The 72089-nt window shown below is 36.7% G+C and overlaps 3 pseudogenes; 1 reads left to right on the top strand and 2 right to left on the bottom strand.

The window, feature by feature from the left end:
* The first annotated feature begins 28295 nt into the window (after positions 1-28295).
* Positions 28296-40334, top strand: LOC149178157 (auxin transporter-like protein 4; annotated as a pseudogene).
* Positions 32373-33662, bottom strand: LOC149178159 (actin-related protein 4 pseudogene; annotated as a pseudogene).
* On the bottom strand, positions 38480-39722 carry LOC149178158 (actin-related protein 4 pseudogene; annotated as a pseudogene).
* Positions 40335-72089: the final 31755 nt, after the last annotated feature.

The raw sequence follows: 72089 nt of genomic DNA, 5'->3' as shown, positions 1-72089 counted from the left end.
TTCCATCAGAACCCATAAGATTTTTGTTTCTGTGACATGCGCGGGGTCCTTTGTAGCCCATAGGGAGGCGAATTGTGCGGCCTCCGACAATCCTTCTTCCAACAGAGGAAACTGGCTGTCCTCCGACAGCTCCCATGCAACCAACACAATGGAGAGCAGCAACCAAGCATAATGGAATGGCTTGGTCTCATCCTGGGCCTCGCGGTAATTCGCAAGGAATTCCTAGCATAGGTACCTGGACTAGTTGAACTGCACACCCTTCGCGCATTGTGCAGCTAGGGAGACCATGGGCACCAGAACTTCGTCTGCGCGACACTTCCTCATTACCTTCCCTACTAAAATCTGTGTGGCAATTTGCATTGCGAGGTCGTTTATGGAGGTGATTGAGTATCCTCACGCCTTTTTCACGAGGGAAAATTCCTTCTTCATCCTTTCTACCAAATCCTTTTCTCCTATCTTTCTGCCAAACTCCTTGGTCGGATTAAATCCCTCGTATGGTAGGTGCGTGATCCCATGGATGAGCATGTTAGTGATGGGTATAGGCCCTCCTAGCCATAAGCACCCATCGTGCACTAGAGTGAGTAGTTGGCATACACAGGTTGTGTTGATGGGGGTGCGGTGATTATGGGGCACCCACAACAGATTCAACAATCCTTAATTCTCCACACCGGGAAACCATTCCACCATCTCTAGCATGGTGATGTTGAAATATGGCAACAAGAATATTCCAATTTAAATTTTCCTTGAATTAAATTGTGATTTTAAAATCAATTTTGTCTTAACAGCTACTTGGAAATAATTAATTAATTTATTTTAAATTAATTAGTTGGAGAAATTCAAGTTAGAAGTCTTTCTGAAGTCATACAAGAGTTATCCCTTAAATTACAGAGATAAGATTGAGTTATATTTGAGTTGTAATTAGTTGGCTCAGTTTACTGAGTTAAGTACAATTAAATTAGTTCCAAACTATTTGAGGAACTAATAGTGATTTAACAGTCAGTTGATGCATTAATGCACTCAAATAGTGCTACTCCAGTTAACTGAAGATTCCCTCATCAGAAACTCATGCATGTCTATTCTAAGAAAGGTCCAGTTGAGATTAATGTTCAAGGATAGTGTACTATTAGTTGCATGTGTTCTCTCATGGAGAAAACTCATGCATGCATTCAAGGATTCATCCTTGAGGATTGCATAGTTTTGAAGGCTTGTTTTTCCACTTGGTAATAGGCTAATCATCCACAAGGAAAAACACAAGGAAATAGGAGCTTGGAGGGTAGAGAGGAATGCTGGAGAGAAGCCAAGACTGCCTGTGAGCATCTGTGAGGATTGTACTGAGATCTGGCTAGTTGTGAGAGCTAAGGCCTTGTGTAATTCTTATGTATTTCCACCATGTATGATAATACAATAGTGTGGGGTTTTTATCTGATACTTTCCCCAAAGTATTTTCATGTGTATTGTGCCATTGGTTCTTCTTCTTCTGGTTATATTATTTAGCTCGATCTTTAAGCTTCCACAAATTGATAGTAGAAGTAGGTTATAGTATTTTGCTTTGATTTATATTGCATTATCGGGTTAACATATCAAATATTTTCTACATGGTATCAGAGCTGTGAACAATATATTGAGAAGAGAATTCGAAGTTTGAAGTTCGGGGTTGCAGGTGCAAATCGAATTCATAACATACTTCAAGGTTGGAAAATGGCATTCTATGGCTTGAGACTCGAGTATGCCTTAGAAGGTAGCTTGAATTACATAGCATGGAAAGATAGAATGGAGGATGTATTAGAAGACAATGGCTTGAAGGAAATCATTGATCAAGAAATCCCAAAGCCAGCTTCAACTAATGCACAAGAGTTGGCTCAGTGGAAGAAGTGTGTGCCAAAGGCAAGACGGATCATCCTTGAGGGAGTTCAAGACCATATTGTCTCAAGTCTCCATGGGAAGGATACTCCATTTTCAATGTGGAATACATTGAAGGACCTGTACCAGAACAATAGCGACCATAGGAAATTGGCGCTCAAGGATAAGTTTCGAAGAATCAAGATGGAGAAGGACGATACTATTTCCACATATTTGAACAAGCTCACCACCTGCAGAGATGAGCTTGGCAGTGTGGGAATAACTACTGACGACGATGATATGGTGAGCCTCACTCTCCTTTGCCTTCCAAAGAGTTGGAATAACTACTAGGACTCTGTGAATGGAAGGGAGAAACTGCCAAATTCGGAACGACTGTGGTCGGATCTTATGCAAGAGGAGATCAGGAGGAGCACACGAGATGGTTCTTCATCCAAGAATGATGATGAAGAAAATCAGGGCTTAGAAAGTAAGGCAAGGAAAGGGAAGGGGAAGGCTTCCCATTTCAAATCAAATTCTTCTCATGGAGGAAAGAAGGGTTACATGTCTAAAGTAAGATGCTTTAATTGTCACAAGATGGGACATTATGCAACTAATTGCCCATCGAAGAAGTCCAAGAAGGGATCCTCGGAAGGATCGGAAGGTGAGGCATTAGCCTCTCAGTTCGAAATGGACTTTACCCTCATTGCATGCATGGTGTCATCGATGATGGGTTGTGTCTGGTATCTTGAAAGTGGAGCCTCATTCCACATGATCGGTGATAAAAATTTATTTAGTGCCTTGGAGGAGAAAGACCTCAATATGCACATAGAGATGGGTGACGATGGAAAGTATAGTGTTTCAGGAGTGGGAATGGTTTCTTTTCAGAGGGAGCATGGAGCTCCTCTCACCTTGACAGATGTGATGTATGTGCCTAGACTGAAGAAGAACTTGGTATCGGTCGTGATGTTGGAGGACAAAGGCTACGATGTTGTCTTTAGTAAAGGAAAGGCATTCCTAAGACACATAGCCACGGGTCAGACCAAGAGGATAGGGATTCGAGTGAAGAATCTCTATAAACTAGAGGTAGATGATTGTGCAACATTGAGTAGGAAAGTAGAATTGGTGTAGAGCCAAGACATTGGCGAGTTGTGGCATAGGTGGTTGGGCCATTTTCATCATGGGGCTTTGAAGAGAATGCAACAGATATCTACAGGATTTCTCAAACTTAAAATTGAGCAAGTTGACACATGTAAAGTTTGTACCTTGGGAAAGTACACCAAGTCTTCCTTTCATGATTGAAACAGTCGAGTAGAGGCTATCTTAAAGCCAGTTAATACTGATTTGTGTGGACCATTCTTGACGACATCCACAACGAAGCAAAGGTATTATGTGATTTTCATTGATGACTATTCTCGTAAATGCTAGATTTATTTCATGTAGAAGAAGGACCAAACCTTCAAAATGTTTTGTGACTTCAAAGCTTTGGTCGAGAAAGAGTTAGGGAAGAAGATCAAGGCCTTGAGAAGCGACAACGATGGAGAATATGTCTCTCAAGAGTTTAAGGACTTCTGTGCAGTGGAAGGAATTAAACGAGAGTTGACGGCACCTCATAACCCACATTATAATGGGGTGGCCAAGAGGAAGAACATAACTATTGTAGGGGTAGCACGGGCAATGCTGCATGACCAAGGCCTACCACTTCACTTGTGGGATGAGGCATGCAACACAACGGTCTATTTGTAGAATAGAAGCCCGCATCACATACTTGGGATGAAGACACCAGAGGAAGCTTTCTTCGGTAAGAGAGCAAATGTGGGTCACTTCAGGATCTTTGGCTCATTGGTATATTTGCATGTGATAAAGGATGCATGGAAGAAGCTTGAGCCGACAACAGAGTTGGGGGTACTTTTGGGGTACACTAATACACCTCACAACTATCGGGTGTACTTGCCTATCAGTCGTAGGACAGTGGTTTGTCGAGATCTCAAGTTTGATGTGCAGAAGGCCATGCGAGTTTCCCTTGAGAGGGAGGTCCAACTATAGGCCGTGGAAGAACTGTTGGTTCCTAAGGAGGTGGAGCCTCAGATTGATGTGGAGCAGCCGCATGCAGGGGTTCTAGGAGTGGAGACATCCACTCAAGCAGAGTCTTCCAGAGATGGACGGAAGTGCACAAGAGAAGCTGATAGATTGTTGGAGGATGCGATAGAGAATGTGGGAGCACCATCTTCTCAACGCAAACAAAGGAGGTCACCTGAGAGGTACACTGGATACATGGCCCTTGCCGGGGAATGTGTTGAGATCGAGCCATATTCCTTTGAGGAAGCAGTGCAGAAGCCGATTTGGGTTGATGCTATGGTGGAGGAGTATGACTCCATAGTTTGTAACAGTGTTTGGGATGTGGTTCCGAGACCAGATAATAAATCAGTTGTGAGTTCCCGTTGGCTTTAAAAGGTAAAGCAAGCTGCTGATGGTAGTGTGGAGAAGCATAAGGCAAGATTTGTGGCCCGTGGCTTTTCACAGGTCGATAGGTCCAAGCACGTTGACATCCGATATCATCATCTCAAAGATTGTGTAGCTAGGAGGATCATGTTGCTGCAGTATATTTCGATAGAGGAGCAAGATGCTGACATTTTGACAAAGGCATTGTCAAAGTGTAAATTAGAGTTCGATAGAGACATGATCGGGGTGGCAGATAATCCATTTCTTGTTGAGAGGGAGTGTTGAAATATGGCAATAAGAATATTCCAATTTAATTTGTCTTTGAATTAAATTGTGAATTAAAATCAAATTTAGTCTTAACAGCTACTTGGAAATAATTAATTAGTTGGAGAAATTCAAGTTAGAAGACTTTCTAAAGTCATGCAAGAGTTATCCATTAAATTAAGGAGATACGATTGAGCTATATTTGAGTTGTAATTAGTTAACTCAGTTTACTGAGTTAAATCCAGTTAAATTAGTTCCAAACAATTTGAGGAACTAATAGTGAGTTAACAATCAGTTGATGCATTGATGCACTCAACTAGTGCTACTCCAGTTAACTGAAGATTCCCTCATATGAAACTCATGCATGTCTATTCTAAGAAAGACCCAGTTGAGATTAATGTTCAAGGACATTGTACTATTAGTTGCATGTGTTTTCTCATGGAGAAAACTCATGCATGCAGTCAAGGATTCATCCTTGAGGATTGCGTAGTTTTGAAGGCTTGTTTTTCCACTTGGTAATAGGCTAATCATCCACAAGGAATAGTGCAAGGAAATAGGAGCTTGGAGGGCAGCGAGGAAGGCTAAAGAGAAGCCAAGATTACCTGTGAGCATCTGTGAGGATTGTACTGAGAGTTAGCTAGCTGTGAGAGCTAAGGATTTGTATAATTCCTATGTATTTCCACCATGTATGATAATACAATAGTGTGGGGTTTTTATCTGAGACTTTCCCCAAAGTACTTTCATGTGTATTGTGCCATTGAGTCTTCTTCTTCTGGTTATATTGTTCAGCTCGATCTTTAAGCTTCCACAAATTGATAGTAGAAGTAGGTTATAGTATTCTGCTTTAATTTATATTGCATTATCGGGTTGACCTATCACATATTTTCTACAGGTGACACCCGAGTCTGCGTAGTAGACGTGCTTCATATAGTTAGACCCCCAGTCGCACCCATGATAAGCCCTCCATGCAACTGAGACCCCCCAGTCGTTGCCATAGCAAGGCATCCATGCAACTACAACTTTTTTCAACCAATTTTGTGCCAACAACCTCAGATTCTGAGCCACTTTTTCAAGGCCAGGACTCAAGCCTCTGCCTAGAACTTGATGAACCCTCCGAAATGATAAATAACAAAATGACAGGGCCTCTAATGCAAAACTTGAACAAGGACCTGACTTCAAAAGGCCTATCCATGACAGACATTTCGTCAAACACATCATGAACATGTAATCTACGAGTCATATAAACACATTTGAGCATAGGGAATTCATACTCATCCGAGAATCATCAAGAAGTTCTGATGCCCTCTCACAATATTTGTATTATCATCTATTAGGCCATGCATTCATTAAAAATTCATTTACTAAACAGAAAAAGATTAGACTCATAACTCAAGTCTGTCATAAACCATGCTTATAACCAACATAATAACAATGATAGAACAATCGTTATCACCACATAATAGACAAACACATTTACACATAATAAACAAGAGGAAAATTCCTCTTATTAACATATGAAAAATGAAACCAGATCAAGGACTTCCATGTACCACCCGACCATAGATTGGGTTGAACAAAATATTTTTTTCAGCTAATCATCCCCATGCCATATTCAAACATGAATGTGGTACTTACAACAAAACAACCAGGGCTTTCTCAGGGTTTACCTCAATCCACCAGGGGATTCTTATGCCCAAGCCCTCATCTATACAATTATGCTTTACCACAATCCCGCCAAGGGATTCCTAGGCCCAAACAAGAAACATACACTACTAGGCTTTACTGCAGTCCCACCACATACCGGTCGAGGGATTCCTAGGCCTTGTGTTTCTCCTTGAGATCACCCCACTCAGTTTTGAAACCATAAAACAATCCAGCTCAACCAAATAAGAGAAACCCTATCACACCATGGCTATCTAGAAATGTCAAGGAAATGCTAAAAACCACTGTCTCACTTGGAAAATCCCATGCCAATGACAACAAGAGAATCAAATACACACATGCATGTACCATTCATGCCAGAAATAACAAGGAAATCATACATGCAACTCGATACTTGCAAGTAATCTCGATGTAACCGCTTGATCCGACTCTTCCTTGCTTGATCTTTGCCTCCGTTTGCTTTCTTGTCCTTCCTTTGCCTTCCTTCCTTCAATGCTAGAGTGCTAAAAAAATGCTTTAAGTGTGCAAGAGTATGAGAGAGTAGAGAGAACAAAGAGAAAGCTCCAAAACTGAACTTACAAAAGATAACACTGACAAAATCCATGAACTGATCCTCAGAAGCCTTTTTATAATTGAGGTCTCTATTTTCTTCATTTTCCTTCTCACATGCAACCTATGACCTTTCACCTCCATTTTGTCCTAATTTCCATTATTTTCATAAATAAAATGTCAAATAATGTCACTTTGCCTTTCTAAAGCCTTTGCCAATTTCCTTAGCCATAATAAACCAAATGAACACCCGCTAGGATTTTTTTTCCCAACATTCAACTTGGAATATGTGTCCCATGACCTTGGCCTTATTTTGCCTATATTAACTTTATTACATGGATTTTTAACCTGAGGCTGTTACACTGGAGGCTTCAGAATAGACAATGATTCGACAGATTCAGTATAAGGAACAAATTTCTCCATCCAATAGGAGTTGGATAGTCCAATTGTTGTTGGGCAAGGATTATTGGTTGTGGTGGCTTCCAATGAATAAACATCTGTAGATTTGTGAGAGAAACAAATTTACTAATTGATAGATGCTAACATACTGTAATGCAAGCCAAGTCTTCGAGCTTATGGGTGTAAGCTAATCCATGTAGAATTTGTTCAACAAATTAATAGAAGAATTAAACAGTCCAACAACAATAGGGTGGTTTTCTCCTGAAAGGGTTTCCACTAGAAAATACTTGTGCCTTCATGTGTGCATGTTTGTATTGATGTTTTCCATGTTTATTATGCTTTAATTTTATGCTCCTTTCATGTTTTGATAAGCTATTATTGTTTATGTAGAATTTCTCATTGTAGATCAACAGATTATGCAATATACGAAAGAAAAATACAAGATCTACTTCTACAACAAACTTGTAGAAACTTAATCGAATATGAACAAGATCAATAAGAACACATATAACTAAGAATGAGAAAGCAATCACACATGAACACAAAATAATACTCTGGGGAAAGCCTCAGCCTAAAACCCCGATCTCTGTAATATCATACAAGTGGAAATATGTTCGGATTACACAAAGAATCAACTCACAAGCTATCTTGCTCTCTCTGCAATCCCTCTACTGCTCATAGACATTCAAAGACTTCTCACTTACCTTCTCCTCTGCCCTCCAAGCCTCCTATTTCCTTGCATAGTTTTCCATGGGGTCCAGTGCTGCCACCTGTGTGAATTGGCCTCTTCACACACTCACTAACCTCTGATCTAACTGCGCAATCCTGAAGGAGATAAGATCCTTCTGCATGGATGAGTTTCCTATATAGGAAAATACTTCCAAATGATAGTACACTGTCCCTTCCTCTGATATCAACTGGGTCTCTAACTGAATTGACATGCATGAGTTATTTATGAGAGAATATTAAGTTATCTGAAGTGCAGTAGTTACATGCATGCATGCATTGACTAACTGAACTCACAATTAGTTCCACAAACTGTTGGAACTAATCTAACTAGACTTAACTCAGATAACTGAGCTAACTAATTACAACTCAAAGTACAACTCATATTGATCTCCTTTAATCAAGGGATAACCTCCTCAATTAATGGAGAAACTATTGCATGTCTTCACATAGAATTCATGTTTGATTTCCTACAACTAATTAACTCAAGATGAATTAATTAATTATTTTACAAACAGCTGCTAAGATCAAATTTGAATTTTACTTCTCAATTTTAGTTCAGGGACTAACTAAAATTGGAAGCTATCCCAAAATGCTATTTATAGCAATGCTATTTTTAGCACTTCCATTTTTCATTCCTTGTTGCTATGTCCAACACTGGTACTTGAACTACTATTTATAGCAGTGCTATTTTTAACACTTCTATTTCTAGCATTTCTTGTTGCTATTTTCAACCCCTCTCAATAAGAAAGGCATTCACCTTGAACCCGATCCTGAACCTTTGGAATGTTATGCATGCAACACTTCTTCCAAGTGTTGTTACTCCAAAAACTCTAGAAACAAAAAAATTTCCAACTGACCTTCCTGTTGGGCTAGAAATATCCTGTGATGTTGAAGCTCCATCTGCCACTAACAAGTGCTCCCTCTCTGACCTCTGAGTTGCTACAACACTCCATGCATCTCGCACCGTTGCACACCTCTCAGTGCAACACTCCTGAGCCTCTCGCATTGCTGCAGCTTGCTAGCTCTGCACAGTCTTGGGACTCCTGCACTATAGCTCTCTCTGCCGCTCCATCCACATCTGTCTCTACCCACTCAGCTAGTCCTGCTACTCCTCGTTGGGGCTCCCATAGCAAGGTCTAATCAAAGAGGATGGGTACCTCAATGATCCTGCCCCTATTCCAGCCTTCTTGGGACTATCACTCCACATCGCCCCACCTCCTACCTGGAGGTATGGATGCATGTGATCCCTCTGCCCACTTGACTCGAAATTTCCCCCCACTGGAGGTCTCTGCATGAGTGGATGCCTCCACTTGGTCTCTTCTCGGCTTCCCCAGTTGTGGCTGCTCCACAACCTCCTAAAGATGCTTCACCAATCATGGCTCCTCCACAATTGTCTGAGACTTCTTCTGGCGCTGCATGTTGAGAGGTAGTGTACTCTCCCTCTCAACCACCAAGTCTCCAACAATTTCCTTGCTCCTCAAGGCTTTGCATGCATCTTGAACCTCAAGAGAATACAGGTTCTTGACTCGAGAACCGATCTGCTTCACCTGTCTCGTGTGATGTGGCGAAGGAAAACCTTTCCCTTACTGAAGACTACATCATAGCCTTTATCTTCCAGCATTGCGATAAACACCAAATTTTTCCTCAGTCCTAGTACATACTTGACATCGGTCAAGGTAATGCGAGTTCCATGCTCCCTCTTAAAAACAATCGTGCCTGCACTTGAGACACTATACTTTTCATCATTACCCATTGCTATGAGTATCTAGAGATCTTTCTCCCCCAAGGTACTGAACAAACCCTTGTCGCCAGTCATGTGGAAAGAAGCTCCACTGTCAAGAAACCAACCACATCTCACCATGGATGAAACCATGCATGCGAAGAGGGTGAAATCCAACTCGAACTGTGAGGCCAATGCCTCACCTTCAGATCCTTCCTTGGATCCCATCTTGGATTTCTTCAGTGGACAATTTGTAGCAAAATGGGCCACCTCATGACAATGAAAGCATCACACTTTCGATTTGTCAAACTTCTTCCCACCATGGGAAGAACTCGATTTGGGATGAGAATCCTTCTCCTTCCCATTCTTCGCTTTACTCATTAAGGTGCAATTTTCTTCATCCTCCTTGGATGAAGAACCATCTCTAGTGCTTCTTCTTATCTCCTCCTGCATCAGATCCTACCAAAGTCGTTCCCAATCTGGCAGTTTCTCTCTTCCGTTTATCGAGTCTTGGTAGCTATGCTATCTCTTAGGAAGACCGAGGAGAGCAAGACTCACCATGTCATCATCGGTTGTCGTGATACCTACACTTCCAAGCTCATCCCTATAGTTGGTGAGATTATTCAGATATGTAGAGATTGTGTCGCCCTTTTCACCCTTGATTTTCTGAAGCTTGTTTTCAGGGCCAGCTTCCTTTGATCGCTGCTGTTCTGATATAGATCTTTCAATGTTTTCCACATTGAAAATGATGTCTCCTTCCCATGGAAACTCGAGACTATGTGGTCTCGAACTCCCTCCAGAAGGATTCTCCTTGCTCTAGCTACACATTTCTTCCATTCCATCAATTCTGTAGCATTAGCCACTGCAAGCTTGGGGACTTCTTGATCAATGAAGTCCTTTAGAATGTAATCCTCTAATACCGTTTCCATGCGATCCTTCCAGGCTATATAATTCGAGCTGCCATCAAGGGCATACTTGATTCTTAGACCGTTGAACGCCATTGTTGAAAATGAGATGTGATAAGAACTCGATTTCTATATTCAAGAACCTCAAACTTTGAACTTCTCCCTTCTTGTATACTGTTCTCTCCTTTGATCACCTTTGCTCCGATACCATGTAGAATTTCTCATTGTAGATCAACAGATTATGCAATATACTAAAGCAAAATACAAGATCTACTTTTACAACAAACTTGCGGAAGCTTAATCGAATATGAGCAAGATCAATAAGAACACATATAACTAAGAATGAGAAAGCAATCACACATGAACACAGAAGAATACTCTGGGGAAAGCCTAAGCCTAAAACCCCGATCTCTGTAATATCATACAAGTGGAAATATGTTCAGATTACACAAAGAATCAGCTCACAAGCTATCCTGCTCTCTCTGCAATCCCTCTGCTTCTCATAGATAGTCAAAGGCTTCTCACAAACCTTCTCCTCTGCCCTCCAAGCCTCCTATTTCCTTGCGTAGCTTTCCTTGGGGTCCAGTGCTGCCACCTGTGTGAATTGGCCTTTTCACACACTCACTAACCTCTGATATAACTATACAATCTTGAAGGAGATAAGATCCTTCTGCATGGATGAGTTTCCTATATAGGAAAATCCCTCCAACTGATAGTACACTGTCCCTTCCTCTGATCTCAACTGGGTCTCTGATTGAACTGACATGCACGAGTTATTTATGAGAGAATATTAAGTTATCTGAAGTGCAGCAGTTACATGCATGCATGCATTAACTAACTGAACTCACAATCAGTTCCACAAACTGTTGGAACTAATCTAACTGGACTTAACTCAAATAATTGAGCTAACTAATTACAACTCAAAGTACAACTCATCCTGATCTCCTCTAATCAAGGGATAACTTCCTCAACCAATGGAGAAACTGTTGCATGTCTTCACATAGACTTCATGTTTGATTTCCTACAACTAATTAACTCAAGATTAATTAATTAATTATTTTACAAACAACTACTAAGATCAAATTTGAATTTTACTTCTCAATTTTAGTTCATGGACTAACTAAAATTGGAATCTATCCCGAAATGCTATTTATAGCAATGCTATTTTTAGCACTTCCATTTTTCATTCCTTGTTGCTATGTCCAACATTGATATCCGAACTGCTATTTATAGTAGTGCTATTTTTAGCATTTCTTGTTGCTATTTTCAACAGTGTATGCATGTGGCTAATTGAGAATCCGACAAAAAGATTTAAAAAACAATATATTTACTATTACTACTGATTCACCCTCTCTAAGAAGTGATCTAATTTCTAATTAATATATATATATATATATATATATATATTATATATATATATACCATGTACAATTAAAATATATAGATTATAAAAAATTGATTTATAAACGATTATAATAAAAATATAATATTTAAATAAAAAATATAAAATAAACATATGTAAATTAAAAAATATTTTAATATTTAAATTTTATTGTGATATATATATATAAACTTCCACACTTAAATTATATAATTTGATAAAAAATTTATAATAAAATTTAATATTTTAATAAAATATAAAAAATTATTAAATATACAAAGAAATATATATTAAAAAAATATTTAATTTTTAAATTTCAAAATATATATATATATATATAAACAATTATAAAAATAAGTGTAAAATTTTAATAAAATATAAACGATATATTTTATAAGTGTAAAGTTTTAATAAAATATAAACTATATATATATAACATTTTCATCATTATTTTTCTATAAAAAAATATATAAAGAAATAATAATAGCAATATTTATTTATTTATTTTTTTAATTTTTTAATATACATATAATAAAAAAGAGATATAAATAATTATAATAGAAATGTAATCTTTTAACCAAATATAAAATCAAATATATATCTGTATTAATTTTTTATTCGTATCATATATTTATATTATATAAAATTATATATTTATAAACCGTTATAATAGAACTATATATATAAGCGAAACGTATGTATATTAAAAATAATTTTTTATTTTTGAATATATATAATTATTAATTATAATTTTCAATTTTTTTAATATATCAAATTTAATATTAAATTTTATTTTCAAAATTTTAATTTTCCAATTTTTTTATCGAATTTTAAAGTCTTTGAACTAGCAAGAATTAGGTGATTGAAGTCAGAAGTATTTATATTTAGCTTTTATATGAGAAAAATGAGGAGAAAAAATATAAAAATGAAGTGAATCAAAATTCTATGAAAAGCATGGAAAAAAAATATTCCTTTTCAATTTATATTTGTGGGTTAACCAACTTCTATTAATTTGTCAAAACATCACAAGAAATAGGAAGGAATGTCCTTGCTCTCCTGACCTCACTCCTACAGGATTTGTTGGCTAGGAGGGAAATACAAAACCCAAGAGAAAAATGCCAAAATTTACATAATATGTAGAAACAAAATGGCCACAAAGCCGAGAACACAGAGTATGAAAATACAACTCGTCGCCATCATGGATCATGGGGAAGTGTTGGTGCATGAATGGCACCATAAACTTTTGGAGGCCTAAGATCATTGTGAACATGAAGCTTCAGATGAGCAAGTCGACCATCAACCTGATCAACTGGGTTATTTGTTCACCTTTGACTATGTCTAACAAAAGCCAACTAATCGAGGATAGCCCACTGATTATGTTGTAGATCATTCATAAAAGTTATGACTTTGTTACGGTCCTCATGTCGTTGTCACCCCAGATCCTCCAAGAGTGTAGTAACATTACATAGCTGCAGGTCTAGAGAGTCCATAAAGGGTGGAAGATTGACACATCTAGGCAATGGGATCCACTCATGAGCCAATTCACCTTCAAAAGTCACCTCTGCACCCCCATCACCTTCCACTTCCCCCGTCTGACCTCCACGACCTGTTGGCTAACCACGAGGTCCCAACCCCCGCCCACTCACATTGCCAAAGCATCATTTCAATTTCACCAAACCACTAAGACATGTGTTTAACTATTACCCAAGTGTTGGAGACCAACAATGTTATCTAGCTCCTTAGTTCAAAAGCAAGAGTGCCTCTAGGCACCACACGATCGGCCACTAGGGTCACATAAACTTCCCCCCTAAAAACCCAAAGATGCCCCTTGTCTACATTTCCCCAAGTGGGCAAGGGACTGAGACCCCTTACATGGAAACAAAAGACCCAAAGCTCTTAATTCTAGCTCCCAACCCCAACATAACCAGGGTTTGAAACACATAGTAATTACCACTACCAACTCATGAAAACCCCACAATGGTTCTGCAATGTATGAGGGAGATATGACATAATTTAAACACAATAACACCACACCCAAGCTTCCTACAAAATTAGTGCTGTATGATCCAAATACCAGGACAATATGACTTACCAGATAGGCTCCAGAAGAACCCAAATCCCCGTTGAAATGACGAATGACAAGCCAAAGCAACGAAGCACCCTCTTAGTCTAGTACTTAATCCAGAATTATGTAGGAACACAACAAAATATAGATATACACATAAACACAGAGGTGCAACAGAAATAAAACTTCATTTCATTAATATCAAAGAACTGAAATATGCTTACATACAGAAATGGAAATAAACTAACTCTAGCAACGATAGCTTATCTCTGAGAAGAGATATAGCAGCTACATGCCTCTGAACTGTGTTACAATGAGGCTCCTATTTATTATTGAGAAGTAATGGAAAACCCTAAACATCTAAAAACATAACCTTAGGAGATGAAGTGCCAAAACTATGGGCCCTGTTGGGGTAGATTGGTACATCAACTTCTCGGGGTCGTAACTTTGGCATACGATCTTTGTTTGACATGCACGACACCTTGTTAGAAATACATATTCGAGGAATATAACTTTCGACTGCAAACATTAATTAAAGTGCCACGTCTACCCATTTTCCAAAAAAAGATCGTTTAGGGCCTCAAAACTACTCTGAAAGTTCAGGACTTGAAAAACTACCAAAACTAGTAAATTGTGCTACAATTAAGGAAACTGAAAAACTGAAAGAAACAATGGTGGGGTGCAAGTGGAATAGGCAGGTGACCAGCAATATCCAGATGGATAAGTACTAGCCAGCAACAAGCCAAATTCTGATAGACCCTTACTCCAAGATCTCACAGCCTATGAGTTAGTTCACTAGTGGAGCCACGACATAGACCCCGCCAGCCTATTGTAGTCTTAGACGCATATATCACCAAATTTAAGAGCATGCATAGGTTGGCAACCTGTGCATACTTGACATTGCCCTCACCACCTTCGCAATTGCCCATAACTTGAAACACAAACTGCAAAAGCCAACTCGCCAACCTGGTTATAACCCAAATGTTGAGCATCTGGAACCTTCTTGGTTCCCACTGACACCTATCATTGGGACACTGCATGTTTCATCTCATCATCATGTTGGGGGGGGGGTCAAATCCACTCATTTTTAATGTTTGAAATTAAGAAAAATGAATAATATATTATAAGGAATCACTGTTAAAAAATAAATAATGACATTTATGATTCCTTATTTAAAAGAGATTAATCTAATATAAAAATTTCTTTGTTATTTTTCTAATCTCACACACACACACATATATCCCTTTTAACATTTAAATAAGAATACGTTATAATGAATTGGTCATTATTATTATTTTTTAAACGAAAAGCGTAGGTGTGTTTCTATTGATTCAATCTAGTTTGAAGGCCAAAACCTTTTATATCTGCTTTGATATCTTCATCGTCCAAGTTCAAAATTGTCCAAAAAAGACTTGAAGTACTAAATCTCTATCTACATTCTTCTATTCTAAGTTTTTTTTTTAATCCTCCAAAATACTCCTAGTATAACTACAAACTTGCATAAAATGTATTAAATTGTGTATTGTTGGCTTGAGTATCTTAGTAATTACTGGTTGATTGCTTAATTTTTTGTTCTGTTATGCTTCTATTTCTCGACATGTCTTCTTTAACGACCTTTCTTTCTTCTTATTGTTGTTTTCTGTCTCATGATTGTTGCCCTCATCTACCTAAGTTAGGGTATGGTCCATGTTGCAAGTGATTACCCCCGTTAACAAGGGACCAAATTCAACATTACCAAACTTGAGCGGGTAATTTCCTTTATTATTCATAGGAAACTTTTGGATTTTTGCAGGGGGCGACTCCATGTGTTGCAAATTTGAATTATTCTCGAGGATTGGAACCTCCTCTATTTCATTTATCTCCCCATCTTCTTGATTAGTTATTAGTGTGTCTTCTCTAGAATCTCCTTTATTCGAATTAGGGTTTGATCCTACTAATCATTCTTAGCTTGATTATGAAAAACATCAAATTGGTTTGTTGATCATGAAGCCCCATTTTTATTTTGAGTATTTTGATTATTTCTTGTTGATGACCTGCCTCTATTCCCTCCTCGCCTTTGAGTCTGCCACTAGTCCATTTTTATTTTGAGTATTTTGATTTTTTCTTGTTGATGACTTACCTCTATTCCCTCCTTGCCTTTGAGTCTACCGTTGGTCCTCTTGATCTATTGGTGGATATATGCCCTTACTAGTGGGGGCCTTCATACAATCTCTGACAAAGTGACCGTATTCATGGTAGAATCTACCTTTAAAAGGGATTTTCTCATAATCAAGATTGGAAATGAGTCCAAGACCCAAAGTGAGGTTTATTTATGAAGGTAAACCCTTCTCCAGATCTACCTCAACATGGATTTTAGTGCATGCAAACTAAGATCCTTTTGGTTCATCCCTATCCAAATATTTTTCAACTCCATTTCTAATTGCTCTTAGACTATCATCACTCTAACAGAAGAGTGGAAGTCAAGGGAGCTTAACCTATAATGGGGTTGCCTTCATGATATCTTCAACTAGGTTGAATTCTAAACACCTTATTCATATACATCCCTCGGGATCCAAAAAATTAGGGCCGATTTCTTAAGATCACATCTTTGTCTTCCTTGAGTTCAAACTAAAAATCGAAAAAGCCATTCCCACATGCGTACAATATGGTATTACCCTTCATCATTGGCTTCTAGGTCTTGTCAATCCATGCTTCCATAGATCAGAGGGATGACCAAATCCTTGTTACCTTTCCACCAAGAGCATTATCATAGAAGGGAGTCGTCTAACGAGGCGGAGGAATTGCCTAGACGGCCAAAAGTGGCCGGAATCCGAGTAAAAAATTTTCAAAACATCTTGTAGAGACAGTGTTTGAATCGTGTTTTTGATGGTGGAAATGGATTCAACACCATAAAAAACGTCTAGGACACATAAAATTTTGAAGTTTAACAACTATAACTTAGATTTACAAAAATCCTTGCCGGATTTTCTCCAAATATGACCAGAATTTCCATAACTTTCCGGGCAATTCCTTCGGCTAGTTAGACTATGGCTCATAGAAGGACAAGGTTGTTCTTCGAACTCCCAATGGAAGAGTCACCGAGGGGATGGATTCTGATTTTTTAACAAACTTCACTTGCTTTATTCCTCAACTTCTTCGAAATAATAGCCAAGAGGGCTTGGAAGGCTATGACCTAGTCAAGGGGAGGGCGAGGAGCCCCTTCTGGGGAAGCCATCACAATCGCAAGATCTGCTTAGGGGTTCTGCAACACTGCTCTCTCTCAAGAATCTATGCAGACAATCTTGGATTTTGGCTTTTTAATGAACCATTATTATAAACAAATATTTTTAATTTTGAAATACATAATAATAATATAGTTTTTATACGTGATAATATTAAATGTTAAATATTATAATATTTATGATTTTCTTAATTACGTTAAAAAAAAATTCAGTAATTTTCTTGTTATTTGTAACTAAGGAGATTTTTGATAGGCAGGACAGAAGGAAAAAACACAAAAGAAAGATACTCCAAAACCCAAAACAACGACAACGACAACCGGCTAGAGCTCCAAAACCCAAAGTAGCGACAATCGACGAGACATTCGTTGGGCCCATGGTGGAAGCATGAACTCCTTTATCGTTTTTTCGTTTTTTGGGGTGAGGAATTAATGGCAACTACTTTGTCACCTATTTTTTTTCTACTTATAGAAAGACTAAACACAACTTATCAAGCTTTACAACAGTTTAATGTGTGGAGGCTTCTTTAACCAGATGAATGCCAACACTTTCATAAATATTTCAAACTTATTGTCCTGCATTCCAATTTTTTGTTTTAGGTTTAATGGTATAGAGTGAATTCAAGTGAAAAAGGGGCACATAATTGCCCTAATTTCGTGCAAAGCATTGAGGTTTTCAGAATTTGAGGCATTGGTATGCAGTGTGTTTTGACTTTTTTTATGAGAAGATTGTTATGTTTCAGTTACTGTTGGTGGGAAAAAGAGCCATTTTAATTTTTTCCAGAAGATTTTTCTTATCTGATGCTAGACATTTTCGCTGTTAGTAAGTAATCATTTCACCTCCATTTTAAGGCATTTTGTGATTATTCCATGGCTTTGGACATTCTTAGCAGGGAATTAACACTTTTACCTCCTTTCTTCGGAGATTATAAGAATGCAATTTCAAATTTCTTGTGATTTTCCCTATTTTTTAAGTGGTAAGGAATGTTTAAAATGCTTAATAACCATTTTGCTTTCATTTTATGGAATTTTGTGTTGTGATTATTTCATGGCTTTAGACATTATTAGATGGTAATTAACCATTTTTCCTCTTTTCTTTTACTTGAGTGATTATGTAGTTTCAAATTTCTTGTGATTTTTCACCTTTTTTAAGTTGCAAGGAATGTGTAGAAAATGCTTTCTTTATTCCCAAAAGAAGCATAATAACTAGGCCATTGAGATTGTAACAAAGGGGTGCCCCTCGTCAAAATCACTTAGTACTTGCAATTGACCCAAAATATTTAATGGTGATTACAAGGTAATTGAGGGATGAGATACCTCCCTCTTTACAATTGAACCATGATCCGATTGATAGTTTTTATTTTATTTTAAATGGCAAATAAAATTTTTGTTAGACCAGGAGTAACTCCAGACTTGGCAGAAAAACTGATTCATTTATTTCATTAGGTAGCTATTGTTATATACATGAATGTGACTGATCAGTTCATCTTCTTGATGAGTGTTCACATTCCAAATTCACCCAATCGCAGAGGATTAGGTGTCAACATTCCCCCCCTTAATCTGAAGGGATGTTGGTGAGTCCAAGCATCATTCTGAATCTTTCAAGCTTTTCTCTTCCAAGCGCTTTGGTGAAGATATCTGCAATTTGCTCATTTGTGGAACAATGACGAAGATGGATTGTTTTGGCCTCAACATGATGTCGGATCAGATGATATTTAATATTGATGTGCTTTGTACGATCATGGAACTTTGGGTTCTTGGCCAACTTTATTGCAGAGGTGTTGTCAATCATGAGTGGAGTTGATTGTACTTGTTTTACCTGCAAATCTTCAAGAATTTTCCTGAGCCACACAATTTCTTTCGTTGCTTCAACTGCTGCCACGTATTCTGCTTCTGTTGTGGAATCTGCTGGAACTGATTGTTTGCGTGATCTCCAAGAGACAACTCCTGATCCAAGACTCATAGCATATCCTGAAGTAGATACTCCAGTTTCTTTGTCTCCATCGAAGTCTGAATCAGAGTATCCAATCAAGCTGAAGTCGTCCACCTGTGTATACTTGATTCCAAGGTCTTGAGTTCCCTTCAAGTACCTTAGAACTCTTTTTGCAGCAGACCAATGTCCCTCACAAGGCTTTTGCATGAACCTGGAGAGGATTCCAACAGTAAATGAAATGTTTGGTCTGGTAGTAGTGAGGTAGATGAGACTTCCTACATGCTGTCTATACTTTGTTGCATCCTCAAATTCTTTTCCTTCAATAGATGTGAGCTTTAAGTTTTGTTCCATTGGAGTAGAAAGAGGATTGCACTCTGTCATGCCAAATCTGTTTAACAAATCTCCAATATATTTCTTTTGAGAAAGAATATGGATTTTGGATGTTGGGTTACTTCAATGCCAAGATAGTAATGAACATAGCCCAAATCAGTCATTTCAAAACTTTTTCCTAATTCTTTCTTTATGGATGCAATATAGCTTTCATTGTTCCCTGTCATTAAAAGATCATCTACATATACCACAAGATATACAACTGTTTTGCCAACTTTCTTGACAAATAAAGTTGCATCATCAAGATCAAAATGATTGAAGTTGAGTTTCAAAAGATGCTCAGTTAGTTTTTCATACCAGGCTCGTGGTGCTTATTTGAGGCCATACAAGGACTTCACAAGTTTGCATACTTTATGTTCATGTCCTTTCACAACAAATCCTTCAGGCTGGGACATAAAAACATTCTCTTTTAGATCTCCATTCAAGAATGCAGTTTTTACATCCATTTGATGGACTTTCCAACCGTTCTGAGCAGCTAGTGCAAAGAGTGTCCGGATGGTGGCCCATTTTGTTGTGGGGCAAAAGTTTCCTCATAATCGACCCCTTCCTTCTGTGCAAAGCCTTTTTGCCACAAGCCTATCTTTGTGCTTGTCAAGTGAGCCATCGGCTTTGTATTTGTTCTTGTAGACCCACTTGCAGCCAATTGGTTTGGTTCCAAATGGAAGATCAACCAGCTTCCAAGTGCCATTCTTTATGAGGGCATCATACTCCTTTTTCATCGCTTCTTTCCATTCATCATGAGAAGCAGCTTCTTTGAAGGAAGTTGGTTCAAAATCTGTAGACAAGTTCAATTCACAATCATAAGTAACATCCATATCAACAGGTGAATTAGAGTCATCTACATCACCTCCATTTTGTCGGTTTGAATTTCTGGTTCCTGTTTTTCCAATTTCATCAGGATGAACACTTTCAAGTGTCTTTGTCAGCCACTTTGGGGGACCTTTCTGAGATGGTCCAGGTTGCTCTGTTGATTGAGTTGGGATTGAATCAAGATTGAGTCTCCCAATTCTATCAATTACATCACTTAAAGCATCATCCATTGTTGGAGTTTCATGCAGGGGAGATTGTTCTTCAGAAGAAGATTCCACATGTTGATCTAGTATAGGAATCCCCCCTTCAAGATGTGGAATCTGATTATCAAATTCTTGAAATTATTTTGTTTTTGCGAATCTATCCACGCGATCAAGTTGCCGTCAACAACATTGTCAGATTTGGATGATTCCAGAAAAATGACATCTCTAGATACAACAAACTTTTTATTTACTTCATCATAGAGGCGATATGCTTTAGAGGTGTTTGAATACCCCAGGAAGATACACTTACGACTTCTAGCACCAAGTTTGTTTATATGTACCTTTGGTATCAAAGCATAACAGGTGGAACCAAAGATCCTGAGATGTTTTACCGAAGGAACATGTCCATACCACAATTCATAAGGAGTCTTGTTTCTTATAGCATTAGATGGACATCTATTCTTTATATATGCAACACATAGAACAACATCAGCCCAAAACATTATCTTTACATTTATGAAAAAGAGCATGGATCGTACCATATTCAAGATTGTTCTATTCATTCTTTCAGCTACACCATTCTGTTGGGGATTATAAGGCACAATTGTTTGATGTTTAATCCCATGTTGGCGAAGATAGTGTTCAAATTCATTTGATGTATATTCTTTTCCATTATCAGTGCGAATAGACCCAATATGAGATTGTGCATCATTTTCAATCCATTTATGAAAATTCTTGAATGTTTGAAAAGCATCAGATTTGTTCTTCAATAAATAAACCCAACACATTCTGGTGTAATCATCAATAAATGTCATGATATATTTATTTCCATTTGCAGAAGAAACAGGCATTGGACCACTTAAATCTGAATGAATAAGTTCAAGCTTCCTATGTGCTCTTGAATGTGAGTCATGAAAAGACTGTTTGCTATGCTTTCCTAGAATGCAAGCATCACATTGCTTATGTTTCCTAGGAATTGTAGGCAAACCAGCAACACCATTTTTCTTCAATAAGCGGAGACTGTCATAGTTTAAATGTCCAAATCTAGCATGCCATAATAAACTTGATGGAAGTGTACCTTCTTCATGATGAGAAATATATGAGAAACATTGTGCATGAGCAGAGGTTCCTTGCAGTTTGAGAAGCCTTTCTTCTTCTATTCCCCTCATGACAAGTGAGTGGTTAGATGCTTTTCTTACCTCAAGCTTGCCATCAAACATATGAATGGAGTGACCTTGCTGGCGGATGTGGACCAAGGACAACAAGTTTCTCTGGAGTTGTGGGAGATATAGAACATGATCTAGAAGAAAGTCTGGAAGACCAGGCAGTTTAAGCCTGATTGTGCCAAGCCCTGATGGCTTGATTTTTGACTGATCTGCAAAGTATACTGCTCCATCAACATTGTCAGTGAAATCTTCAAAAAAATCTTTCCTATGAGTCATATGACAGGTTGCTCCTGAATCAAGCAACCAATCATTTTTCGAAGAAGCAAGTGAAGCATTAAACAAATCTTCATTTACTCCAATGTTACATTGTGCCTCAATATAGTGAGCGGATTCAGGTGCTTTACCTTTGTCTGTATCATCAATTTTACCTTTCTGTTGGTTTCTTTTCTGCTCAATTTTGTCCCATGGTAGCTTGCATGTAGAAGCATCATGTGATCCATTTCGTTTGCAGCGGATGCAATGCAGATCTGATTTTTCTGCTTGAGAATGTCTGCCCCCCCTGCCTCTGAAGTATCTTCCTCTTCCTCTTCGTCCACCTCTTCATCTTGTAGAATCTTGAGCAGGATGCTTTTCTTTATGAGCAAGGCAAACAGTCTCTTCAGAAGATTCAGGGACTGTCTTCTTTCCAAAGGCTTTCTCTCTTTCAACAAACTTTTTCACAAGAGAGTCAAAGGTTATATCTTTAAGATTTCCATTTGCTTGTAAAGACTCAAGATAATTGGAGTAGGTAGGATAGAGTGCCTTGAGAAAAGCAATAAGAGGGATATCCAGCTCAACCTTAGTGGATTTAATATCATGCATTATAGACTTTACTTCAGATGCAAGAGCAAGAGGATCATTATTTTTCAGTTAAAGAGTGAAGAATTTAATAATGAGCTGAACAACTTCAAGTGCAAAATGTGAGTCATAGAGTTCTTTAAGCTTTTGTAAAGCTTCAAAGGCAGTTGAATATGATGAAATATGGCGACTTACTTCTTCATTTACAGATGCTGCAATTAATGCATAGGCTTTGCTGTTCTTGTTTTCCCAAATGACGAGCTCTTTGTCTGATGTAGGCTACACTGAGTCATTTTCTCCTTCTCCGACACAGACTCCTTTCCACAACTCATTGAAGATGAGGGTGTGTTTTAACATCCGGGACCATTCAGGATAGTTCTCCTTGCCAGTGAGAAATATTCCTACAATAGAGATGATTGAATGCATTCTGTAAAAAAAATAACTTCTGCTGATAGAATAATACTTCTAATGGCAAAAAGAATGTGCTTTTGTGGAGAAAAAAAACTTTTGCTGCTAAAAGAATGATTCTGATTCTGCTACGCCATTTATATATTATTGACTATTGAAACGAATGCTGATAACATGCTACCACTGTAACATATATCACCACATATATATCACCGCATAAACAATTTGAGCGCTTGTGTTAAACGCTGCCACTGTAAAATATGAGCACTGTGTTGAACGCTATCACCGTACCATATATCACAACATATATATATCACATAAAAATTGAGCGCTTGTGTTAAACGCTGCCCAATTCAGATGAAGTTGCAAAAATGGCAATGGATAAGGGCACTCTACAACATGTGAAAATCGTTCACAGAGGCGGCATTAATCTGCAGGGAGTTCTTCACATGTACTCCGGCAATGGCGATGCATGTTACGCCGAAAACTCCGACAGACAGAGGAATGTCTTCCACGTATTGCAGCCTGTCTTTGAAGCAGCCCTTCAGAAGCTTGCATTTCCCAAGGAGGGTCCTCTCAGAACAATTTACACAACAATTACAGAACAATTTACGAATTTGTCTCCAGGCAAGAGAAAATTCATAGTACAAGTGGAATATCGTGGAGAAGATATACGTCCGACGCAAGTGAAATTGTTCGAATTAGACGAGAAGTACGAGGTTATTGAAGTTCTGGGATATGGCGGATTTGGAACTGTCTGCATGGCTCAGGACACTTCCAATAATGAGCGTGTTGCCGTCAAACGGATCGATCTGAATGGCAGAAGGTATTACTTCATGGCGTTGCACGAACTGCAAGTTCATCGTGCGGTCACTCGGAAGAATATAGCATCCAGTAAGGATGGTGGGTAATACACCGACCTAGCTCATTGGTCTGCCCAAACGTCCGCGGAACGGAATCACTGTCAATACAGGCAATACAGTGATAACAATGGCTTCCAGGTTACAATGGCTCTATCCCACTCTCAACACCATCTTTTCGAGTCCCCTCAAACAACAGTCGCTTTCCCTTCAACCGCCACAACAGATCTTTGGCATCGAAAGCTCAGTGGACAGATGCGTTAATGGACAGAGCCCAGAGGCGCTGGAACGGTTTTGGATTCTGAGTGAATTCAGGGCAGCGCAGGTGTGGCAGAATGACAGAGGCGTTTGAGGACAGAGCTCAGGTCAGAACGACAGAGGACAACAGCAGAAATGAAGGGAGTTACAACTATTTTAAGAACTGGCTCTGATACCATGTCAGACCAGGAGTAACTCCAGACTTGGAAGAAAAACTGATTCATTTATTTCATTAGGTAGCTATTGTTATATACATGAATGTGACTGATCAGTTCATCTTCTTAATGACTGTTCACATTCCAAATTCACCCAATCACAGAGGATTAGGTGTCAACAATTTTTCTATTTATTTTTTGAAAAAATATATGTAAAGTTGCTTTGAGAAGCCTACAAAAGAATCTAGTTTCCAGAACAATAGAGCTCTATGTTTGATTGTGTCATTAAGTCTCACAAAGCCATGAAACTTTTCCAAATTTCTCATCTATTGGAATTAGTCTTACATATTCCAGAGGTTTTGTTATGTATTTCTTGTGTATCTTTTTCCTTGGATTAGGTCCTAATTGAAAGAATGACATTTATGGGCATGGTTTTAATCCCATGTTTTTCCCTTTGGGTTGTTAGTGTTTCTTACCACTTTCCTCCTTACAAAGCCATGAGCTTGCTCTGAGCTTTTTTTGGATGAACTCATATAAAGCAAAGTTCAAAGTATTTAAAAAGTAAATAAAACTATATTCACATAACTCATTTATACAAAAAAAAAATATTAGTGGAATGCCACCACATGGCTTTTGATAGCTTAATAATGATTAAATAAGTAAAAAAAGCTTAATTCGATGAAATTATATTATAGAGTGGTTTTATTGTAATCATTTTATATATGACACTTCTTGTTCATGATATTGAGCGCACGATCTCTCTTTCTTAAAGTTACGAGTCCTCTTGACTAGTTGCTTTTGTAAATTTTTCTAGAGATCAAGGCTTATGTTTAATGTGCCAACATAATCTCTTCCTTTATTTCATCACCAATCATTTTCCACGAATTAAAAGATTTAACAAATTACACAAAACTATAAACCAAAGTGTATCCTTATTAAAAAAATCACATATATCCAATAATACATGATGGAGTAACAATATAATCTCAAACCAATAAATCACCTTAGAATAATAATATCACCAACAATTCCCTGATCGAGGTGTTGGAATCTATGTTAAAGGGGAAGGGGGGGAAGCTTGTCACCCAATGACCTCCCATCGCAATTAGGAGGGGGGGATGACATGGTTATCCCACCCCATACAACCACACATGTAAATCATCTTGACATACCTTAGTATTAAGATGACAACTCTCATTTCTATTGTGTGCTCTTGGCATGTTTGTGGTAGCTCCATGTTATTTTATAGTCTCAATGGTAACTCCTAGCCACGAGTGCAATATTAATTCCAAAGGTTGGCCTTCATTGCACACATACTGTGTCAACAATTTAAGCTTAGAGTCAGGAGATAGTTGCAGAGGGAGTGAATCCTAGGACTTTGGAAGTAGTTGCAGCAGGGGTCAGAGTCAGAATAGGAAGTGTCTAAAGAGGAAACATGTTTCTTCTGAAGCATATCAACGTCCCATGGGCCCACAATTGTGGGTTAATTTCTTCTATGTCCAATCTTCATAGAATTCTCAGTTTATTTTTTTTTTTGCATGGTGGAATTTGGTTTATGGTTTATAGGGTGTCTTGGTGGTGTGGAATTTAATTGGAGTGCCCTCGTTTTTATGGTTGTTTGATCTTGACCGAAGCTACTCTATGTACACTCATCCTTTATCACTACTAGATAATTCCATTTCTAGGCCAATCTGGAAGCTCAATGTTAAATTTGTTTGTTTGTTTGTTCGTTTTTTTTTTTTTTTTTTTTTTTTTTTTTTTTTTTTTTATCTTGTCTTGGTTTCTATCAACTTGTCTCAGAGGGTTTCCCCTCTCTTGGAGGGTGTCTTTCATTGGGTCTATTTTCTCTTTAAGCGTTATGCCCTGTCAACATATGCGCTCTCGACGAGGATCTGGAGGTCGAGGCCCTTAGGGATGACCTCGAGCTCAAAACTAAGCCCTTACAATAGTGGCAATATTCCATTCTTCCACCCCTCCAAAAATCCAAGAGGAAATTCGTCATCTAGAAGCCTTAACCACAAATGATCGGTAAGCCTACTCAGACTCTAAAATACAAACCTTAGTAGCCAATTGGGTTCTAGACCCTGGACATACAAGGGGATGATGGAGCCAATATCTCAACTCCATCATTCTCCATTGGCAAATTAAGACACTCTTGAGAAATTTCCTTACGGAAAAATACAAGGACCACAATGAAATTATAACACACCTTTATAAAATTCAACGAGTCAAACGCCGGTAGTGCTCTCGCTTAGTCAGCCTTGATGCTCACTTAGATCACATAGAAGGTCATCTACAATGTGGCCTCAAGCCTCCAGCTCCAATGGGTACAAGCCCTTAAGATCCAACCCCAGTCACCTCTTTGATAATTGATGTTTAGTTCAACCTTCTGTTGTATGTCTTTTACTTTTAGTAAAATAGTTTCTTTTAGCAGATGTATAGCCAGTGGTAACTAGCAATTGATAATTTGTATAACTATCCTAGTGCATGTCACAAACTTGAAATCAAACCACTTATATTTCAAAATAATTTTAGATGATAAATAATAGATCTCACTATTAAAAAAACCTGATTTTCCTTGTAACAAACCTTAATAATATTCCAAACAAACAATAAACTTTAATTTTATATAAAAATTATTTTAAAACAATAAAAAATAATAATAATATCACTAATAGTTCATACTACAAAAAATAACTAAATTAACGGCAAACCCCATTTTTCTAAAAACAAACAATGCATCTATAAACTATGTTTTTGTTTTGCGAAGATTCTCTTCCCATGTCAATATTTTATTTTTGTTCTCTCCCATCATACCTTAAATGTATTTTGTGATAAACACATGAAAACTTTATTTTAGCAAGTGAATATAAGATAAAGTAATTAATCCTCACTAAATATACAAACTAATAAAATAATTAAACACCATACTTTTTATATATATATATATACCAAATTTATAATATTAATTATATTAATAAAAAATCAATCTCATAAAAATCAGCCAAATTAAAATCAAAACATCACTTGAAAAGTGACAATAATGTTTCTTTTATATATAAAAAAAAAAAATAATAAAAATTAATACATGAGGCTTTAATAAATTCCATAATAAAATATTTAAAAATAATAAAATTTCTAAAAACAAATTAACCAAATTATTTTTGAAAGAACTTACCCTAACATACAACTAAATTAATATAAATAAAAAAATTGACCGGCAATGAAAAATATACCACAATTAAGAAAGTGAATTTACATAAACATAAAAGTCTCCATCCATATTATCACTTCTCACGTAAACAAGGACTGCAAGCAGTGGGAGTCCCTGCCAATTTTATAGGAGAATGAGGAAATGAAAAATTTCTATAAGAGATATACTTACGATATTTGGTATTCAAAGAAAGAAAGAAAGAAGGTACTAAATCAACAATTACAAAAAATAAATAGCAATGCAAACATTTGCAAATTTTGTTCTTAATTTTATTTAGGCGTGATGAAATTTTTAAATTAATTTTGTTAGTGGGATGCATCATAGTTTCAAACACAATGTGATTATTCTAACTTGGCTCATCAGAGAAGAATCAACGAACCTACAACGTCCTTAGGTTGAAGGAGCAGTGAACATGATTATTCTAACTTGGCTCATAAAAAAGAATCAATGAACCTACGACGTCCTTAGGTCGAAGGAGCAGTGAGGCTGTTTGTTGACACCAATTTTCTTTCATTAATCATTCATTTGGATTGTAGAAATTAATTACAGTTAATTAAATAATTAAAAATAAATTCTCTATTTAATAGTTTTAAAAATATAATATAATTACTCCAATGCTCCTTTGATTTGTTTTCATCGTGCATGTTAGGTTATCGCATGATGGACAAGCGGTAAGATCATTGGCCCACAACGTCAGACAACTAGTAAAATTATCGGCCCACATGACCAGACAGGTGGACAGTGAGAAAATCAATCACAATCATAAAGTAATGGTTTACACAACGGAGTTTCATTTTCATAATATTCTGAAACCTATTTACTTTTATTTCGTAACTTTATTCTTTCACAAAGGCATTTGATACACAACAAAGTTTCATTTTCATAATATTCTTGGACATACATCTTTGGAGCTTGTTGTGCAACCACGGTCTTCATCCTGTCTTTCCATAAGTACCTTATTTGGTCATTCATTGGACTTGGGATCACAACATACACTGCATGGTATATGACAATCGGAGCCGCTGTTCATGGACAGGTACATATAGCCAAAGCTCGTACAATTTTCTCTTTGCAATAAGATGAAGTTCCCAGAGTAATTCATAGGGATATCTGACAGTGTCCAAATTGGGCAGGTTGAAAATGTGGAACACTCGGCCCCAACAAAGATGGTGTTATACTTCACAGGAGCCACAAACATACTTTACAATTTTGGGGGACAGGCAGTCACAGTGTAAGCAACTCTTTATGGATTTTCAAGCTTTTCTATGAGCTGAGTTCTCTACGGATTTATCTGACCAATTATGGATTTGTACTCTACAGCCATGTGGAAGCCTAAGAAATTCAAGTATATCTACCTTTTGGCAACTCTGTATGTATTCACATTAACGCTGCCATCTGCAATATCGGTTTACTGGGCTTTTGGAGATGAGCTCTTGAATCATGCAAATGCTTTTGCTTTGCTCCCCAAGTCAGTTTTCCGTGACATTGCTGTCATTCTTATGTTAATTCACCAGGTAAGCTGGAGTCTCTATCAACAATTGTTTTGAAACATTTTCAATTTTGACACCGTACTCAGAAATTAGAATTATCTTGGAATGAGTTTAATATGTGACGTCCTAGAGACCCCATTTTGGACTTATTTTTCTCTGTAAACTGTTAATAAAAGTAGTTTGGTTACACTGATAGTAGCTATTCTTTGTGTACAGTTCATTACCTTTGGATTTGCATGTACCCCTCTCTACTTTGTTTGGGAAAAAGTCATTGGAATGCATGATACCAAGAGCATTTTTCTTAGGGCACTAGAAAGGCTGCCTGTAGTGGTTCCAATCTGGTTCCTTGCAATCATATTTCCTTTCATTGGCCCTGTTATCACAAAATCACACACTGAAGGCTGCCTATCAGTAAGATAATGTGTAACTATTTCAAACCTAGCTTTGGACTAAGGCTTAGCCTCCTTAGTCTGAGAGGGCTCTCTCACAGATTATGAATGTTGATCACTAATAAGGAAAGATGGCTAACTCTTTAACAAACACATGAAAATAAGCTGGCTGGACAGATATCAGATTGATTCCCATTGGGCTTATGGAGTCTCACACATCTCAGCAAACCAAAATACTATTTTTCATGGAAGTCAGGGCTCTTTACATCTATGCTCAAACATAACTAACATAAAACACAGTCTGCCATAACATACAGGAAGTCAGAGCATGTGGGCATGAGTTCTGAGTGATTATGCAATAACAGAACTGTAAAAGAACACTAAAATAACAAGCCACCCTATATTTGAACAATGAGATCTATTGAGAATCCTGAGGCAAAAACAACAGTCATTTGTATTCCTGAAACATGCTTTACATAAACCAAAATAGACTTGTTCTCTATCAAAGTATCCAACCCTTTTTACATTCATCCTTCAGCTCTATATAGAAAGCTTACTCTACCTGATTCGAGCTCCCTCCTCCAGCGTGAGGGGAGCTCAATAATTACCTATGATTACACCTACTAACTTTTAACTAACTAATAATTACAGCTGACCACTAATTGACAGCGCTGGAATCCTAAAGCAAATAAGATCCTAATTCTACATCATGCTGGACATAGCATTTATTACAATTAAGATTCATTCTCTGCCAAGTGGATCACTACAGCGGTAGCTTTGATGGCTTTGATTACAATGAACTTCATTCTTTGACATCTGCTCTCTTTCTGGCGGTGGCTGTGATGAACCTTTAATGCTCCATGTTTGTCTTTAATGACATATCTTTCTGTTACCCTGAAACACAGGCCCCTGTTTGTCGGTCTTTGATGAGCTGCTCCAGCGTTGCCATGTCAGATTTTTAACATTAAAGAAAAATATATCAGGGCCCTTTTCCGTATAATGTTCCAGACTTCATGACAAGACCTATAAACACAATTCAAATAAAGATTTGTTGTTGTCTTCAGTATCAGAAGATCTGTCCTGTTGTGACTATACGAAAACTGTAAAGTCAATTGTATGGGTGTTTCTCCATATAGAATTCTTTTTATCTTTGCTAATCTTTCTGTGTAAGCTGCCTCTTTTATGTCTGCTAGATTGGTTTTCCCATTGCTAGTATGAACAGTATCAACCATGCTTTTATCTTCCATGTGGACATCCTCAGATGTGTCCATTGCAACAGAGATGTCAGGAGAAGCAATGGTACCAATTTCAGGAGCATTTAACTTTCAGAAGGAAAGCCTGATGCTCGTTCTTCATCATAATATTCATCATCTCGCTGGATCTGTCTGTCTTGAGTATGCTGGTCCTATACTGATTCTTTTAAATCTGTTCTTGAAAGGACCGATGATTTGTGACCATTAGGTTTTAAACAAGACCTCTGCATTACAAGTATTGTGCCCTGATATAAATATAAATCCAAACTTAGGTACCATCTGTAGCCTCTAAATTTATGTTTCTCTCAGAATGGCTTTGCTCACATATCTTTGCAATCCAAGTCCAGGTCAACAAATATTGAATTACTATTGCTAATCCAATCTTGCTGTCACAGAGCACTATGAATCTTTTTGTAAAAGAGGAAGCTTTTTCAACAAGAAGTGCACTCCAATCAAGTCTTCTGATTGGATCAGATATTTGACCCCCGAGAGATGAGGAAAAACGAATGTTTGAGCTCAAAACACTAAGCGTAGTCCCAACAGATTCTCATACCTGAGCAACAGAATGATCCAAGCAATTCAAAACCTCCTCTAATAATTTATCTTGTAAGTTGATTTCTGCAGTTGACATGAAGGAAGGAGACACCTTTACTAAAGTCACACATAGAAGGTCAAACCTTTTAGCCACCGTGCGAGTTGGAACTGTACTAGGTAATGGTTCAGCAAGGCAATCCATAATTTTTTCGCAACAATGATATAGTTTTCCCATCCCTTCCTTTTCCAGTAACTCTTCTAAAGGGCTCTGCAAGGATTGGAGTACTGTTTCTCCACATTCTTTAACAAGACATTTAAATAACTTGGCAATACCAGGTACAAATGCTTCTCCTTTTAATTTTGCCAGGAGGATGGTAAAAACATCCAACTTGGAAGTTTTTGAGAGTCTATAATGAACCTTACGGAATCTCTTTGAACCTTTGTTTGGGTGGGCACGTAATTGCACTTCCTCTTCAAAATCCTTCAATAAGCACAGAGGCACATGATACTCGTTAAGCCAATACTTACATGTACCATCTAAGGCCTCCTCAACCTTTGTTCCCTGTTTAACAATGCAAGTTGGGATGGCTTTCTGTTTCCCAAAGTCTATCAAATACTTTATCAGACCATTTTCTGAATTCTTGGCACAAATAACAGTCTTCTTGAAGACAGCAGACTCTTTGTCTCCTACCATTTTAAGTTGACAGAAATTCTCTGAATTTAAAAGGTCATCCCATCTAATGCAAGCATCAAGGTTCCTTATCTGTACAGCTAGTTGTGATCCACTCCTTGCCATTTCAACAGAAGCTCGCCATGCAAACTGTCTACTTCTTCTGGGGATTTCTAAACCTTCCCAATTTCCTCTGCGCCGTTTGCAAGTTGACAAAATCTTTTTCTCCGATTGCACTCTGACTTCAGGCTTGCTCTTTAGCAACTTAACACCGTGGCACTTGTAACAGGTAAACATGTACTGAATTTATCCGAGAAATGGGAAGATACCGAACATTTCCAATGAAATGAACCTTGACAAAAATGGCATCGAAGAGGTCAATCCAGTTTCTTGAGCGCGGCCATGGAGCATAAAAAGCTTCCAACCATCCATTCACCGATTTATCTCGAATACTTTGGGACATAGTCATTGCCTGGCTGTTTGGGTTGTTTGCATCAGGAAAAACATGATCATAAGATAAACCATTCAGCATGCCATTGACAAAACCTTCTCTGCCACCCGTTTGCGTGGAAAAAGAACTCTTGTGGAGCTAGGCCACGAAGATAATGAACTACATCTCTCTCTGGCACTTCATCAAACACTTGCGCCCAAGACATAAATGCTATTCCATGAATTTGCCACCTGCCAATAATCGGTTTCACCCACAGCGGAAAGAAATCTCCACCGGCCCATTTGTATAGACCTCAACCATGATATGAAAGCGGTGCTCCCATATAAACCCGCGTATTGACACATATCTGAACGAAGCACTAAATTATCCACATTACACCTATTTATACTCTCGATAACCATCTGGGGAAGCCCGTGAAGTGAATGCCCTAAATTATCAAGCTTTTCCATATGAGGCAGTGTCTGAAGTAGGGACGGGTTGAATATAAGATCAGGAAATTTGAATCTATCAGCTCCAAATCCTAATATTTGTCCATCTAGGAGTTCATAAGATTGTTGTTGGAATGTTAGAATAAGAAGATTCATCAAAGACTGTGTCTGGTACACGGCAGACAACTTCCTTGAAATCATTTACAATAAACATCTGTGAGTATCTTTTGTAGCTTGCAGTTGTATTAGGAAAATCAATATCTACAATTTGAAATTCTCCCGGTCGAGCCTCCTTTCTCTTGAATGAATATCGAGGCTTGACCAAAATCCCTTTACTCTCCAAAAACCTCATAAGGCAGTCAGTTAAAACCTCACCGCCAATGGGAGAAGACACCACAGCCTTTTGAATAACATAACCATCATGGACTGCAGCAACAGTTGTCGATCCACCACCACAGTCAACAACTAAAGAAGTGGGACGTCCTGAAGCAAAGGAAGTTAATACCGCATTCTTTGCTAAAAATAGGGCTGGCACCTTGTGACTTTCAAACATAAGCTCTGCTGCTCTCTCCCTTTGTTGTTGTGAATTGGAGGATGGTTCAGCTAACAATATAGGATGCTCCTTTGGGTCAATTAGCAAGCGCTCCCGAAAAGCATGGTCCCATCTGCTATCCACAACATCCCAACCAGCAACAATACCATCCTTCAGAGCTGGAATCACCTCCATAAAATCATGTCGGTAGCCCAGAGCTTGAGAACCAACATACAATTTCCGCTTGGATTTGGACTTCTCAGAGTCTAGCTTGACATTCATTTTGGCATCTGAAGATTCTAAATCTCCTTCAACTTTGACTGCATCAGCCATCCCTGTTTGCTCAATAGATCCCACAACAGAAGGAAAAAATGCCTTTGGGGCATCTTCGCCTGCATAACCAGCTTTACAAATATGAGACCCCAGATCAAGAACTATAGCTGCGACTTCATCACCTCCATACATAGTGCCGAGCGCCTATAGATGAGATACACCTCAGCAGTTGTTTCAGCAGTATATAATTTCTAACCATCCCATCCCGCAATGTTTAACTTTGCATCCATTCGTTGATGAAGCTATGAAGATCCTTATGCATCAATTCTGTCACCAGACAGCACTACTTTTGTATTTATCTACAAACGAGTTTAATGCCTTCAAAAGATTTGAGTGCACAAGTTTAGACATTGCAGAGACCACCGCTTCCTTGAAATCACTGTCGCTGCTCTCATCTACAGAACTTTGTACAATAGGCATGCTAGGATTTTGGACCTTCACTGAAAACTCGAACAAATCCCCAATTTCGTAGCACGCTACGAAATCACCTAAACAGGTAGCGCTGCGAAACTGCTAAAAGGATTCATGCGCTGCGAAAACACTTTGTCCTTAAGCTAATCTGAGCAATTTTTGGAAACAGAATTTTTAGTGATAACAGTGGCTCCACTTGGGATAGTGTGCCCTTGTGGTGCACTAAGAACCTGCAGTTCCAGTGCCTTATAAAATTTATTTGACAAACAAAAATTTGCTTGACCAGCATGACTGTAGGAAAAAGAAAGCTACTTCTACTGAAAAATGCTCAGTTGACCTTGAGCTTATTTTGCATTTACCTCTACCTACCTACCCTAACAATTTCAACTTCTTTCTGTTCAATCAATATGAAATTTCCAATGTAGCCAATCCTCTGTTTTATCTGATATTTGTTTTCTTTGACTGCATCGGAGTTCAGAGCCAATATGATAGTATGATGACCGCTGCCACTGAAATTGTCTCTGATCTTTATAGGAAAACTGAAAAACTTGAGAGTAAAACTCTTCCAGGTAATCAGCTACAGGATCCCAGAATACATGATCATCTTGATTTTTCTTGTAACTTTCAGTTTGTGCAAACTGGTCTTCAACAACAGTGTACAGCTCCTCAATCGTGAAAGAGAAAAGAAGTGGCACTCTATCCTTGTGTTCTGCAGAGAAAGGAAGCTTCTGAAAATAATGATCATGATTATGAAGACTGTATGCCTGAATTTGTTCTTCCAAACCTTTAATGTCTTTCTCAATGTCCTCGACAACTTCATCCAAAAATCTCATCTTATCCTCTGCCTTGCAGTCAAAGGATTTTAGATACGAGGACAAGGACAAAGAAAAATTTTCATTTGTTTCTCCTTTACTATGATCACTATTCCATTGTTTGAAACCTTCAACTAAAGGAGAGTTTACCACCACCTCTGACCTATCTATCCATTCCTCCAAAAACATAAGCCAAAAGTCTTGAAATGACTTAATGGATTTGACATGAAAGCTTTCAATCCATTGTTTTCATTTCCCTTGAAGTGAATCATAGAATAACCTTATGCAAACATCCTCATGTTTAACTCTAAGAAGCTCAGCAAAATGACAGAAATCTGAGATATGCTGCATAGTTAAACTCAAATCTTCTCCATTAAATTTGGGACCATTCCTTAGAAAATATGCATCCTTGGGAAAATGATTTGGGAAACCATGAATTCCTGAAAAATCTATGCATGCATACCTTGAAGTAAGAATGGTAGCATCTGGGTCCTTCATAACTCCAGTGGAATCACCATGAACCTATGAATTTCGAATTCTTCAACAATGGAGTCGCCAAGGTAGATTTGCAGCCTCAAAAAACCTTCTGAGCTCCTGCTACCTTCAGAAGTTCAGCTTCATGATTACGGGAATGAGTAATCTTCAGGCTCCCGGCAGACGCACCAAAATGTTATCACAAAATCACACACTGAAGGCTGCCTATCAGTAAGATAATGTGTAACTATTTCAAACCTAGCTTTGGACTAAGGCTTAGCCTCCTTAGTCTGAGAGGGCTCTCTCACAGATTATGAATGTTGATCACTAACAAGGAAAGATGGCTAACTATTTAACAAACACATGAAAATAAGCTGGCTGGACAGATATCAGATTGATTCCCATTGGGCTTATGGAGTCTCACACATCTCAGCAAACCAAAATACTATTTTTCATGGAAGTCAGGGCTCTTTACATCTATGCTCAAACATAACTAACATAAAACACAGTCTGCCATAACATACAGGAAGTCAGAGCATGTGGGCATGAGTTCTGAGTGATTATGCAATAACAGAACTGTAAAAGAACACTAAAATAACAAGCCACCCTATATTTGAACAATGAGATCTATTGAGAATCCTGAGGCAAAAACAACAGTCATTTGTATTCCTGAAACATGCTTTACATAAACCAAAATAGACTTGTTCTCTATCAAAGTATCCAACCCTTTTTACATTCATCCTTCAGCTCTATATAGAAAGCTTACTCTACCTGATTCGAGCTCCCTCCTCCAGCGTGAGGGGAGCTCAATAATTACCTATGATGACACCTACTAACTTTTAACTAACTAATAATTACAGCTGACCACTAATTGACAGCGCTGGAATCCTAAAGCAAATAAGATCCTAATTCTACATCATGCTGGACATAACATTTATTACAATTAAGATTCATTCTCTGCCAAGTGGATCACTACAACGGTAGCTTTGATGGCTTTGATTACAATGAACTTCATTCTTTGACATCTGCTCTCTTTCTGGCGGTGGCTGTGATGAACCTTTAATGCTCCATGTTTGTCTTTAATGACATATCTTTCTGTTACCCTGAAACACAGGCCCCTGTTTGTCGGTCTTTGATGAGCTGCTCCAGCTTTGCCATGTCAGATTTTTAACATTAAAGAAAAATATATCAGGGCCCTTTTCTGTATAATGTTCCAGACTTCATGACAAGACCTATAAACACAATTCAAATAAAGATTTGTTGTTGTCTTCAGTATCAGAAGATTTGTCCTGTTGTGACTATACGAAAACTGTAAAGTCAATTGTATGGGTGTTTCTCCATATAGAATTCCTTTTATCTTTGCTAATCTTTCTGTGTAAGCTGCCTCTTTTATGTCTGCTAGATTGGTTTTCCCATTGCTAGTATGAACAGTATCAACCATGCTTTTATCTTCCATGTGGACATCCTCAGATGTGTCCATTGCAACAGAGATGTCAGGAGAAGCAATGGTACCAATTTCAGGAGCATTTAACTTTCAGAAGGAAAGCCTGATGCTCGTTCTTCATCATAATATTCATCATCTCGCTGGATCTGTCTGTCTTGAGTATGCTGGTCCTATACTGATTCTTTTAAATCTGTTCTTGAAAGGACCGATGATTTATGACCATTAGGTTTTAAACAAGACCTCTGCATTACAAGTATTGTGCCCTGATATAAATATAAATCCAAACTTAGGTACCATCTGTAGCCTCTAAATTTATGTTTCTCTCAGAATGGCTCTGCTCACATATCTTTGCAATCCAAGTCCAGGTCAACAAATATTGAATTACTATTGCTAATCCAATCTTGCTGTCACAGATCACTATGAATCTTTTTGTAAAAGAGGAAGCTTTTTCAACAAGAAGTGCACTCCAATCAAGTCTTATGATTGGATCAGATATTTGACCCCCGAGAGATGAGGAAAAACGAATGTTTGAGCTCAAAACACTAAGCGTAGTCCCAACAGATTCTCATACCTGAGCAACAGAATGATCCAAGCAATTCAAAACCTCCTCTAATAATTTATCTTGTAAGTTGATTTCTGCAGTTGACATGAAGGAAGGAGACACCTTTACTAAAGTCGCACATAGAAGGTCAAACCTTTTAGCCACCGTGCGAGTTGGAACTGTACTAGGTAATGGTTCAGCAAGGCAATCCATAAATTTTTCGCAACAATGATATAGTTTTCCCATCCCTTCCTTTTCCAGTAACTCTTCTAAAGGGCTCTGCAAGGATTGGAGTACTGTTTCTCCACATTCTTTTACAAGACATTTAAATAAGTTGGCAATACCAGGTACAAATGCTTCTCCTTTTAATTTTGCCAGGAGGATGGTAAAAACATCCAACTTGGAAGTTTTTGAGAGTCTATAATGAACCTTACGGAATCTCTTTGAACCTTTGTTTGGGTGGGCACGTAATTGCACTTCCTCTTCAAAATCCTTCAACAAGCACAGAGGCACATGATACTCGCTAAGCCAATACTTACATGTACCATCTAAGGCCTCCTCAACCTTTGTTCCCTGTTTAACAATGCAAGTTGGGATGGCTTTCTGTTTCCCAAAGTCTATCAAATACTTTATCAGACCATTTTCTGAATTCTTGGCACAAATAACAGTCTTCTTGAAGACAGCAGACTCTTTGTCTCCTACCATTTTAAGTTGACAGAAATTCTCTGAATTTAAAAGGTCATCCCATCTGATGCAAGCATCAAGGTTCCTTATCTGTATAACTAGTTGTGATCCACTCCTTGCCATTTCAACAGAAGCTCGCCATGCAAACTGTCTACTTCTTCTGGGGATTTCTAAACCTTCCCAATTTCCTCTGCGCCGTTTGCAAGTTGACAAAATCTTTTTCTCCGATTGCACTCTGACTTCAGGCTTGCTCTTTAGCAACTTAACACCGTGGCACTTGTAACAGGTAAACATGTACTGAATTTATCCGAGAAATGGGAAGATACCGAACATTTCCAATGAAATGAACCTTGACAAAAATGGCATCGAAGAGGTCAATCCAGTTTCTTGAGCGCGGCCATGGAGCATAAAAAGCTTCCAACCATCCATTCACCGATTTATCTCGAATACTTTGGGACATAGTCATTGCCTGGCTGTTTGGGTTGTTTGCATCAGGAAAAACATGATCATAAGATAAACCATTCAGCATGCCATTGACAAAACCTTCTCTGCCACCCGTTTGCGTGGAAAAAGAACTCTTGTGGAGCTAGGCCACGAAGATAATGAACTACATCTCTCTCTGGCACTTCATCAAACACTTGCGCCCAAGACATAAATGCTATTCCATGAATTTGCCACCTGCCAATAATCGGTTTCACCCACAGCGGAAAGAAATCTCCACCGGCCCATTTGTATAGACCTCAGCCATGATATGAAAGCGGTGCTCCCATATAAACCCGCGTATTGACACATATCTGAACGAAGCACTAAATTATCCACATTACACTTATTTATACTCTCGATAACCATCTGGGGAAGCCCGCGAAGTGAATGCCCTAAATTATCAAGCTTTTCCATATGAGGCAGTGTCTGAAGTAGGGACGGGTTGAATATAAGATCAGGAAATTTGAATCTATCAGCTCCAAATCCTAATATCTGTCCATCTAGGAGTTCATAAGATTGTTGTTGGAATGTTAGAATAAGAAGATTCATCAAAGACTGTGTCTGGTACACGGCAGACAGCTTCCTTGAAATCATTTACAATAAACATCTGTGAGTATCTTTTGTAGCTTGCAGTTGTATTAGGAAAATCAATATCTACAATTTGAAATTCTCCCGGTCGAGCCTCCTTTCTCTTGAATGAATATCGAGGCTTGACCAAAATCCCTTTACTCTCCAAAAACCTCATAAGGCAGTCAGTTAAAACCTCACCGCCAATGGGAGAAGACACCACAGCCTTTTGAATAACATAACCATCATGGACTACAGCAACAGTTGTCGATCCACCACCACAGTCAAAAACTAAAGAAGTGGGACGTCCTGAAGCAAAGGAAGTTAATACCGCATTCTTTGTTAAAAATAGGGCTGGCACCTTGTGACTTTCAAACATAAGCTCTGCTGCTCTCTCCCTTTGTTGTTGTGAATTGGAGGATGGTTCAACTAACAATATAGGATGCTCCTTTGGGTCAATTAGCAAGCGCTCCCGAAAAGCATGGTCCCATCTGCTATCCACAACATCCCAACCAGCAACAATACCATCCTTCAGAGCTGGAATCACCTCCATAAAATCATGTCGGTAGCCCAGAGCTTGAGAACCAACATACAATTTCCGCTTGGATTTGGACTTCTCAGAGTCTAGCTTGACATTCATTTTGGCATCTGAAGATTCTAAATCTCCTTCAACTTTGACTGCATCAGCCATCCCTGTTTGCTCAATAGATCCCACAACAGAAGGAAAAACTGCCTTTGGGGCATCTTCGCCTGCATAACCAGCTTTACAAATATGAGATCCCAGATCAAGAACTATAGCTGCGACTTCATCACCTCCATACATAGTGCCGAGTGCCTATAGATGAGATACACCTCAGCAGTTGTTTCAGCAGTATATAATTTCTAACCATCCCATCCCGCAATGTTTAACTTTGCATCCATTCGTTGATGAAGCTATGAAGATCCTTATGCATCAATTCTGTCACCAGACAGAACTACTTCTGTATTTATCTACAAACGAGTTTAATGCCTTCAAAAGATTTGAGTGCACAAGTTTAGACATTGCAGAGACCACCGCTTCCTTGAAATCACTGTCGCTGCTCTCATCTGCAGAACTCTGTACAATAGGCATGCTAGGATTTTGGACCTTCACTGAAAACTCGAACAAATCCCCAATTTCGTAGCACGCTACGAAATCACCTAAACAGGTAGCGCTGCGAAACTGCTAAAAGGATTCATGCGCTGCGAAAACACTTTGTCCTTAAGCTAATCTGAGCAATTTTTGGAAACATAATTTTTAGTGATAACAGGCCCCATCAATCCCGCAGTTGGAGCTTTGTTGGTCAGTTTTACCGTCTACATCATACCGTCTATGGCACACATGTGCACCTTAAGGACAACTCTTGCCAGACAGGTAGCAAATTGTGCAAATATTCAGTTTTGCAAAAGAAGTTAATTAATGTTCCCCCTTTTTTGAAGGATCAGGACTCTTTGCGATATAATTCTATTTGATTGACATCTAAATCACGACTGTTTGTTAACGTTGTCTTCAGTTTCCTCTTACCGACAGTATGCAGCCACCCAATGAGACTTTTACCTTAATATGACATTATACAGCCACCTACTCAGAGTTTGACATGAATATGACATTATACAGCCACCAACTCAGATACGCAAGGCAAAGCTACTTTTCTGTGATCATTTCATTCCTTTAAAAATTAATAAATAACAAATAATTAAAAAAATAAGGTAAATCAACCTTGCATGAATGCCAGGTGTCTCAACTATTGATTCCCAAATTTTGATGTTTTACCTTCCAGCGACCACAACGTTCATCGCTGGAAGTGTTAGTCGTTGGTGCTCCGTAAGTTAGTAACAATTTTTCAGTCCGCAAATCAAGAAATAAAGGTAGTGAAGAGAGCACAACATAGTAACAATTTCTCAGTTTGCAAAGCAAGAAACGAAGGCAACAAAGAGAGCACAGGAAGAAGCTTCTGGGCAGGAGCGGAATGAAAGGTTGTTTTATAAACTCTTGGTGGATAATGTGGAAGAGTTACTTCCAACTGTTTACACCAATTGTTGGCAAATCCGGTCATCTGTAATGTTATCACTGGCAACTTTTTTGTTATGTTTTGTCATTTCTTGCTGAATTTCGGTTGTGAGATGTATCAACAAATTGAAGCTTAGTGCTGTGCCTCATATCCTCTGGAAATCGTATTAGAATAATTTTTATTTGTGCTTACAAGAGATTTTGTAGAATCTATGGCGGGTTCTTTTATCTTAAGCATGTCTCAATCTGCAATATACAATAATTTTTATTTGTGCTTACAAGAGATTTTGTAGAATCTATGGCGGGTTCTTTTATCTTAAGCATGTCTCAATCTGCAATATGCTATTTCTTTTTTTCATTCAGATAATGCTCTGAGACATTCTTTAATGTAACAGTGTATTTGTTTTGATGTAAACTCATAGGATGTTGTTCACTGATATTTGAATATCATACAGGACATCAGTCTTGGGCCGAGGCATGGATGAGTTTAATGAGTGTCAAAATAATTTATTTGCTATCTTAAATTTCCCAAAGACCTTAAAGATCTTGGGAATACTAAATGAGGCATTTACCGTTGAGTTTTTGAGTAAGGTTTTCATGTTCAATATCATTAATATCGCCTGCAGTAAATAGAAACAGTTAAAGCAAAAAAAATCGATGCATTTAAAGCAGAGGAAATTAAAGAATGAAATGGATGCATTTCTCGTTGACTTTTTGATTAAGGTTTTGGTAAGTTCACCTTGAAGCCACGGTGCTAAATTTATGCTTTAAAAGGTTTTGAAGCATTTTGTTCTCTATCGGTCACAATTAACAGGTTCTCCATGATCCTCTGCAGGTAGATCCCTTGCAGCTAGCGGAATGGTGGTCACATGCACAAGAGCGGGTCATGGACCAATGGACCAGTCGCTACATTAAGCAGAGCAACAGGTACATATTATTTACAACCTCATAAGAGTACCTCATTTTACAGTTTGGTATGCATTTTTGTATCGCAAAATATCTATGTGAACAAATACCTGAAACTAATTAATGCAGATGAAGCTGGAGTCTAAGGGTTTTCAAATCTCTATTTTTCCATATAAATGTTCTACTAATCTAATGAATTGAATGACTATTTATTTTATGACTTGTTTAAGTCTACATCTTGCAGATTGAAAATAGGAAAGATACCTTACTTGCGAAGTGGAGAACTTTGGCAGGGGAAAAACCAGAAACCTCACTTGCGAAGTGGAGAACTTTGGGATTTGAAGTGTTCCTGACTACAGACATGAGCTTTAGAGAGGCTGTTGTCTGCTTCAATGGCTTTGCAATGAGGTTGATCTCTGCTTCAATTGCTTCAAGTAGAGAGTCGGTGGCAGTCGGCAGTGGCCATGGGCGACAGGTGTAAATAATGGTGGTAGCCGACAGTAACAGGTGTAATCACCACTTCAAATCTTTTGAACAAAGGTTTATGCAACATTGCCCCAGCTATATATAAAATCACATAATTTTGGATAAAATGGATCAATACGACGTATTAATATGAAATCAATCCATATCCCGACAATAAGACCTCCAAAACAAAACTTTGGATAAAACCAAAAAACCACGATATGTTTTTTTAAAACATTGGTTAAATGTAACAGTGTGCTTGAATTAATATGAAATATATTGCCAATCGATCGCTATAGTCCCTGCTATGCCGGAGGCAGGGACTAAAAATGACTTTTTTGGTTTATCTTATGACTTTGGGTGGAATATGCATTTTTCCTTTTGTCCTTATATTTTTTGTCACATGTGAACGTAGATAAACACTTAAGTCTCGATCCATATCTGACTAAATGATTTTTTTAATTTATTTTGATGTTATGGTGTTTTTTATTTAATTATTTTTCTTTTTGACTATAATTAAGATTATCCTTAATATTGTATTAGAAAATGATAGGTTTAAAAGATGTTGTTATCAAAATGGTATGAAACTTTATAAAGTCGAAACACCCAGGGTAATTCTCACAATTTGCTCCACAATTAGCCCTATTTTCAATTCTTTCTCATGATATTTGAACTTAAGATTCAATAAAAGAAAGCCCCACACAAACCAACTACTTTACACTTCATGGGTAAACCTTTTTAATAATTTACATCTATTTTTTTCATTTTCAATAAACCCTCATGCTTTTAATCTTTAAATAATTAGGATGCAGTTTATTACTTCTTTGAAAGTTGTCAAACCCATCATAATTCAATCATCCATTGAAAATGTCGATAATCATTGTTGACTGCTATTTGAAAATTGAACTGACTCAATGTCATTATTTAAGGAAAACCACGACATCTAAAATAACCTATTGAACGAGCGAGCCTTGATGTGACATAATTACCCTAGTGGAGGGCGGTTTATTTTCAATATTTGTAAGTGTGTGACAAATCATTAAAAAAAAACTAATTTTCTAAGTGGCCATTATGTCGGTGAGTGCTTTGACACTGCTACGACTTTGCTCAATGACGTCAGAACTAATGGGGTTCCAGGTCCCTTATTTAAGTGAGGGTGTTCCTTTGGATGTTCTCCCATGCTTCTTAGGATCAACATGAAAGGGCGAGATGCATCAAACGGTTAACCATAACCTTTTTCATGTGTGATCCAACGGGAACAACTTCTTTTGGAGAGCCCCCTTGAGGTAGGCCTAGAGGTAGGGACAATACGTCCTTATCCAGGTATAAAGTAAATTCATGAAGAAAAAGTGGCGTATGCAAGAGACCTATCAGACCTTACTTAGATTAGGGACAATACGTCCTTATCCAGGTATAAAGTAAATTCATGAAGAAAAAGTGGCGTATGCAAGAGACCTATCAGACCTTACTTAGATGGGAATTTCAGTATTAAAGGGTGGCATATGGGAAGTAAATTGGTAATGTTTATTTCCACAACTTAATCCCCCTTGAGCATAGATTTTTTGTTTGGGTTTTGTTTGGAGCTTTTTTCTATAGAGACTATGAGGTGTTGGCAGATTCCTGAAGGTAAGGTCTTTTTCTAACTTCATAATGAAATGCTTGCATGGTTAGAATGTTGGGATACAACTAATTACGAGGCAACCATCGAGATGTGGAAGCTAGGCCTGCTCGATCTAAACATAGCAATGATAGAGATGATAACTTAGCATGGTGAGAGCTTCTATTGGGCGATGTTGAGATCAAACCCTAGAGTGCAAGGTGCAAAGGCAGATGTAGTTCCATCGGTCCCTTATTTGAGTACCCCACATATATAGTGAATGATCCAGCATAGACACAACCATATACAAAAGCGAGTGCAAAGTCGTAGTGGGTAGCCCCCCTCGACATGCTCCTAGTTGTGAAGAGAGAAAAATTCCATGTTACTGCCAGGTAGAGATAGCCATCAAGCAAGCAATAAATTCCTCTCCCTTGGTGAAGCTTGCTTACACATTCTTGTTCTATTAATTAAAGGCTATGAAGAAAAGCACAAGGTTATGTAATAGTTCCTCCATTCTACATGATGTTAGGACATATCATCTACAAGGAAGGTTTATTAGTTGGTCCGGCTAAGATCTCTGGTATTGTCAATCTACCCACCCCAGAGATAGTGGATGGGTGTCTTGATGGGAAGTGGCATGTATGTCTCAATCATTCCATTTCAATAATCACTAAGTGGGTAAGTTTCTGTATTAGCAAGTGAGTGAGGGGTGAGTGAGTAAGTCTGAGTTAAGTGTCGGTTTAGGGTACGATAATCATAGTTATGTTATTTCCTTTCACACCACTATATCTGCAAAAAGAAATAATCTCATCAGCCTCATCCATTATAATAAGTACCTTGGGGACCATAATAACAAAGATAAGTAGGGCGGACTCTTTTTCATGTTATCACTACTTTTAGCTTCCCTAATCTACACTCATGAGAGGAGGAAAACACTGTGTTACCCAAGAGGGTAACTAAGTCCTAACAACCAGTCATTTTATCGAGTCAGGTTCCAAAAGGAGTGTCGGGTTCTGCCCATTCCAGATCTCAATGTTATTATGACCGGCTTGAATGACAAAAATGAGGTAGACCTATATTAATCATGAGGAAACTTGTCTTTCATTTTTCTCTAATCATACTTCCAACCTAGATATGTCCATGTCCAAAAATCCATCTTAGTAATCAAATGTCCATAATCAAGGAATTAGTTTCATCGAAAAAAGACGTTTGCTTCCATATTGGGCTCAAAATACCCTTCCCCCCAAGGAAAGGGAAGCTCCTTATGAAAATGGTTAAAACCTTGCCCAAATTATAGGAAGAATTATTATCCCTAAAAGTGCGAAGTGGATGGCACACCATTTGCAATCGAATCAGAAAATAGGATCCCAAGTACATACAGTAAGTCTTTTGGGGTACAATAAAGGGGGCCTCTGATTTGACCCATACTTGAAATCTTACTTTCTGACCCGAAGAAAATTGGGTTTCACTTAAAGGGGATTGCTTCACCCATGTACACTTGAATAAGAGAATAAGGGTTGTTAAAAATAGATTTAGGAGAAGATGGTGAAGAATGGTTTGATTCAACAGTGAAGGTTCCTTCTTCGTATCCATTTCCTACTCCCGAGTGGGAGATAGATATGGTTGACCTTTTATAGAATAATTCTGTGAAGCATTTGAAGTGCCTACCCTTTCTTATTATACAAGGGGAGAGATTGCGCTTTCCTGCCGACCATCGATTTCGATAAAAAAGAATAGTTTGAACAAATATGTGGAGGAATATTTTACATATTAATTTAATATCAAATTGCTACCATTTTGTTGTGTAGAGAAAGGTTGTGCAAAGAAACAGGTCCCTTATGTAAGCAAGGGGGTGGGGGAGGGGTACTAAACAAATATACGAAGGAAGCCTTTATATATCAATTTAATATCAAATTGCTACTATTTTTTGTGTGAAGAAAGGATGTGTGGGAAGTGTGGGAGAAAGAGTGTGCAGATGAAAGCACCTTTGCACTCCGCACAATGAAAGCACCTCCAAACTCTGTGCATTTGTAATAAAAACTGAGAATATAATTTTAAACTTATTGTGTTCCTCTTTTATTGAATTTCATTTCACTTTCTTAGTATATCATTTGCTACCGAATAAAAATCAACCTTTGCTTTACAATATGAGTTTTACTACTCTCCTATATATGGCGGCTAGGAGGCAATTTATAGGAGTGATGGGACATATTCAATGATCAGAATCAATTTAGCCCCTTCCACGATGTTTATTGCTCACAATTATTTTCCAAAGAAATTGCTTGCAAATTACAAATCATTTTAAAACATTTATCTTATTTTTGGACACAGTGGGCTATACGTATTTTATTATGAAATTTGTGGAAACACCTCTAGAGATGCACATTTTAATAATCTTATTGACAACAAAACTATAATGATAAATTTAGAACATTAATTTCAATGAAACCGAAGTTACACTGATATGCGGAGGTGCAAGCAATGGTATTAAATATAAATGCTTGTACATATTAATTTGTGTAACACTTTTGACAAAAAACATCGATGCCATTTCCACAATTACACATGCAGAACTTCCCACTCCTTTTTGTTTTTTTTGTTTTATATACCTAAGTTGAAATTCTCACTTAAAATCCATACCAGATGTTTTAGGTTAGCAATGGTAAAATGGAACACAATTTTGTTTTGATTGTTGTATGGGAGCTTTCATTGTGTGGAGTTTTCTTTGCACATTTAGACTTCGTACAATGAGAAAGCTTCTGCACAATGAAAGCTTCCACAAAAGATAATGACCTAAAATATAGAGGGTAATATTAATTATTAAAATAACACAAGCTAAGAAAAAATATAAAATTGAAAATCAAATTGCAAAAGTTTTCCATTCTAAATGGATTAGACATTAGCAATTTCTGAGATTGAACATTGCAATTATAGTTTACATTGTAATTGATCGTGTTTTCTTGGAGCATATAATGGATTTAATCGTGAGTCACCCAAAGAGTGTGTGGGAGATATCAATTTGCATTCAAGTTATGCCAATTTACAAATATAAACCATATAAAAAAAATATTTACACATTTAAACTCTATCAATTTAAGTTTTTATGTATTTACACATTCAAATCAATTAATTTCGAGATTTTATGTATTTACACATTCAAATCAATAAATTTCAAGATTTATGCGTTTATCAAACCTAAATACTTTTACATTTAAAACTTAGAAGTTAGATTTACACATATAAATATAAATATTATCATGACGTAACATGCCAAAACATTATTATAATTTAATTTGTAAAATTACTCAGATTGAACTACAAAATCAAACCTAGGTAGAAATCACAACATTGAACTTGCACAACTCATAACCACAAAATCAAACATCTAACAAATAATATTAAATCATGATATTTATTTTATAATAATCTTATCTTATATTTTTATAATAATCTTTAATGTATTACAACTATAGGTTACACTTAGATTGGAAATGTACAAATGTATTAACATTGATTTCAATTGCATAATTTATCCATTAGCAATTTTCATCAATAGTTGTTTTCATAAGTTAGCTCTTTTAACTTTTATTTATAAAATTAAGATTATTTCACAATTTATGTATTAGTTTCAATCATTTTAGAAAGTAAAAGTTTTTTCATGTGTATGGACATTGTTTCTGGTATTAAAAAAATGATTTTTGCAGACTAACTTACTTATATATTAGTTACTCAATAATATTTGATAGTTCAAAGTCATAGTTGTATAAAAGTTAGCTAATTATAATTTTTCATATTGTGTATTATGTGACCTACTAACGTTATATTCATAAAATAACTTATATGTAGATTGTTTCAAAATTGGGGCAAAGAAATTGTGTTGGGATGTTTGTGTCCCTTACCTCACACGCCATTCCCCACAAACACTTTCTCCCACACTCCCAATTCAAATATTGTTTCACTGCCTAAAGTGAAAGATTGACGTTCAATTTTGCTTTTTTCATGGTGCAATAAACATTTACATATTAATTTTCCCCATGGAAATCTTGAAGCAAGAAAGGATGCCACTGCATCGCTCAAAGAAGAATACTTTAACCGAAGAAACAACCGCCTAAAGCATATCAACGACATTATATCTTATTTTTCTTGTGTGCAGATGCTTGTTTTGCTTATAATATTTTTCAGTGAAATCTGACACACAATACAGGGGCCTCAATGCTTTTTTTTCGAGGTTAGCCATTTAAGCATGGCTCTATTCTTTGAGATCCAACTCATTTTCATCGACTTGCTATTTGTTTCCAAAAATTAATTTTGTTAAATGCACATATATATACCTATATCAAATGTGTCAAGAAGAGAGAGAATGTGAGAGTAATTTTTAGAACAATTAATAGTACTTCAATGTGAGTAATATAACTATTGATGAGTGCCCTTGCTTATGACTCAAAATATACACATCGATGTAATTCTTCGCACCAAGTACTGTCCATCGTCAAAATAAGATTTCTTTTGCTTTGGTGTCAAGTGGATCGATGTGATTAGATGAAGGTGACATGAATAAAATGTGGAGGAGAGGTTGCTCTCAATTTGTTTGCGCAACACTTTTGAAAACAAACACCAATGTCCAATTCAAAAATTATGCATGCAAAACTTCCCACTCCTTTTTTCTTTTGTTATATACCCAAGTTGAAATTCTCATGTAAAATCCATACTAGATGTTTTAGGTTAGCCACGGTAAATTGGAACAAGTTTTTTTTCATTGTTGTATGTAGAGAGCAGAGAGCTTTCATTGTACAAAGTTTTCTCCACACCTTAGCACAATGAGAAATCTTCCACACAATGAAATTTTTCGCAAAAGATAACATCATAACAGATAAAAGAATCTATTTCACCCATTGAGGAAAGATAACAACATTTCCAAGATTTGAGGCACATTCTTTTGAACACAGAGAAATTGGTTGTGCATTTTTTTTTTCAAACGAACATTTGCTTGTATCATTCTTTACACTAAGGCACAAACGAAAAATATACCACAAGAACGCATACCATATATCATTATTCTGACAACTTATACACACCATCTTATTATGTCTATACGGACTCTCTTTCAACAAGTGGTTTCATTGGATGCTAAAGTGCCATTTGCCACCAACCATTGATGTCTTCCCTTAAAGGTCCCAATTTATCATGATTCTGGTTTTTCTTATTTGTGCTATCATGTTCCCTCTTAGGTGCAGAGGAATCTTTCATTATGCGCAATGCAGAGTTGGCTTTCATTGTGTGAAGTGCAGAGGTGACTTTCATTATGAGGAGTGTGAAGGTGACTTTCATTATGAGGAGTGCGAAGGTGCAGAAGAAGTTGTGTGGAGGTGGCATTCATTGTGCGAAGTACAGACTTGTGGAGAAAGCATGTTCAGAGGCAGGAATAACAACATATTGCGAAAACGATTGCAGAAATATAGCATTCTTGAATAACGATTGCAGAAATATAGCATTCTTGAATAACGATTGCAGAAATATAGCATTCTTGAATAACGACAAAACACGAACACCACACTACTTTAATAAATTAATTAGTGGTAGAGGCAGGGACTATGCTACTTTGCAGTTATCAATCTTGTTAATAATGATGTCTTTGCATGTTGGTTCCTAACTTAATTGAATACATGAAAAATCATATTTTCACTAACTTATCTAAACACCTTGCAAAACATGTATTTACATAATGCTTCCAATTCAACAAGGTTTTAATTAATAAATAACTCTACAATGTAGATATATATGTTTTTTATGTCTATTTTATTTATCTAAAATTAATGTTTGGGATATTATTAAAAGTAAAATTAATGTTGGGATATTATTAAAAGAGAAGGTTAGTTTTTTTGTGAATTAAAACTTTTTAGTTTATCATTATAATTTGGTTACACAATCTTCATCAAAATTGCAATTGAATTGGATAAAATTGTTATTTTCCATACAAAAATTCATTCAACACCTCAAATACCCTATTGTAATTGGATTATGCAATATTAACCTATAATATGTGCAATTCAATCGATCTGAAATTATTCTTGCAAATTTCAAGTTAAAAATACCAATTTCCTTCCTTCGATTGGATTATGCAATATTAACATATAATATGTGCAATTCAATCGATCTGAAATTATTCTTGCAAATTTCAAGTTAAAAATACCAATTTCCTTCCTTCGAGTTATTAAAGCAGAGAAAATTCGTAAAACATTAACATTACATGCTATTACAAGAGCGTCAATATAAGTCAAGAAAAATTATGTGTTTCCACTAGTTTTAACTAGTGTTATGATGAAAGAGCATCACTGTTTCCACTAGTTTTAACTAGTGTTATGATGAAAGAGCATCACTTGTCAAACTCACCTTTGACCTCTTTAGGTCAAAACTCATTTACTAAATAATTTGGCCCCTACTTTATTTTCAAGGGAAGTTACGTTCTTTAATTCATTTGAATTGAATAATTAAATTAGAAATAATCAAGAAGGAATTTAATTTGTTAAGAAGTTATTTGAGTGTCATTTGGTTTCTATGTTAAAGAGATAATGTAGTTAAATATTAGATTTTGTTAGATAATATAGGAAAAAAAATTGGGTTGTTAAGTTTTATGTGAGCTTTATTAAAAAGAGTTATATTTGCAAAATTAGATTTAGAGAACGAGAGATTTGGAAAGATTGATAGATCAATGCAAAGGGAATTGTATACGACTGTATAATACATTATATTCCTTTTCATTCTAAAAGTAGTATCAAGTATCAATTTCCCTGTAAATTATTAATCAAGTGCTTGTGTAAAATTTTGTGCATTAGTCCAATTGACTTCGTTGCAGGGTAAATAGAAAAAGTGCAAAGAAACTGTGAAGTTTGATTGTTATCTTAAAGGCCCACAAAAACATACTTAGTTGACGATTGAGTTATTTTGTAATCTTTGTGTATTAACAAGGACAATAATATTTCCCAATCAAAACCATTCATGTCTACATCCTAACCATTAACCATCTGACAATTGAAATCACCTTTACATCAAAAATTGAATTATTGGGGCCGATTCAATGAAAGTTGGGTGATATATCAATTAATGGGTGCAAGAAGAAAAACACATTTCCATTATTAGTTCTCTCTTCTGTTCCCACCACCTTACTGTTGAAAATAGCAACAAGAAATGCTATAAATAGCATTGCTATAGATATCATTTCAGGTACCAGTGTTAAAAATAGCAACAAGGAATGCAAAAAATAAAAATGCTAAAAATGGTATTGCTATAGATAGCATTTCAGGATATATTCCAATTTTAATTTGTCCTTGAATTAAAATTCGAATTTAGTCTCACCAGCAGTTTGAAAAATAATTAATTAATTCATCTTGAGTTAATTAGTTGGTGAAAATCAAACATGAAGTCTTTGTGAAGACATGCAACAGTTATCCCTTTGATTGAGGAATTTATCCCTTAATTAAGGAGATAAGGATGAGTTGTATTTGAGCTGTAATTAGTTAGCTCAGTTAACCGAGTTAAGTCCAGTTAAATTAGTTTCAAACAGTTGGAGGAACTAATTGTGAGTTCAGTTAGTTAATGCATGCATGCATGCAACTAGTGTTCTCCAGATAACTGAATATTCTCTCATAAATAACCAATGCATGTCAGTTCAGACAAAGACCCAGTTGAGATTAAAGACAGGGACATTGTACTATCAATTGGAGGAATTTTCCTATAAAGGAAACTTATCCATGCAGAAGGAATTTACTCTTTTAGGATTGCGCAGTTATTTCAGAGGTCAGAGCAGTGTGTGAGGTGAGAATCACACAGGTGGCAGCTGGAGGACCCAGGAGAAACTATGCAAGGAAATAGGAGGCTTGGAGGACTAAAGGAAGACATATGTGTTGTCTATTCTGTCTATGAGCAGCAGTGAGGGATTGTACTGAGAGCTGGATAGCTTGAGAGCTAAAGCTTTATGTAATCCTGATATATTTCCACTTGTATGATAATACAAATAGCGGGGTTTTTAGCTGAGGCTTTCCCCAGAGTATTATTATGTGTTTCATGTGTGATTGAATTTTCTTCTATGTTATATGTGTTCTGTTTGATCTTTCTCAAATCGATTAAGCTTTCACAAGTTTGATAGTAGAAGTAGATTAAGTATTTTGCTTTAGTACATTGCATAGTCAGATTAATCTACAATGAGAATTTCTACATGGTATCAGAGCTAGCTGATCTATAGAGAAATTTCTACATAGTATCAGAGCAAAGGTGATCAAAGCGGAGAACAATATCCAAGAAGGGAGAAGTTTGAAGTTTGAAGTTCTTGATTGTAGGTACAAAATCGATTTCTTATCACATCTCAAAGTTCACCAATGGAGTTCAATGGCTTGAGACTCGAGTATGCCCTCGATGGCAGCTCGAATTACATGGCCTGGAAGGATTGCATGGAAGCAGTATTAGAGGACAATAGTTTGAGGACTTCATTGATCAAGAAGTCCCCAAGCTAGCAACAACTAATGCCCAAGAATTGGCGGAATGGAAGAAATGTGTGGTGAGAGCGAGGAGGATTCTTTTGGAGGGAGTTCGAGACCATATTGTCTCGAGTCTCCATGGGAAGGAGACTCTGTTTTCAATGTGGAAGACATTGAAGGATCTATATCAGAACAACAACGACCAGAGGAAGCTGGCACTGAAGGACAAGCTTTGGAAAATCAAGTGTGAAAAGGGCGACACAATCTCTACATATTTGAACAAGCTCACCACCTGTAGAGATGAGCTTGGAAGTGTAGGAATCATGACAACCGATGATGACATGGTGAGTCTTGCTCTCCTTGGTCTTCCTAAGAGCTGGCATAACTACCAAGACTCAGTGAATGGAAGAGAGAAACTACCATATTGGGAACGACTGTGGTCGGATCTGATGCAGGAGGAGCACCAGAGATGGTTCTTCATCCAAGGATGATGAAGGAAATCTAGCCTTAGCCAGTAACGCAAGGAAAGAGAAGGAGATGGATTTTCATCCCAAATCGAGTTCTTCTCATGGTGGAAGAAGATTGACAAATCTAAAGTGCGATGCTTTAATTGTCATGAGGTGGTCCATTATGCAACTAATTGTCCATTGAAGAAATCCAAGAAGGGATCCTCGGAAGGATCTCAAGGTGAGGCCTTAGCCTCTCAGTTCGAATTGGATGCTACCCTCATTGCATGCATGGTTTCATCGATGATGGGTTGTGGTTGGTTTCTTGACAGTGGAGCCTCATTCCACATGACCAGCGATAAGAGTTTATTCAGTACCTTGGAGGAGAAGGACTTCCAGATGTGCATAGAGATGGGCGATGATGGAAAGTACCGTGTTTCAGGTGAAGGTATGGTTGTGTTTTAGAGGGAGCATGGAGCTCCTATCACCTTGACAGATGTGAAGTATGTTCTAGGACTGAAGAAGAACTTGGTATCGATCGCGATGGTGGAGGACAAAGGCTATGATGTTGTCTTCAATAAGGGAAAGGTTTTCCTTAGACACATCACAACGAGACAGGTGAAGCAGATCGGTTCACGGGTGAAGAACCTATATGCTCTTGAGGTTCAAGATGCATGCAAAGCCTTGAGGAGCGAGGCAAATGTTGGAGACTTGGTGGTTGAGAGGGAGAGTACATTACCTCTCAACATGCAGTGCCAGAAGAAGTCTCAGACAATTGTGGAGGAGCCACAATTGGTGAAGTAGCTTCAGGAGGTTGTGGAGCAGCCACAACTAGAGAAGCCAAGAGGAGACGAGTGGAGACATCCACTCATGCAAAGAACTCCAGTAGGGGGAGATTTCGAGGCAAATTGGCAGAGGGATCACATGCAACCATATCTCCAGGTGTGAGGTGGGGTGATGTGAAGCGATAGTCTCAAGAAGGCTGAAATAGGGGCAGGATCCTTGAGGTACCCAACCTCTTTGATTAGACCTTGCTACGACAGCCCCGACGAGGAGTAGTAGGACTGGCTGAGTAGGTAGAGACAGATGTGGATGGAGCGGCAGAGAGAGCCACAGTGCAGGGGCCCCAAGACAACGCAGAGCTAGTAGGCTACAACAATGAAAGAGGCACATGAGTGTTGCACCAGTGCAGGATGGCACAGAGAGGTGTGCAATGGTACGAGATGCAGGGAGTTATTGCAGTAGTGCAGAGGTCAGAGAGGGAGCACTTGTCAACGACAGAGGGAGCTTCAGTATCAGAGGGTGTTTCTAGCCCAACAGGGAGGTCAGTTGGGAGATCAATTACTTACTTCTCAGTAACTGAGTTGCAGTGCAACATTGGGCAGCACGATGCAACATGATGAGAGGAAGTGCAGTGCGGATGCAGTGCTGGGAGATAGGACCAGCAACAACACGGATGCAGTAGGAGGAATCAGTGTGATTGATGCAATCAAATATCCAAGTGACAGAGGCTAGAGCAGTCAGATACTAAAGAGCACAGAGGCGTAGAGTTTTTAGTTGACAGAGGCAATAACAGGTGAATAGCAGTCAGAGACTTTGATGACAAATGCATCATACTAATTCAGGTTATATATTTTCTATTTCTGGAGTTGCTGGAGCAACAACACATGAGAGAAGTGTTGCATGCAAAACATTCCAAAGGTTCAAGATCGGGTTCGACTTGAATGCCTTTCTTGTTGAGAGGGAGTGTTGAAAATAACAACAAGAAATGCTATAAATAGAAATGCTATAAATAACATTGCTATAGATAGCATTTCAGGTACCAGTGTTGAAAATAGCAACAAGGAATGAAAAAAATAAAAATGCTAAAAATAGCATTGCTATAGATAGCATTTCAGGATATATTCCAATTTTAATTTGTCCTTGAATTAAAATTCAAATTTAGTCTCATCAGCAGTTTGAAAAATAATTAATTAATTCATCTTGAGTTAATTAGTTGGTGAAAATCAAACATGAAGTCTTTGTGAAGGCATGCACGAATTATCCCTTTGATTGAGGAAGTTATCCATTAATTAAGGAGATAAGGATGAGTTGTATTTGAGTTGTAATTAGTTAGCTCAGTTAACTGAGTTAAGTCCAGTTAAATTAGTTCCAAACAGTTGGAGGAACTAATTGTGAGTTCAGTCAGTTAATGCATGCATGCATGCAACTAGTGTTCTCCAGATAACTGAATATTCTCTCATAAATAACCAATGCATGTCAATTCAGACAAAGACCCATTTGAGATTAAAGACAGGGACATTGTACTATCAGTTGGAGGAATTTTCCTATAAACGAAACTCATCCATGCAGAAGGAATTTACTCCTTTAGGATTGCATAGTTATTTCAGAGGTCAGAGCAGTGTGTGAGGTGAGAATCACACAGGTGGCACCTGGAGGACCCAAGAGAAACTATGCAAGGAAATAGGAGGCTTGGAGGACTAAAGGAAGACATATGTGTTGTCTATTTTGTCTATGAGCAGCAGTGAGGGATTGTACTGAGAGCTGGATAGCTTGAGAGCTAAAGCTTTGTGTAATCCTGATATATTTCCACTTGTATGATAATACATATAGCGGGGTTTTTAGCTGAGGCTTTCCCTAAAGTATTCTTCTATGTTTCATGTGTGATTGAATCTTCTTCTATGTTATATGTGTTCTGTTTGATCTTGCTCAAATCGATTAAGCTTCCGTAAGTTTGATAGTAGAAGTAGATTAAGTATTTTGCTTTAGTACATTGCATAATCAGATTAATATACAGTGAGAATTTCTACATGGTAACAGAGCTCGCTGATCTATAGAGAAATTTCTACACTTACTGGGAAGCAAAGATGAGTTATGAGAATATAAAAATGGGAGACACGAGGTCCTGTTAATTGTCGGGCTGATGAATGGAAACTAATTTCATCAACCTTTCCCTTCTATCCATGAGTGCCCACCCCCAAGCTCTCTACCTGCTAACTTTATGTCACCGAGATTGTCAAAGCACTTATTGTTGGCATCCTTTTGGCACTAGTTTATTAGTTAACGATGCTGACAACCATAAATTTTATTTGTCAAGTGTCATCTAATTGTCAGGATCAGGATATTGAATTGTTTGCAATAATTATTGTTCAAGGGATTGCTCGGTGGTACGATAACCAACAACCCTCATTGCCTTTTTGACTTTAGTGCTTGATCATAGTGCTAAGTCACGTGGATAAGTACACTTAGCACCTGACATAAAGAAAATTTAGGCTTGTGCAGAGTAAGACCACAGAGGCATCAACATTGTTATTAAAGCAAAGTAAAAGTGAAAAAAAAAAGGAAGATGGAAGACTATGAAGGAGTAGGAAGAGGACGTTATATAGCAAATATGACCTTACAAGTGAAAGTAAGGCGGTTGCAAGAGAAGATGGAAGCCATGAAGACCATAGAAAAGAGAGGAGTTAACATAGTAGATGCCAGTAATGTAAAGGAAGAGCATTCTAGTGAGGAAGAAAGAGAAGAATCAACAAAGGGGAAATTGTTGAAATTAGTAGCTAAGATGTCTATAAGACCAAAAATCGAGGTACCAATGTATGAAGGTAATTTGAATGTCGATGAATTAATGGATTGGATTAATGAATTAGGTAAGTATTTTTATTATGGAGATGTTGAGGGAGACAATCGAGTTAAGTATGTAGTGACCAAAATCAATTGGAATGCAACTCTGTGGTGGGATGAAGTACAATAAAATGCAAAAGGAAAGGAAAGGCCAAAATTAAAGCTTGGGATAAAATGGTGGCAAAGCTTAAAGGTAAATTCCTACCCAAAGATGATCAAATCCGTATTTTTAAACAATTACAAAATCTTAGACTAAAGTCTGTGTCCATCAAAGAATACACTAAAGAGTTTTACAAGTTAAATATTAGAGCTAGTCACGCAGAAGATGATGTTGAGAAAGTTGCTAGATAAATGGTTTGATATTTTATATTCACGATGAGACAAACCTGCTATCTTTGAAAACCATTGAGGGTACATACCAAGTTACCTTGAAGGCAGAAGAGAAGATTGCTCAAAATAAAAGTCAAAGAAATCAAGGAAGGATTCATGCAAGAGGTAAAGGATAGCAAAGTGGAAGAGGAAGAGTCCAATCAGTAAGAGAAGAAGGAGGAAGCTCCAACAACCAATTACCAAGAGGAGGTGATTCAAGAGGAAGAAGATTGCTATCTAGAGGCAGAGGTAGAGGAAGAGACTATCAGCCTAGATGTTTTAAATGTGGGAAACTAGGACACATGTCTTGGGAATATCTTAAGAATGCACCCACAAGTCAAATAAGTGCTCATGTTGTAGAAGAAAAGGAGGAGAATGAGAATCCAACCACAATTGAAGAAGTTCTTGAAGTAGAGGAGTCTTTTCTAATGAAAAGAGTGTTGATTAAAGTAGAGAAGGAATCCAAAAAACTAGCTCAAAGGAGAAGTTTATTTAGGAGCATGTGAAAGTCTCAAAGTAAGTGCTGCAAACTCGTAATTGATAGTGGTAACAATAATGATTTAGTCTCCACTGAAATGGTAAATAAATTAAATTTGAAGAAAACTATACACCCTCATCCTTGCAAGGTATCTTGGTTGCAAAAGGGCCAAGAATTTTTGGTTAATGAAAAATGTAAGGTGGATTTCCAAATTGGAAAATGTAAAGATGAAATTGTGTGTGATGTGATGTCGATGGATGTTTGCCATGTTTTTTCGGGGAGAGCATGGAAATATGATAGGAAAGCAATCCATGATGGCAAAATCAATACATATAATCTTGAGAAAGATAGCTAGAGGCACACCTTGTTACCCTTTCCAAAAGAAGAAGCCAAGGATGAAGTTGGTCCAAGTATATTATTGATGAGCGGGAAAGAACTATTATATGTAAAGAAAGAGGAGGTACATTTTTCTCTAGTTGGGAAACCTAAGGTAATCCTTACAAGCACTAATTTAAATGGTTTTCCTAAAGAAATCAGAAGAATGTTGGATGAGTTTGTTGACATAATTGTTGATGAGTTACCAAACAATTTGCCTCTTGTTAGAAGCATCAACCATTGCATAGACTTGATCACAATGTTGAAAATAGCAACAAGAAATGTTAAAAATAAAAGTGCTAAAAATAACACTGATATAAATAGCATTTCAGGATACATTCCAATTTTAGTTAGTCCCTGAACTAAAATTGAGAATTAAAATTTGAATTTGATCTTAGAAGCTGTTTGTAAAATAATTAATTAATTCATCTTGAGTTAACTAGTTGTAGGAAATCAAACATGAAGTCTATGTGAAGACATGCAACAATTTCTCCATTGATTGAGGAAGTTATCCCTTGATTAAGGAGATCAGGATGAGTTGTAATTAGTTAGCTCAGTTATCTGAGTTAAGTCCAGTTAGATTAGTTCCAACAATTTGTTGAACTGATTGTGAGTTCAGTTAGTTAATGCATGCATGCATGTAACTGCTGCACTTCAAATAATTGAATATTCTCTCATAAATAACTCATGCATGTCAGTTCAATCAGAGACCCAGTTGAGATTAGATGATGGGACAATGTACTATCAATTGTAGGAATATTCCATGGAGGATATCTCTCACATGCAGAAGGAATTCATTCCTTGGATATTGCGTGGTTACTTTTGAGTTTGATGAGTTGTGTGAATGGAACATTCAAACAGGTGGTAGCATTGGACCCCAAGAGAAATTTCGCAAGGAAATAGGAGGCTTGGAGGGCTGAGGGAAGGCATATGTTGTGTCTATTCAATCTGTGAGCTGTATTATAGGATTGTACTGAGAGCTGGATAGCTTGTGAGCTAAAGCTTTGTGTAATCCAGACATATTTCCACTTGTATGATATTACAGAGATCGGGGTTTTTAGCTGAGGCTTTCCACAAGGTATTCTTCTGTGTTCATGTGTGATTGCTTTCTCATTCTCAGTTATATGTGTTCTATTTGATCTTGCTCATAATCGATTAAGTTTTCGCAAGTTTGTTGTAGAAGTAGATCTTGTATTTTGCTTTAGTATGTTGCATAATCTGTTGATCTACAGTGAGAAATTATACACCCAAGATGTAGTCTTCTAAACAAGGTGGCCTATATGATGAATCCACAAGAAAATGAGGAGGTAAAGAGGTAGGTTTAGGAGTTGTTAGATAAAGGCCTTCTTAGAGAAATATTGAGCCCTGTGTTGTACCAACAATGCTTAGTCTGAAGAAGGATGGTGGATGGAGGATGTGCACTGAATCCAAATCCACAAATACGATCACAATCAGATATAAATTTCCACTTCCACATATTGATGATTTGATTGATTATTTGAGTGGTGCTAGATATTTATCTATAATTGATTTAAAGAGAGGGTTCTGCCAAATCCAAATTAGAGAAGGAGATGAGTGTGAGAATTCCTTAAGACAAACCATGGGTTGTATGAGTGGCTTATGGTGCCTTTCGGTCTTACTAATGCACCCAATACTTTTATGATATTAATGAATGGAGTCTTAAAGGAGTTTACAAGCAAGTTTGTGATTGTGTATCTAGATGACATTTTAGTGTGCAACCAAAAAAAGAAAAACGTTTAAGACATATCAAGTCAGTTTTGAGTACTTTGCAGTACGAGAATTTGCTGATAAATTTAAAGAAGTGCAGCTTCATGAAGGATAAGTTGGCGTACTTGGGCTTTGTAATTTCAAAGGATGGATTGAAGATGGACCAAGATAAAGTGAAGATGATAATTAACTGGTTAGTTCCAAGAAATGTATTTGAGGTAAAAAGATTTCACGATCTTGCTAGTTTCTACAAATAATTTTAAACAAATTTAGTAGTTTGTGTGTACCCACTGTTGAAACTATCAAGGAAAATAATCAACCATTCAAGTGGATTGTAGCAGCAAACTGCAACTTTAAATTCCAGAAGCAAAGAATTACACAACAGATGCCAGTGGGATCACTATTATAATTGTATTGCGCCAAGAAGGGTGACCAATCACTTATTTCAGTGAAAAATTAAATGAGGCAACACATAAGTACTCTTCATATGATAAGGAGTTTTATGCTGTTTTGCAAGCCTTTAAGAAGTGGCGACACTTTGTCATGCCCAAGGAATTTGTTTTTCTTACTTATAATCATGCTCTGCAATTTAAGCAACTAACCAAAATTGAACTAGGGACATGCCAATTGTGTGGAATGTTTGAAAATTTCACTCTTGTACTAAAACATACTAGTGGGTCATCAAACAAAGTAGCAGATGCATTAAGTAATATTAATTTAATCCTACAAGAATTTTGATTCCATGTTTCAGCGTTTGATTAACACAAAAAATGTACAAAAAAATGTAGGTTTCAAAGAAGAATATTCAACATGTTAAAACCCAGTGAGCATGAATTCAACTCCATTGTCAAGTTACATGATCCAAGAAGGTGTTTTGTTGAAGTATAGTAAGCTTTGCATTCTTAAATGTTCCATGAGGGACAACTTAATCAAAGAGAAGCATAGTGGAGGATTGGCAGGATACTTTAGAGTAAAACTTTTTCTATACTAGATTCTTTTTATTATTGGCTAGATATGCAAGCTAATGTGAAAATAATTGTGGAAAGATACACAATATGTTAATATGAAAAGGGGAGGAGTCATAATGCAAGATTGTACCAACCATTTCCAATTCCCACTAGGCCTTAGGATTACATTAACATCGATTTTGTTTTAGGTTTACCATGGACACAAATAGGTAATGATTCTATTTTTATTAGTGTGGATAGGTTTTCCGAAATGGCATGTTTTATTGCTTGTAAAAGAACTACTGATGCAATTAGTGTGGAAAATTTATTCTTTAAAGAAATTGTAAGGTTTCATTAATTGCACGAAAGAATTGTATAATATAGGGATATAATATTTGTAGGCCACTTTTAGAGAACTTTATGGAGGAAACTAGACACTATTTTAAACTTCAGTTCAACTTATCACCCCCAAACAAATGGATATATAAAAATGATAAATATAAGTCTCAGAAACATTTTGAGTAACTTAGTCAATGAACTTCCAAAACAATGGGATCAGATACTTGCTAAAGCTTAGTTCACTTACAATGACTCACCTAAAAGGAGTACATGAATGAGCCCATTCCAAATATTATATGGAATGCACCCTAGGGGAGTGTATGAACTAAGGAAATTGGCAAGGAAGGAGCTAATAAGTGTAGCAGGGGAAGGTTTTGTAGTAATTATGAAAGATTTACATGAAAGAGTTCAACATTAATTGCAGGAAAACAACAAAAAATACAAACATAAAGTAGATATGTAAAGGAGATAGTTGGATTTTGAAGTTGGTGACCTATTAATGGCATATTCAAGGAAGGAAAGGTTTCATGTGGGAACATACAACAAACTTAAGCTCGAGAAAATTGGTCCACGTAAAATTATGAGGAAATTTTCTTCTAATTCCCGTGGATTATGACTTCCATAAGAAATTGGAACATTACCATTTTCAATCTATTAAACCTATACCCCTTCAAGGAACTAGATAGTGTTTTAGTAGATGCACCTGTAGGTGATGAAGTTCAGAATAGTAAGTTGAAGAAGCAATTTCCCAAAGCAACTTAGAAGGAAATTGAAGGGTTAGAAAGTAGTCAAGAAAACTAGGGGTAAGGAGTATCTTTGAGATCTATTCAAATGGAAGCAACAAGCAGTTAAAGATGCTACATGAATAACCAAAAGAAGATATCATCAAATATGGCACTGAAAAGTTCTTTTCTTCCCCAGGAGTTTGATGTAGGAGCATCCATAAGTCAAACTCACCTTTGACCTCTTTTGGTCAAAACCCATTTACTAAGAATGTTGGTTCCCTTGGATTAAGAAGCCCAGGCCAAAGGCGCGGAGAATTATGAAGTTCATCTAGTTGACTATTTCAAAATGTGAGTTCTTGACCACGATGGAAGATTATGCACATTCGACTATGGAACACATGCACCTGCCTTCTCGACTTAGCAAGCAAGTTAATTAGCTGTTCTTATGCACTCGCTGCTAGTCTTAGCTTAATTAGAGTTCGTTACTTGAGAGAAAAGGAATTAGATATCCATCCCGTTGAAACCTGGCATTTCTACTTTCAACCCTTCGAATAACACCAAATCTAGTGTTATTACATATATAACGACTGATTGAACTGATTGATTGGAAGAAATGGAATTTGTCAGATAAGAAACCTATTTTCAAAGGAAGTTAGCTTCCATAATTCATTTGAATTGTAATAATTAAGTTAGATATAGTCTAGAAGGAATTTAATTTATTAGTAAGTTAGTCGAGTGTCATTTGGTTTCTATGTTAAAGGGATAATGTAAATATGGGATTTTGTTAGATATATGGGGAACAAATTGGGTTATCGATTTTGTATGATAACCTTATTGAAAATATTTCTTTTATGTAATAATTAGATCTATAGAAGTAGAGATTTGGAAATATTGATAGATTAGTGCAAAGGGTCTTGTATATGACTGTATAATATGTTATCTTCCCTTTCACTCTAAAATCAATATCAAGTATCAGATCCCCTATGTGTTATGAATCCCATGTTTGTGTAAGATTGTAGGCTTTAAGCCTATACAAATAATACCTACAAACAAATTCTTAAAACTACCAAAAAAGATACAATGACAATCATAGAAAATATACACAATTTTTTTTCTCATGGAACCCAAAATGAGGAACTCCAGATTGATTTTTCATTATATTCCTTTTTATGCTACAATAAATTATATACATGCATATCATTCATAAAATCCCCAATCCATTAACCATGAATTATAATATAACCATAGTTCCTTTGACTAGATCTACAAAAGCATGGTAAAAACCACCATGTGCCCCAAAATCATGGACACAAAAACTGCCCAAAGAATATAACACATACCCAACAGGTGTTTTGTCCAATAGTCCAATTGACTTAGTTGCATAGTAAATAGACAAAGTGAAAAACATATGTGAAGTTTGATCGCTATCGTAAAGTACCATAGAACCATGCTTAGCTGATTATCAAGTCTTTTTTAATATCCTTGTATTAACAAGGATGGGAATCTGTCACTGTCAAAAACAATCCTATTGACGTCCTGGCCATTGACCATAGGACTAATCAAATCATCTATATATTGGAAATCAAATTTTTGGGGCTGATCCGATGAAAGTTGGGTGATATATCAATTAACGAGCCCAATAAGATAGGAACATTAATTCCGTCATTTGTTGTACTATCTATTGTCAAAGAAGCAAAGATAAGTTATGAGAACATGGCAATGGGTGGCAGGTGGTCCCATTAATGATTGGGCCGACATATGGAAACTAATTCCATCAACCTTTTCTATCTATTGTCTAGCGCCTACTGAGGAGTGCTCTAACGCTTGACTCTTTATCACTAACATCTTCTAGTGCTAGTCTGTTAGTTAAAGACTCTAACAACGATAACTTTTCTTGGTCAAGTGTCATCCCATTGCCAGGATCGAGATATCAACTTCTTTGTAATAATTATTGTTCAAGGGATTTCCTAGTTGTCCGATAACTGGTAATGCTGAACATCTTTTTGACTTTAGTGCTAGGTCATAGTGCCAAGTCAAGTGTACTATTACGCTTAGCGAACAACATAAAGAAATTTGAGGTTTGCGCAGAGTAAGACCACAAAGGCATCATGTTAAATGTAGGATTATGTATTAATTTTTTTCATAATCAATCCATTACATTTTTTGCCTTCATATTACATTCAAAGTTGGATTTTTAATAAAAAAAAATGTTGATGATGACCATTTGAATTGGTATAAGCGAGTAGTTAATTGTGTTAAGAGTAGCAAGGTGTTACAACCCTATATGAGGGAGATGTTACAAAAGAAAATAATGCTATATATACACACACACACATATGACAACATTAAAAAAAGAAAAAGAACAACCTAAATCCATCTTAAACTTAGATTTAAACTTACATTATTGAGCACCAACAAGTATCAAATCTATTAATATGCATTCTTTTAAGCATATAATATGAAGGAATTAATATATGACATGGAATTAAATGATTGAAAAAATTACATGATCCCTTTCAGTGCTTGATAAATCGAGGTTTAAGATGAATCTAGGCCGATATAGTCCTCATTAGTATTCAACTATACCAAGTGACATATTAGTATTAAAGTATTTATATTTTCACATGTACACCAATACATACAACAAAGATTGGATCAATATATGAATCTTGAACAATTTTGATGAAATAAATACTCCATTTACAATTACTTAACTAAAAATAATTAAATTTAAATAATACTGATAATTTGATGGTTGTAAATTTTATATTTCCCCCATGTAATCAAGCACCCCACCCACGAGGTCGTAGGCAAAGGTAAGATATTCTTTAGGCGTCAAGAATAACGATGCTCAATGTCATTACAATAATATACTCAATATGAGGGGTGGTAGGTGCGGGACTCGAGGGGAGTGGGTATAGTTTTCCCTAGAGGACAAATGGAACTAAATTTTGCTTGGAGTATGGGGTAGGCTTCCAATAATCAAGTTGAAGCTTATGCTCTATTGCATGGTTTATCTCAAGTCAAGGTCTGTGGTATCAAAAGGATAACAATAATTAGCGATTGAAAATTTTTAATAGGGCATCTTCAAAAAGCCACTAGTCATAGGGATCTAAAACTCAATTCAAATTTTCTTCAATTAGGCCTCTCTTGTCTCAGTTTAATTGTTTCCACATTATTTAGAATAAAACCTCATTGTGGATCAAATGGGAAATAATGAAACTAGGTTGAAGCTAGTTCTATTGCTCATTCATGAACACTTAAGCTTTCTCCTGATCCCATGACGATCCACATGCTTGACATGGATCATTTTGGGTGGCAGAATTTAGTTATGACTTTAAAGTCTCCCGTAAAACACATGCAAGAACATCAAACAATCATTTGGGTGAAATTGACTAATGTCCATGCACCACATGAAGTGGCATACCTCAGATGGGAGAGATAATCATTGTAGCAGGTGTTAAGGTTGGTGCATTGAGATGTAGTGAATGTGTGAAGGTATTTGAGGAGGCTTCCAAAGTTGCTCTTGATATTGGTGGATCCAGTTGATAGTTTGCATGAGCCATCCCATAATGGATCTATGGAAAGTCAAAATATTAGATCCATAAGTGACATTTGATTATTATGAATTATGTTGCAAATGGGAATTATCAAGTGTGTGCTAGGTGTATTGCCAACTGTGTCCTCTACAAACCCCATGGGAAATCTTAGTTATGATGGTTTTTGTCCTCCTTTGTTCAGTATTGTTATGTAAACAGAAGGAACTCGTCGAAATTGGGGTGATGTGTATGAAAATTTAAATATGAGCGATGTTACTCAACAAATGAAGGCGACAATTCACAATTCTGTGTTGTTAGTCTAGCTGGGTTCATTGCTAATCAATGAAGACATAAGCTTTCTCTTGATTCCATGACCATGTGCATGTTCAACAAGGGTCATTTTGGGTGGAAAAATTTGGTCATGACTTTAAAGTCTCCCATGAACATGTGCATGAGCATGAAACGATGCTTAGGGTGGCATCAACAAATGTCCATGCACCGCATGAAGTGGCAGAACTCGTACATGAGATATAATCATAGTAGTGGGTGTGAAGGTTGATCAATTGGGATGCAGTAAAGACACGAAGGTACGTGAGGAGGTTTCCAAATCTGGTCTTGATCATGGTGGATCCAGTTGATAGTTGGCACATGACATCCTTAATGGGTATGTGGGAAGTTGAAGTCTTGGAGTAAGAAGTGACATTATATTATTATGAATTATGGTGTGAATGGGAGTTATCAAGTGCGCATTGGGTGTATCAACAATTGCTTCCTCTGCGAACCCCCAAGGAAATTCGGTATGGTGGTTCTATGTCCTCCTCTTCTTAGCGTTGTTCCATAAACTAAAGGCGATCATCGAAATTGGGGTGATATGCATGCAAATTTAAATATGGGTGGTGTTCCTTAGCAAATGAAGGTGGCAATCTACAATTTTGTGTTAGTCTATTTTTAGAGCTAGGTTTGTTGCTTATCAACGAACACTTAAGCTTCCTCTTGTTCCCATGACCATGTGCATGCTCAACAATGGGTCATTTTGTGATCCATAAAGTGTCGTGGATATTCAACTGGACAGTTCGTCACAATAGATCTGATAATATTATATTAAAAATCTAAGATTCTACACTATTACAGTTTCATTTAATTTCTAGATTTTATTGTAATTAGTGCATGCATGCGAATATAAATTATGTAGAGAAGTAGAGAACTAATAAAACAAGCTCACACACACATAAGACACAAGATATGCTCTCTAGGAAATCATTTCGGGAGAAAACCCAGCTGGAAGGTGAGGCCGCTTCGCTCTCTTTCTCTCTCTAGAAATATGGCTGCAGATATAAAGAAGTAATGTCTATGGCACGTGGGATGCTACAATGCACAAATCCTCTCTGTCTGCTCTACCTCCTATCTCTCCTGGCTATATTTTCTCATCTATGGAACAAATGCACTCGAAAGAATGGAATGCCTCTTCCTCCTAGTGGCCGGGTTATATCAATAAGTTTGACTACATCAACTCTTAACTAGAGTTGCAAAATAGAATATTTTAGAGTCTTCTACATCGAAAACACGTGGATATACCATTTTCCATGAATAATGGGGGCTGACACGACATCCTCTCGAACTATTTGTGTGAAAACAAGAACGTCAACTTTTGAGTGGCATAACTTTTGCATACAGACTCCGATTGACGCGATTCTTGCGTCATTGGAAAGCTTTCTGTGTGTAGAATAACATGAAAGGTGTTACACATAAGTGACAAATTTTGAACCCCAAAAAATGATGTTTGATGCCTCAAAACGCTCCTAGAATGTTTCGGACCGTGTTTTACCAAACTGGGTTCCGCTAGTAAAAACGGTCCTGTGCGCTGATTCCTCCACTTTTTCCACTCTAAATGCATCGAGAAGGATGAAAAAAAATATAATGATCTAATTCATATCATTTTGGGTGGTAGGATTCAATCATAAATTTAAAGTATCCCCTGAACATGTGTACAAGCATGAAACAATGGTTTGGGTGGCATCAACAAATGTCCAAGAACCATATGAATTAACAGAGCTCAGACATGAGAGATAATCATAGAAGCACGCGTGAAGGCTGGTTTAGTTGGGATGCAGTGAATGAGTGAAGGTACTTGAGGAAGTCATTGGGATGTAGCAAATTAGTGAAGGTACATGAAGTAGTTGTTGGGATGTAGTGAATGAGTGAAGGTACGTGAGGAATTTTCCAAAGCTAGTCTTGATCTTGTTGGATATGGTACATAGTTGACATGAGCCATCCTTAATGGATATGTGGGAAGACAAAACCTTGTAACTAGATGTGACATTCTATTATTATGAATTATGGTGTGAATGGGAGTGGTGTGCACTATTTGTATTAATGATTGCATCCACTGCGAACCCCATGATAAATCTTAGATATGATAGTTCTCTATCCTCCTCTGCTCAGTGTTGTTTTGTTATCATAGAGTAATAATCAAAATTTGGGTGATATGTACACAAATTTAAATATGGGTAGCATTCCTCATCAAATAGAGGTGGCAATTTACAGTGATTTGTTGTTAGTTTGGTCTGCAAGCTCCTCCTCCTAGTAGCAGGGTTTTAGGGGACAAATTATGTTCTCCCCTTTGATTTCCTTGTTACCCAATCTAGATATGTTAATTTTGGGGCAGAATTTTTCTAAAGAATGGTAAATGTTTCAAGCCCCCTCTATTTTTTTGAGTTGTGCCTAGTTTGAGAGCCCTATCATTAATCACTATGGTTTAATTATGAATTATGCGCTTGGAAGCTAGTAGTTGGAGTGCTCTCATGTTTTTGATGCCTCTCTTCATTTGAGTAGTGAAGTTATGGCTCCGAGGGGGAAAGGGAAATGTATTTTGGATTAGGTAGAAGAATTTGGTCAACTATAATAAGATCTCTATCAGTTGCAAATTCAACATAGCCAAACAATGCCCACATTGACAGTGGCAATGGAATTATGTGTGGAACAAAGGCTTCAAATGTGTAGCTTCGAGGATGTGTTAGCCTCTCTTCAATCAGTAGGTGAACAATCTCCAAATCTCTCTAATCCAACTACATATTGTTCGTTCTTCCCCTAAGGTCTCGGTTAGTACTGCAAAAAATAACCTTCGTGATTTACATGACATGGTGCCTCCCATGACGGATGCAACATTGTGTAATGATAATTCCTTTTTTCTAAAGTCCAGTTATAATGCATTATAAGTGTGTTATGTAACTAGAAATGTTCTCTTTGCAAGTCTAGTCGTCGTAAGGTTTTGGTTTTTGATAGAACTCAAACAATGTTTCATATAAGACATCAATACCCTAATCTACCTTTTTTGTAATCATAGATGTATGGTTGTGTTCCCAAGTGTGGATTTTTGATATAAAATTTCTATATTAATTTTAAAAAGAAATAATATACTCAATATAGGCTCAACATGTCATTTATAAGATTTGAATTTGTGTGGGAAGTATAATAATTGTTCTTCCCAACTACTTAAGATAAACTCAATTAACATTTTTTTTTAAATAGTGGGAAAATCTATCATAATTCAGTTTTCAAACCAACAATGAGGACAATCATCTTTGCGTGTTATCTGTGAATACATGCTTACTTATCATCATTATTTAAAGAAAACCATAGCACCTAGAATGACTTGCTAGTGGTTCGTAAGGGGGAAGGCTTTCACTCTTGCAAGATGCCTTTAGATCTTGGGTCATTGACATATTTTCTTATGTCTAAGGAACACAAACTCTTAACTAAACAAAAATAATTTTATTATATTAGTCTTATAATAATTAAGAATAATAATTAATTGGTAGTTCGTCAGGGGAAAAGTTTTCACTCCTACCAAATGCCTCTAGATCTTAGATCGTTGAACTAGACAAACTCTTAACTAAACAAAAATAAGTTTCTTATATTAACTTTATAATAATTAAGAATAACAATTAATTCAAAAATAAAATCTCTATCAATTGTATATTAAACTATTATAAAATACCCAAAATACCCATGATGACGATTTAAAATACCCATGATGACGATTTTGAAGTTGAGAGTGGGCACTTAAATTTAGTGGTAGAGGAGAAACCCAAAATAGATGAGGTTGTGTCACGCACATATATTATGACTATTATTCAAAGGTTTTTAATAATCCAGGGAAAGAATTTTGGGCTCTCTATTTGCACGTTCTGTACGGTCCATTTTATTTTTGAATATTAATGTTATTCCGAAAGGTGTGGTGCACCTTTTTAATATTAATGTTATTCTGAAAGGGCGTGATGTGCTCTTCTAAGAATAATGCTGTTCTCAAGGTTGTCGTGCTCTTTTTTTATTTGAGGATTATGCAAAAGTGATTAAAAAAGGATTTATAAAAAAATTGCAGCAAGGGAATTTAGTGGAAGGTATAAATAAATTATTTTTATAGAAATTAGTTGTGATCGTGTTTTTAAATGAATGCCAAAGTTTTTTATACAGTATGTATTTGTGTTTTACAATTAATGTGTATTCGAGTAATAATTTTAAAAACTTTATTGATCATTATTGTATTTAGGTGTTTCTTTAGAATTTCTAGTTTTATATTATTATTTCAATTTTCATTTAATTTAAAAATATATATTTAAATTTTTATTTAATTAAAAAAATATATTTAAGGTAAAAATAAATTATACAATTTTTTTAAAGGATGATTTATTTATTTATTTAAGAAACGTGCAATAATATCTATGAGGTGTAAATTAGTTGGTTTGAGTGAGGCTTAGTCTTTATAAGATCTGGGGTTTAAACTTTACTAGGAAGGGTTTAAGATGGAAGTCGCTTTTGGGAGAATTAAACTATTCCAAGGGGCATACAAGCTCAAGTGAGCTTCACACAATCTTGGTGACAATATACCACTGTGGGTAGATCGTTCTTCCATCCAATAAATGGGGCAGATATAAGCCACTTTTGGGAGAATTAAACTATTCCAAAGGGCATACAACCTCAAGTGAGCTTCACACAATCTTGGTGACAGTATACCACTGTAGGTAGGTCGTTCTTCCATCCAATAAATGAGGTGATAATATACCACTGTGAGTAGATCGTTCTTCCATCCAATAAATAAGTTAACCTCAACCTAGTTAAAAAAAATAAAAATACAACAATGATTTCTCTCTTTAAATCTTTAACTCTTAAATAATTAAACCCTAATCTATAATTAATGAAACTTTTGTTGAATTGAGGCTTCAGTGATCCATATCAAATTATGAGAAGATTTTTCGGCGTAAATCACATTATGATACATTTGTCGACGCGTTTCGAACCAACGAGTGTGGTTCATCGTCAGGACAAGTTGAAGAATCAGATCATGGTTGCATGTTAAATAGGGAGAGCAGATCTTCCAATAGCTAAGTTTGACTTGAAAACGAGTATATCGGACTGGGTAATTAGATCGGGCTAACAACTATATTTGACCATGAAACAACTAACTTTGACTAGACAATCGGACTCGACCAAGGGATAGGGATAGGGACATGGACCAAAATTATATTTAATAAAATTATAATACTTTTATTAGACAAATTTATACAATGAATTAATACATATTATCATCATATATTCTAGTGTTCTGAATGTTAAAATAATAATTTTATGAATTTTTCTTTTTAATACTATAATGTTAACTATACTTATAGTAAGACTAGATCTAGGGAATATTAATATTGATAATAAAGTAAAATGCTACTATATTTATGTTAATATATTAATAGCGATTCATTGATTCATTAATATAATAGTATGGATTTATTACTCTTAATTTTCCTATAACTATAATACTAATATTATAAAATTTAAATTTATTATTATTATTATTATTATCGCTTAATAATTAATAATAGTATTATTCTTATTGGTATTATTATTAATGGTTTGTATAACTTATTAATAGAGTTAATAATTAAATATAAACTTAAAGCTATCTAATGAACACTTAATCTTTCTAATAAATTTTAGATTAATGATCATCTACAATACAAAAAACTCATTAAGTTAGTTATAAAAAGGACCATCTAATAAATTTAAGGGAAAGAATATGAGGGAAAATTCCTAAAAAGACTAAAACCAAATAGTATGGATTTATTACTCTTAATATTCCTATAACTATAATACTAATATTGTGAAATTAATTATTACTTTAAAATTATCTTACTTAATGATTAATAATAGTAATATTCTTATTGTTATTATTATTAATGGTTTGTATAACTTATTGATTAAGCTTATTAATTAAATATAAACTTCAAGCTATCTAATGTACACTTAATCTTTCTAATCAAATTTTAGAAGACGAGCTAGAAGACAAGGGGGGGGGGGGGGGGGGGGGGGGAAATCGACTAGGAAGAGAGGGTAGGGATCCAACAACTGCTAATCTTCCCGTCGTCATCTCTATTGAGATTGCTCGGCCTTTTTTCAATCTCAATGGCTTCTCTAAATTTGCGGTGATGAAATTGCGGAACCTTAGCAATAACCCGAGCCTCCTCAATACGAACATGATGCTTAGTCTTCTCGACATGTTCTGCAAGAGCAGAAGACTGAGTCTTCCCATGTTTTAGGTCTGCTGAGTGCTCATTAATCCTTTAATTAATAGAGCGACCTCTCTCTCCAATGTAGGGGGTCCCATAGGAACAGGGAATAATATAGACACCTTTCATGTCCTTAGGGTCGATCGGATCCTTTATCAATTGGAGGGAATTACGAGGGGTGTCAAGGGGTCTAAAGGTCGAGGGAACATTATGCTTCTTAAGAATCCTTGCAATCTTATCAGTGGTCCCTTCGACAAAAGGTAGATGGACCCCTGAGACTCGGTCTTCAAGGTCTTTCTTGACCAACAAATTCTTGTTGGCTTTAAGGAAAGCCCTCTAACCATGGTGCCTACTGTAACCGTTATTAACAAAGACATTAAAGAGATAAGCTTTCTCTTTATTGAGGTTCTTTTCATCAGAGATTCTCAATGTACGATTAGTAAGCGTGTTGAGAATGCCCAATCTTTTAAACAAAGAAATAATAAAAACTAAAATTTTGATGAAACTTATTTAATATCTAATTTAATGTATTTTCTATTAAATAATTAATACAATAAACTTTTATAAATAACTATTCTATATTATATTAACTTTTCAC

Source organism: Pinus tabuliformis, chromosome 4_1 (genome assembly GCF_031772625.1).
Source record: "Pinus tabuliformis cultivar Carrire ecotype Pingquan chromosome 4_1, CPIR1, whole genome shotgun sequence".
In the NCBI taxonomy this organism is placed as follows: domain Eukaryota; kingdom Viridiplantae; phylum Streptophyta; class Pinopsida; order Pinales; family Pinaceae; genus Pinus; species Pinus tabuliformis.
The sequence above is the reverse complement of the archived record's forward strand: the minus strand, read 5'-3'. Positions and strand labels throughout refer to the sequence as shown.